We start from the raw sequence: 72,089 nt of genomic DNA on the forward strand, positions 1-72,089 counted from the left end.
AACAAAAGATTATGTGGCCCGAGTCATGTTATTCCTATGTTTCTCAGGATTGGCTGTCCAGGATAGAGTGTCAAAATATTATTAAATATGTTTGTATTTTTTGTCTTCTTTATTTTTTATTTAGACACACAATTTCACTGTTTTCATTACTGCCTGCAGTGCCCCCATCCTCCAGTGCCCCCATCCCGCAGGGTCCTCGTTTTGCAGTGCCTCCATCCTGCAGTGCCCCCATCCTGCAGGGCCCCCATCCTGCAGTGTCCCTGTCTTGCAGTGCAGGCTGCTGGGACACCGCTTGCTTCTTGCAGTTCATGGTGGCTAGAACTCAGTAGCCGGGAGATTTTTCTAACACTGCTGTTGGTTGGTTTGGTGGTAGAGGGCCTCTAGAAGCAAGGCAATTCCCCTGAATCAGCTTCCCATGGTGGCCTAGAGTCCAGGGTTCTGGGAGTTTTTTTGCACTCTGCTAGCAAAGCACCACCGTGCCTTCTCTGCTATTCAGTAAGGCCCATGGCATGGGGAAAATCCTTCACTGTCCACTTCATCTCACTCCTAGGGATGGTGACTGCTCCTTGGACCTGCTATAAAGGTTCTTGTTACCTTTAACTAGATAGTATCTCATTACTGCAATGCTACTAGAACTAATCATTCTCTATATTAACTTTCCCTGCTTATGTTGCCATATGGTTTCTCTGTCTTAACTGGACCCTGACTGATAAATGTTATGTTCATGCAAATGAGTTGCTCCACATCAGTGAACTGAACTCCAGCCCCATATACCTTCAAAGGTGAGTGAAAAAATAAAGTGTTAGAAAATAGATACACAGTGTGATTTTACTTACAGTTTAAAAACCAAACAAACCCCCAAACACATAAAGAATATAGCCATGTGTGGAATAATGATAAATAACAGAAAAGATTCACGTAAGATTCAAGAAAGTGAGTATCTCTGGCAGAAGAGGAAGGCACACTCCTCAGTGGTAGATGGGACATTCAGAGATATGGGTAACATTCCTTTCCTTAATTTGGTTATTTGTGGGAGGCAGTTCTACAAATCTTCATTTCTTTATTATTTTTTACTGTACATACATTACATATACCCTTTGATAGAAACAAGATATTTGATATTTTAAGAAAAGTAATTATCCTTTATAGCACAGAGTGACTATGTTTACCAGCAGTGTGATTAGACCAGTGTAGCTCAACTAGTTGGTTAAGATAGTGATCTCTCGCCCTGGGTGACCGATAGGGCCAATGCCAGTGCAGAATTAGCCTCGATTCCCTCTACTGCCACATAAGAGTTTCAATACAGTAGGTGTTTGCCTTAATTTTAACTCTTAGTTCAAATTCAGAATATCCCTCTATAATTATAAAATAAAAATTGTCCATCTTTCTTTTTGGATTCATAGGGAGAAGAAAGAATGCTAGTGTGTGTGTGTGTGTGTGTGTGTGTGTGTGTGTGCGCGTGTGTTAACTTTATTTTTTAGTTTATTTTTTAGAATATGAATAGAATATGCCTTTTATGATTCTTGTTGAGTGACAAACCATACCTAGTCAGTATGGGTTCTCTGAAGAACCACCTCAGGCCACTTCCCTCAGAGTCCCGGCTGCAGCCTGCACCGTAAAGGCTGCGATGGAGATCTGCCTCTTCACCTCTCCCCAGGCCTTGGACGGATCCACTCGGTTTTCAATATCGAACAGAGCATCATAAATTCCTGGGAATGACTCTCCTGCATACTTGTTGTGGCTGCTGGGAGCATAGATGACGTGCCTGTTGATAAAAACAGTTGGCTGTTTCCGGACAGTTGCTGTCCAAATGATACACACAAGAGAAAAACAGGAGCGCTCTACAAATCCTGGACTGCAGAATTCTAATCTCACGATTTGAACAAGTCACTTGTCGGCTAAACTGCCAAGTTTAATCATCTCCAAAGTCCAGTCTAGGAAGCATATGTTTTGACTTTAAACAGAGGACTTCATATCGTTCAGAGCAACAAAAATAACATTAATAGTCCCAATAGCTTGTCACCTACTATGGGTCGTGCTTGTGATTAAATGATTTGCCTATAACTTTTCTAGTCCTTAAAAATAAATGCTAGAGGGGTTCCTGGGGGGCTGAGTCGGCTAAGCCTCTGACTCTTGATTTCAGCTCAGGTCACGATCTCAGGGTCTTGGGGTCCAGTCCCTCACCAGGCTCCCCACTCAGTGGGGAGTCTGCTTCTCTGCCTCTCTCTCTCTCTCCTTCTGTCCCTCCTCCCACTTGCACACGCACGTGTATCCTCTCTCCTTCTAAAATACATAAATAAATCTTAAAAAAAAAACCTCTACAAAGTTGATACTAGCATTTCAAAAAGGAGGAAACTGAGATCTGAGAGATGAAGTGATTAGTCTCAAGCTACACTGCAAGTAAGTACTGACTTTTCACTGTCGCACGTCACCCCTGGAAATGTAGCCCAGCGGTGATGATCAAAGTCCTATTTGTGACCTGCCTACCTACTACTGTGTTTTTTTTCTCTTTAAAAAAGGAGACACACTACCATGTGAGAATGCCTAGCTTAAAGCACGAATAATCATTAAAAACAGCTTTGAAAGTGTAACACGATCTGGGTAGAAGGTGATATTTTATTGAAAGACATATGTCAGTCATGTCAAAGCACGTGAAGGGAAGGGTAAGTTCCCAAGCAAAGAGGTAAAGAAGGAAAGAAGCACACTTGTGCTGCCATTGGGAGACAGTCACCATGTCTGGATGACCCCCTTACTCCTAATTCTGATCCTTTGATAATCCATAAACAAAAAGACGGGGCCATTTCTCACTAGTCACTGATCTAATTTATTCTCCAATTCTTAGCAAGATCAATCTAATGTTCATCACTGATATTTATCAGAAATGTTTAGAATTGTCAAAAATTAGAAAAAAATCTGAACATTAGGAGAATGAGTATGTAAATACATATTTTATACATTTTACATATATTTATTATGTCTTATGTGTATACATACATAAAGACAAATATATTTAAAATGAGAGGGGGCTAAAATTATATAAACCAAATATAAACATGATTTTATAACTAACTGACAGAATTGAGGTGGTTTTATTTTCTACTTGTGACTTTGTTGATCCTCTAAGTTTCCTACAATGAACATGTGTTCTTTTATAATCAGAAGTAAACAATATATTAAAAAGTATGCAGAATCACATTACATTATATGAATAATATATCATTTCCTACATATATTTTGAAATTTCTATTTGCTTACAAGAAATCAACTATATTTTTTCCACAGTGCAAAAAATAAGAAAAAAAGAATATAATCAAGTGTCATATTTGTATTCTTACCTATAGAAAGGCCTGTCTGGTAATCCTAAAGGATCAATAAATGCTCGTTCCAAAAACATCAGTTGATCATTCAAAATTCTCAATAATATTGGGCTAAACAACAAAACAAATACAGTTGTCACTTCTTGAGAAAATATGCACCACACAGCAAACTGAAAATTCACAACAAAATTAAATATGTCTTAAATCTCTATGATATGCAAATTAAGAACAATAGTGTAATAGTTACCTTTTTAAAATCTTATAGAATACTATTCTGCTGAGGCTTATAAAACCACATAAAGTTATAGTGGTTGAAAAGGACAACAGTAATTTTTATTTATTTTGAAATAATAATTGGCAATCCTGGTTTTTAAATATAAGCAAGATGTTTTTTTATCTTAGGAATCCTAATAATCTACTCAAAGAAGTCATTCGATATTGAATGGGACAGTCTATTAATGGTTAGTAGGGTTCCTGGAAAATTATGCACATTTACCAAATGATAGCCGTTTTATTATTATTTTATTATTATTAAAGCCAAATGTCCTAGTACATAATAATCCATTCCTATGAGGCACTTTGCCAGAGGGAGGAAAGATCATAGTTTTTAAAGACAGAAATCAACTTCATAGAATTTATGGTGTTTGGAATCTCCTTAAGATTTATTGCTTATTGTTGATATTTTTTTAACCCACACAAAAATTTGAAAAGAACTATAAAGTACAAGGAAAAAAAATCCCATGTTCACTCCAGGATGATATAGTTACACTAATTGGTTTACTTTGAATTTTTCTCTATATTTGTTCAATTAAAATATAATCAAAGTATTCACAATTTTAAATATTTTTGGTTTACTTCACATTTTAGAATAAATATCTTATATTTCCTTTATAATCAACTCTTTCAATGCTTATGAAATGTTCAAATTAGTGGACATTTAATTTTTTAGTAATTTCTGTCCTCTTAAGTATTGATTGCTTTAAATTATTTGATATATTTTTAAATAAACTATTCCTATTTATTATTATTATTATTTTTAAAGATTTTATTTATCTTTTTGACACAGAGAAAGCACATAAGCAGGAGGAGAGGCAGAGGGAGAAGGAGAAACAGGCTCCCTACTTACAGGGAGCCCCACATGGGGCTTGAACCCAGGACCCTGAGATAACGACCTGAGCCAAAGGCAGATATTTAACTGACTGAGCCACCCAGGCATCTCTATTTATTTATTTGTTTGTTTGTTTACTTATAGAAAGTTAGAGCATGAGCTGGGAGAGGGGTGGGGGAGGGACAGAGGGAGTAGGAGAGAGAGAATCTTAAGCAGGCTCCATGCCTAACATGGAGCCTGACGTGGGGCTCCATCTCATGACCCTGAGATCATGACCTGAGCTGAAGTCAAGAGTCATATGTTTAACCAAGTGAGCCACCCTGGAGTCCCCTGAATTGTTTGGTGTTATAATTTGTATCTTACTCTGAGAAGCTCTTTTTCCTTTCCAAACTTGAAATTATTTCCTGAAGACAAGGTCTAAGAAATGGAAATACAGGGGTGCCTGGGTGGCTCAGTGGGTTAAAGCCTCTGCCTTCAGTTCAGGTCATGATCTCAGGGTCCTGGGATCGAGCCCCACATCTGGCTCTCTGCTCAGCAGGGATCCTGCTTCCTCCTCTCTCTCTCTCTCTCTCTCTCTCTGCCTGCCTCTCTGCCTACTTGTGATCTCTATCTGTCAAATAAATAAATAAAATCTTAAAAAAAAAAAAGAAATGGAAATACAATGGCAAAGTCTAAGAACTCTGTAAATAGCTCTTGAAACTTTAACAGTATGTATTTATGCTTTTCAAAAAGGTTTTTATTTTTTGTTTTTATTTATTTATTTTTTCAAAAAGGTTTTTAAAACAATTCACAACACTACCAGAAAAGAGCAAGAGCATCTGCTCCAGGACACCATCTGGTGCAGTGGGTTCAACCAGGTTTTAAATCATTACTAAGTTGAAACAAAAATAGCTATTTTAAAAATGGTATAACTTTATTTTTACCTGTATTTTTTAATCAGTAGGGAATCTGAATGTTTTTTATGTCTGTCTGTAAAGGCAGTGTCTTCTTTTTGAGTTGTCTTGTCCATTGCCAACATTTTCAACTTTGTTCTTTTGTAGTTTCTTTTTTTAAAAAATATTTTATTTATTTATTTATTTGACAGACATAGATCACAAGTAGGCAGAGAGGCAGGTGGAGAGAGAGAGGGAAGCAGGCTTCCCGCTGAGCAGTGAGCCCCATGCGGGGCACGATCCCAGGACCCTGAGATCATGACTTGAGCTGAAGGCAGAGGCTTAACCCCCTAAGCCACCCAGGTGCCCTTCTTTTGTATTTTCTTAACCAATTTTCAAAAAATATTTTTTATGAGGTTTATATTACTCCCTTTCCATATTTGCTGGAAAAGAGGTTTTCCAGCCTTCTATCTTTGCTTTTGATGATTAACTTTCATATTCTGAACCATTTCTGTGTTTTCAAACCTGATTGCCTTTGCATTTCCCTGTTGCTTCTAAACTTAGAATTTCACTTCCAGGAAATTTCAACTTTTAATAAAGAATTTTTCTACAATGATTGCTTATGTTTGCATGCAATGGGAGGTGAAATTCAGAACTCACTTTTTTATCAGTTGCTGAGAGCTTAAACAACATTACTGTTGAATATGTTTTTCTTTCTCCATTTATTGTTGGTATGTCCTTCATTACAAAATACCTATTTCTTAACCAAATGCATTCTTATATGTCACTCATCTATTTCTGGACTGCCTGCTCTTATCTTTCAATGTATTTTTGCATCAGTCCCCAAGGATTTCATATTTGTATCATCATAATAGGCTTAATACACAATCAATGTTTACTCTCAAAAACTTCTATTTTAAAAAAATTTCCTTAATATTGTCTCATTATTTTTCTCCCATCTTAAAGTTCTATTCCAATTATGTTTATTTTGGTGATTTCACACAGAATTAATGCTAAATGCTTAATATTGGAAGAGAACTGACTTCTCAATACTTGTTCTGGAGAAAGAATTTTACCGGGTAGAAGTGGAAATGAGGAACTCTGGAGGTAATGACATTAAGAAGAGAAAGAAAAGAAAGTACGTTCTGGAAATATGAGAAGTTGGTTGAAGTATGATGGACAGACACTGAAAGAACATGAGATGAGGCTAGAAAAAGCTGGGGTCACACAGTGGAGGACCTTTAATGCTAAGGTGGGAATTTTGTAACTAAACAGTTGGTTATTAAGGAGTTGCTGGAATTTCTCAGCATATGCCTGCCACTCAAAAAGTTAGAGATGGGGGCACCTGGGTGTCTCAGTGGGTTAAAGCCTCTACCTTCAGCTCAGGTCATGATCTCAGGGTCCTGGGATCGAGCCCTGCATCTGGCTCTCTGCTCAGCCGGTAGTCTGCTTCCCCCTCTCTCTCTGCCTGCCTCTCTGCCTACTTGTGATCTCTGTCAAATAAATAAATAAAATCTTAAAAAAAAAAAAAAAAGAAAGTTAGAGAGGGGTCTTGCTGAGATATGGCAGCCCTGTACAGGATGCCTTAAGGTGGAGAGACAGAAAGGAGCAAAAACACTTCCCAAAGATATTTCAGCAACAAAGATGTCAATTAGTATCTCTTTCTCATTGTATCTGTTCTAGCCATAAGTTAAAAATGTGGAACATACTTGTTTTTGTCCAAGTCTTGAAGTCTCTCATTGAACTTAGAAGCAATTTCTGTAAAGTTCTTCACAGCAGAGAAAAGTGCATCTGAAATAGAAATCGGGGCTTAGGGGCATTGTCCTCTGGCTTATGCAAAGGGGACAGTATAGGAAGCAGTTTGTTCTCTTCTGTACTTTACAAGGTTCTTATATTTATATATTACAAGAGGGGCATTGGTGAAATGGCAAATACATTTATAAATGTAAACAATATCTGATCTCACAGACTGGCAATAAATAACACGTGGACTAAGGTCGGTCACTACATTTTAGAGATTAATTGAAAGATGAGTTTTGAGGGAGGAGGGGTAGCATACCAAATGACACACGGTATGTTTTCATTTCTTGTGGATGTTTCATTGAAATATTGTAGATCTTGTCAGCATACTTTCTCAAAACGATAGCATAATCTCGACAGTCAAATGGGAGCACTATGGAATTGGCTAGTTCAAATACCATCCCTCCTCGAACCTGTGCCACAGCGAGGTGGTACTTAAAAGTTGGATCATAAAATTTTTCCACCAATTCATATGTTTCATAGACACTGTGATACAATGGATAGCTCCTGAATTTGCTTGTTGCCTACAAAAAGAAAAGGAAAAAGAGCCACACAAAAGAACACAAAAACCAAACTATATCTCTTATAAAATAGCTTATAATAAGATGCATAGTACCATATTTACTATTAACATTAGTAAAACTATTTTGGCCAGTAATGAATAAAGAAATGTATTTAAGAACCTTAATAATACACTTACTAAAGGGTTAATATTATAATATGAAAATATATCCCAGATGTGTAATTAAAAAATATGTGTATACAACATAAATGATAGAATAAAAATTATCTGGAAAGACCTAATGGTCTTGTCTTCAAGGATATAGGAGATGTGAAAACATTTCTGAAACAAAGACAAGATAATGTTGCATTTCAGTCTAAATAATTTAAGAAGATAGGGAATTGCTAGAGGCGATGGTATATGAGCATTATACAACATTATATATGGTAAAGCTGCAAAATGCTAATGACTGAAATTCCACAAATGGATGATTTTCTGACAAGCAGCCTGTGGAAGTGTGAAGAGTCCGCACAGTAAGGAGAAATGTAGTGGATTCAGAATCTCATGAAGGAGAGAGAAGGAATGCTCAGATATATACAAGACACCAAGAACATAAACAAAAGGCCAGAGGCAAGGACTTTTCAAACTTTGAATTGCTGATTTATGTCTTTTGTCTGTCTTATTTAGTTGTGGTTTTTTTTTTTAATTGACATAAAAGAACACTTTATTTAGCAGTGTGTTGAAGCGGCTAGGATTCTAAAATTAGATAGCTGGAGTTTGAATCCAGCCCGTAGGACCTATTACCAAATAACTCTGACTGGTTATTAACCCAAAGATTATTAGCTTTTCTTTAGTATTCTCATGAGTAAAACATAGATAATATTAACATCTAGCCTCAACCCACCCCCATCTAACCCTGCCTAACTTCCTACCCCAGTGGTAGGATTAAAGATTTCCTGTCTGGAGAGAATAACTAGTCCAAGAGAAAAGATCGATAGATTCTATAGACCTATAGTTGTTGCCTCCCCACAAAGCATTGAGAACAGGCATTCTCAATCACTCTTCTCTGAAGCCTCCCATTTGACAGCTGCCGCCCTTGCATACATGGCTTCAGTCAGCTTCTCATGGACTAATTCCTAAATAAGACAGGTGGCCAAAGATGACCAGGCACTTGAAAACAGCCTTTGACTTAAAAGATACAGACCAAAAACACAAACTAAAATAAAATCAACTTAAGAGTAAGGAGGTACTGCAAGGAATGGAGGGAAACTTATAGTAATAATAATAATAATAATAATAATAATATAAAGATTTCAATAAAAAAGAATGACAGAGTTGAGAAAGATATATTTTTTTAAGATTTTATTTACTTATTTGATGGGCAGAGATCACAAGTAGGCAGAGAGGCAGGCAGAAAGAGAGGAAGGAAAGCAGGCTCCCTGCTGATCAGAGAGCCCGATGCAGGCCTCAATCCCAGGACCCTGAGATCATAACCTGAGCCAAAGGCAGAGGCTTTAACCCACTAAGCCACCCAGGTGCCCCAAAATATTTCTGATAGTAAAAAACAAAACAAAACAAAAAAACACAGATAAGAAACAAAAGATAAAAAATAAGCACATCAGAAAATAATCCCCAGATGTTAAACAACTAGTAATAGTTCAAAAAAGTCAAAAGAGGGAAGAAGTGATCAAAGGGAAAAACATTCCCTCCAATTGCAGGATGTGGGTTTCCAGACCAAAAGGCCCACTCTGTGCCTAGCCCAGTGTAAGGAAAAATGGTGTAACCAAAGCACACACATACAACGAGGACCACATAAAAGATACCAGAACCTTCCTTTAAAAAAAGTCTCCTTTTCAAGAAGTTCCTGAAGGATGTGTTCCAAACATACTAAAGAGTAAACAAGAAAAAGAAAGATACAAAATCCAGGAAAGAGAGGATGCAGAACAGGAGAGAATTGAAGGTACTCTCAGACTTTTCAGTGAAAGAAAATTTCACAGGCAAGAGCTGTGTCACAGGGAAAGAGAACCACCAGAGAACCCAGACGAGTAGGAGAAGAAGAACCCAAGAGAGAAAAAGAAATCTATCAGATCACTGATATGTTGGAATATACTAAAAGTTTGTGGTGAGTTAGTTATGGACACACGGAGGGGGAAAAAAAGATACTCTAATCCACAAGTATGGTACAATAGTATATTGAGAAAACGCAATGAGGGAAAATATTTGAGAGTTGGGAGAAAAGTTGATATAGAAGCGCAAAAATGCCTATCTTCCCTAATGAGAAGCAAATGGAAGATACGTCAAACTGAAAAAGAAATAAATGGCACCAGGAACACAGTATGTGTAAGCATGCATGTAGATATCAGAAGAAACCAATGAAAAAAACTGAAAAAATGTGAATCTGTTGAACAGAAGCAGAGGTGGGACAAGCCCACAAGAATAAGGGACCAGTGTTTTTCATCATACATACTTACAGAACTGTTATGAGCTTTTGTGAACTATGTTCTTATGTTACCTTGGTAAACATAAAAACTGTAAAATTGTCATTACCACCAGCATGAACGATGGCAGGGAAAAAATCATGAACTGTATATGTGTTCACTGTTCCTTGTGCCATAGAGCATAACTTTCACGTTTACTTATTGGAGATCAAATGGGATAAAAATCCAAATATTTCTAGTGTAAGTAACTGGGTGAAAGCAATGCCACCTAGTGAAACAGAAAATAGATTTAAAGGAATACAAGCAAGTAAGTTCTAAGGCTCAGGACGCCGGATGTGGGCATTCCCCCGTGTGACAGTAGCCCCACCTCAACCACTTCTGCTTCAAATTCCTCTATTTCTTAAAGGCTTACGTTGTCTTTTTTTTAAATTCAGAATTATTTGTTTAGCTAAAATATATGCATAAGCAATCTTCAAAAACATTCTGACAGACTTACCCAGTTTTTAGTGTACCGTGCTCTGCCTGAAGCAATTCCAAGTCTTTGGAAGAACACCTCAAAGTCATTACCAGATCCCAGTTTGCTAATCCTTTTAGAGATAAAATGGGAGATTACCTGAGTAGTTTCTTCAGTGACTACAATTTAAAGCTTAATTAAACTCCATTCTTGCTCTTATAATGTTTCTTTATAAAAATCGTATCAGACGAACAACAACAAAAAATAATTGAGAGGAAAAATTGAGAGAAATAACTGATCACAAAGTATCTACTTCAATAAGACTATCTTGGGTAGTAGTGACCATTGTTCTTTTGGGTTCCTGGACCCAATTCCAACATGTGGAGGGGGATGTGTGGCGTTTCCCGTACCAGCGACAAGCAATGCTCTGGGACACTAGCTATGTGTCCTCCAATTCAACTCAATTCTGACACTGAAGGTAGCACAGATTCCACAGGTGAAGAGCTCAGTCAAACAGGACTGCCTCTCCACCGATTTCAGAACCAACCACAAATCCAGGTTGTCATCTGTGTTTCTGACTGACCGGCTGCAGATTGGAGATTCTCAAGTACTGTTCCTTGGGTTCAAATAATTTGCTAGAGCTGTTCCCAGAACCCAGAGAACAATTTTACTTAGATTAGATTACTTAGATCACCGGTTTATTATAAAAGGATGTAACTCAGGAACAGCCAGATGGAGGAGGTGCAGAGGGCAATGTGTAGGGAAAGTACACACAGTGGTCCACACCCTCCCCAGGTGCCCCACTCTGCTCTAAGTTCCATGTATCCACCAACGTGGAAGCCCTCTGAACCCTGTCTTCTTGGGTTTGTATGCAGGCTTCATTACAAAGACACAATTGATTAAATAATTGGCCACTGCAGACTGATTCAACCTCTGGTTATGGGGTGGGACTGAAATCCCAACCCTCTAATTATATGGTCGGTTCTCTTGGCCATCAGCCCCCATCCTTAGGTGGGGTCCAAGGGTCACCCTGCTAACATAACGAGAGATACCCTTGTCTCTTTCATCACTTAGAACATTTTAAAGGTTTCAGGAGCTCTCTGTGCCACTCAACGGGCCAAAGATTGAATATATACTTCCTATTATAAATTATAATATCACAATTGCATAGGTTAATTTTTTTAAAGATTCATTAAGTTGGAAAATATTTTCCCTCAACTTATTTTATCATCTGTATTTGTTGTTCATGATAAAGTTAGTAGAAGCAGAATTATTTTTAGATAATTCAGATGTAAATCCTACCTTAAATTTTTTTAATTATTCGTACTCTTGATAGGTATAATCTTATCTATAATCAATCCATATCTGAGATACTTACTCCTTTAACCTTGCCTGTGAAGACACTTCCAATACTGAAATGACGCCTGTATTTTTCTTAGAGAAACCAAAATATTCTTTGACTGTATGATATTCAGAAAAAGGAAAACGTATCGAGTAACTTAGGTACAGAAATGCTAGGGGAACTTCTTTACATTATAACTTTGGACTTATGGAGCATGCTATGTTTTGCCTTCTCAAAAAAGAAACATTTTTAGATGGCCTACAGGTTTAACTTCAAAACACATGGCAATATTTTATTTGTGAACCAAAGCATCACCTTCCCTTTGAAAGAAAGCACACTTTCATTTTCAACCCAGTCCTACACTCTATCCAGTAGAAAGTCTTGTTTGTTTACCTTGGCATGCCACTGAACTCTGGTGAAGGACTTTTTCCATTCCAGCTCTCATAAAGAGATCTGCCTTCAAAGCCTTCATCAGGGCTTTGGAGCTACAGATTAAAAGTGAAAAAAAAGAAAATAATTATAAATAAGATATTTTAAAATTTAAATGTCCATTAACCAGGGAATAAATTACTAAAGTATATTCAGCAAAATGCATGATACACAATTTGCACATTAGCTGTCATTAAGAATTGCAATAATGAGTTTCTGATAATAGAGGAAAATGTTCATGCTACTATATATAAATGTGACTATTACAAAAAATACATGAAGTATATGGAAAAGTAGGCCATATTATTACCAAGCCACTTATGCAAATGAAAGGTCATATTGTAAGACTTTTTTGTCTATTTTTTCTGAATTGAGGAAGGCTGTTCTCAAAAACACATGTTTCTTTCCTCTTCTAAAAAGAAAATGAAAAGAAGCAAGGTGTTTAAAAGAAGGTAATTCTTTTAATATTGCTTCTTGACAGTAAGGTTGCTAAAGTCATTAAAACATAATAAAACAAATGCATTAATTTTTATTTAATTAATTATTTATTGTAATTTTGTTAAATACTGGGCCTGAAATACATTTTCTGGTTTTACAGATGAGGAAAAAGAATTTCACTCAAGCTTCTAAGTTGACACCAAATTTTGATATAAGGGACAGCACTACTCCATTTATGCTAAAAAATGCACATTCAGAACCGTGTAGAAATACAGTACTAAATTTTCCATTTATCACTCAAATGTAAAATGCTATTAATCACTCTCCCCAAACAAAATAGAACAAAACCAACCCCCAAACTGTCAACCATCGTGTAATTTCAAAGGTGACCTAGAGGGTGGTGTTTTTGCAAATGTCCCTGTAGGACACCGAACCAGCCAGAAAAAGAATATAACTGATGAGCTTCCTTAGCATTTACCTTAAATTACATGAATGGTGCACATTCTCAGAAACACGCTGTCGCAGATACATGGTCTCACCTAGCCTCTGCCCCAAACCGACCGGACCCTGGAGTCAGCGGTTGGTGTTTCCACACATACTCCTTCTCAGTCCCTTGAAACTTTAACTCTTCCTGAGTCCTGGGCTAATTGATATCAGCACATGAAGGAGTATAAATCAGTTTTTAAATTAAGGAGTGAAATCACAGGACCAAGTCCCACTTCAGCCACTGCACGAGTTGTGTGACTCGGGAGCTAATGCTTTTTGATCTTAGTTTTCTCAATTTCTAATGGGGATGGCAGACACAATGCTACCCCAAGGCTGCTTCAGGGTAGTTGGTAGAGATGGGGTAACATGTGTAAACAGTTTATTAAATGTAATGTTCTCTGGAGTTTAGTAGATGTAATATTTGCTATGCAAGAGAAAGATAGGACATAATAATCGTACCTCAAGAAAACATCACTTGTAGAACTCAAACTTTCTAAAATTATACATAATTATTTTTACCTCCTTTGTTAGGTTGTATACCAAGCTGTACATCAGTGGGGTACAATCAACTCTCAGAGTATAGTTCCCTTAAAGATAAAGAGAGAGTGGTTTTTTTTTTATTTACTTTATTCTTTCATTCAAAGATAAATCCTAATTCTTTATCCAAAAGGATCCTCTTAAAACCTAAGTCCAATAAAAACTCTCCAACTTACTATTTAATAAAGGTATCATGCTCATCACAGCCCTCATTTCCAAGCATGAAACAACCCCTGAGGCCGCTCCAGATTTTCACCTCCCACTCTGCCTACTCCACTGCTTAGGGGCTTTGCACATACAGTTCCCTTGGCCTGGAACAGTGTTCTGCACTGATCTGACTCTAGTCTAATGTCATGTTTTCTGAGAGTTTCCCCCAAAATCCTACCTAAAGGAGCACACTTTCTTCTCTTTATCCTAGCCACTCTTTTTTTTTTTTTTTTTCTGATGGTGCTTTATTTTTCTCATTGTTTATCTCTCAAACATGTTAACTATTTGCCTTTTTCTTTTCCATCCTCCCACCAGACTAGAAGTTCCATGGGAGCAGGGGTTCTCTTTTATTGTGGTCCCATCCCCAGGGCTTAGCACAGAGTCCTAGCCTTTAGCATTTACCCAATAAATATTTGTTGCAAAAACGCATTTTTGGGGGTGCCTCGGTGGCTCAGTCAATAAAGCGTCCGACTCTTGATTTCAGCTCAGGTCATGGTCCCAGGGTCCCGAATCAATACCTGAATCGGGCCGCATGCTCAGCTAGCAGTCTGCTTGAGATTCTCTCTCTCCCTCTCCCCTAGCTTCTCCCCCCAGCTTAGATGTGTGCACACGCACATGCTCTCTTTCTCTCAAATAGAATAAATAAAATCTTTTTAAAAAATGTATTTGTAAGGCAGATACTCTCCAGCTACTTCTTAATAAAGAGCAGAGGTGGTGTTCCCATTGCTCAGGAATTCTGTTTGATGAGTTTGAGAATCATGTGAACAGCCAGGAGAGGTCCCCCCAAGAAGCTGTGGGAGCACAGGGAGGGGATGCTAAAGCAGGTTGGGGTCTTGGGGAAGGGGAGGTTAAGACAACTTCATCAAGGAACAGCCCATACAAATACCCAGAAATAAAATAGTACACAATGTACTCAGAGAATGGCCAGCAGTTCTTATCTCAAAACTTCAGATCCATGTCTGGGGACAGAAAAAGTTGAGGCTTTAACAATAAGTAGACACCCCAGCGGAACTGTTCATAGAACCTGAAAGGCTGGTTCTAAAATCCAACTGGAAGAATACATATATACAGATTTTAGCCACTGCCATTTTAATTTTTTTAAATTTTTTCATTTTTAAAATATTTTATTTGTCAGAAAGAGACAGAGAGAGAACACAAGCACAGGGAAAGGCAAGCAGAGAGGGAAGCAGACTCCCTGCTGAGCAAGGATCCTGATGGGACACGATCCCAGGATCCTGGGATCATGACCCAAGCTGAAGGCACATGCTCAACGGACAGAGCCACCCAGGCATCCCCAGCCACTGCCATTTTTAAAAGCGCTAAGAGCTAGTAGAAGTGCAAACCAGAGAGTCAGAGAGGAAGTGTGGCAGCAAAGTATTACCACGTAATGCACACGTAGCATGATCCAGCCACGAAACTGTAGCTCTCTACTCTCCACTTGTATAGAAAAAGGCAAGGCAGGCAAATAAACAAGATATTTACTGCAGCAAATTGAAGCCATCTGACCATCAGCTAGAGAACTGAGACATAAATTACTCTGTTGAAAACACTGTACAAGTTTTTGTTTTCAAGGGATAGATCTATATATACTGGCATGGGAAGTTTTCCATAATATGCTGTTGAATGGAAAAGGAGAAGACACAGAACCACATAGCATGTAGTACGTAGTACGTAATATGTAATGAAAACCTGTATAAGGTAGTGAGGGGCAGCAGAATACAGTAGTTAGAAGGATAAAGTTGACCAGCTGGATTTAAGTCTCAGCTCAATCCTTTACTAGCTCTGTGACCTTGGGAAAGTTACTTAATCTCTCTGAATTGGTGGTTTTCTCTTCTATACAAGGGAGATAATAAAGTACTACCTAACAGGATTATTAGACTGAATAAATGTTTCCATGTAAAGCACTTAAGACAGCACCTTCAACACCACTGATGGTTTGTAGAGCTCAGTTCTATACGTAAATGTCAGTGTGATGGAAATATCCCAAATTTAGGACAGTACCACCTTTGGAGAGAGGGCTGAGTTTGAAAGTGGTATTAGTAAAGGTTTTTGCTTTAATTATCAATTTTGCATTTTACCATGAGAAAGCCAATGTATCACTTTTTATTTAAAAAATAAATATTTAACAAAAATTTAAATATAAAGCAAAGTAAGATATAAATGGCCTAGTCATCAAGTACCATGGTGTCACATGCTCTTGATCCTGAAAATCATGGGGAGACAATGCAGCATTGCAAGGCAGGGAGTGACATCATCAGCAAATTCCTGATTTAAAACCATTAAAAATCAAATCTTACAAACAGAACTAGCAATAAGGACATTATTCACTTTTGAAAAATACATGTTTAAGTTCTTATTCTCTTGTAGCAAGAGTGTTTCATCTGATTATGTGTTTCTAAGTTAGGTAAAAGTGCCAAATACATTAATTTTTGAACTTTAATTCTGTGAGAGGCACAGGTCTTGGAGTTTAGCAAATATTAACAGCTTTAGCCCTGATAAGAGCTTTGGAGATCTGTGCTCTTGGTAACTCAATTTTTTATTTTTTTTTTAAGTGTTTTTCTTCTTCTTTTTAAAATATTTTATTTATTTATTTGAGAGAGTGAGTGAGCAAGAGAGAGAGAGAGAAAGCACAAGCAGGGGGAGCAGCCAAGGGAGAGGGAGAAGCAGACTCCCCAGTGAGCAGGGAGCCTGACCTGGGGCTCAATCCCAAGACCCTGAGTTCATGACCTGAGCTGAAGACAGACGCTCAACTGACGAGCCACCCAGGCAGCCCAGTAACTCTATCTAGAGGTGAGAAAACTGAGACACAGAAAGTGAGTCACAACCTAAGGTAACATAACTAGGAAGTGGCAGTGCCACAAGGAAGGTGATGCCCTTCCCTGGAATGTAAGAGAAGCCGGGCAGGATGGCTGAAATGCACTGCGTGAGCTCCGTCTGGGACGATGTAACTTGGACAGGTGGACAAATTAGAAATGTACATGACAACATGCCTCTGGCAAAATGCAATGTCTTAATTACGGCTGACATGGAAGGTTTACTCCTACACTAAAGGGAAGATTCTAAAAGTCCACCCTGCGTTCATTGACTCATTCATTTGCTGCACCTGGGCAAACATGTGTTTCTTTAACAAGACTTTAGGAAGCCACGAGTCATCCACATCCTGTCTGTTCCTGGCTGAAGAATACAGCCTAGTAATAGAAGTCCTTAGTAAAGCAAATCGTTGTGTAGCCTCGACAGTGATGAGTGCTGAAGACAGGGCTTCCCTGGAAAAGTTACAGTTCAGGGGAGGCTGTAAGGGTAAGAATTCAGCAGGTAGAGTGTGCTGAGCAGTCATCTGAGTACTGGGATCAGCAGCTGCACTGGCTGGGAAGGTGCACACAGTCAAGAACAGGAAGATGATTGGCTGGGAGGGTAGTGGACAATGGACTGCTTGATCTTGGGAATAGCCCCAACAATGTCCTTTCATTCGAATCTCTGCTTATCCAAAGCAAATCCATTCTTAAAGGCCAGTCTCAAGTGTCATTACTCAAGCCTTTCCTGAACTTGCTACTATTCTCTCTTCTGAACACCCAGACCAGTCTGATTATAGCAGTTTTTTTAAACTAATATTTTTTAAAGATTTTATTCATTTATTTAAAAGAGAGAGAGACACCTGAACCAAAGACACTGAGCCAAAGGCAGTGGTTTAACGGAGTGAGCCACCCAGGTGTCCATATGGCTTTTTCCTTGTACCTGCAGATAATTAGAAAGCTAAACTAATTAATCGTTCATGCTGAGCCACAGACTCCTTCGTGCAAGACTGTTCTACACTAACCTCTGATCCCTTTGAAATACTGGAAAGTGCATTACAGAGAGAAACGCTCAATAACTATTCGCTGAATTGAAAAAAAAAATTAAAAAATACTTGGACATCAGTATTTTTTTCCTAAAATCTATATGCATGATATGATAAAACTAGGATTATATTTATATTATACTTTTTTTGTTACTCCATTCTAAAACCATAGGAATCTGTAGTTCTGTGATTTACTTATTCATTTCACTAGAAATCTTTAGTTCTATGATTTATTTATTCACTTAATAGGTAGTTATGATCCTTACCACAGACAAGGTAATCTGCTAGATGAAGCAAATCAGAGAAGGCTGCTTTCCCCAGTTAGCACTCTTGGGCTCACAGCTGCTGTTAGGCAAGTGTACAGCCAGACCGGCCAGCAGCAGAGTCCCTAACCCCATGTACTGGATTTGCCTTCCTTACGGGAGCATCATTTATGAACTAAGTGACGGCTGCTACCATGATCACATCTTTTCCTACGAGACCAACGTTATTCACCTTCTATGGAAGAATCAGCATTAACATAGGCCACAGCACGTTCCTGAAGGAGTCTGGAATTCTCCTATAATAAAGAAGAAAGAAAACCATAAACATACCATGACCTCCCCCTAAAACAATATACATCTACTTGTGTTGTGTGCAGATTTTGGAAGTAAGCTGACCACAAAATTGATACATAAGATTCTGAAAATTGAGTTTGTTTAGGAGAATTCCGATAAAGACCATTCTAAGAAATAATGAGCAAAACATTTTTAAAACTAAAATTTAAGATGAACTTGCCCATATTCTTAATATGGTAAATAGAAAATGAGCTGATTCCTTAACTATGCCATGGTTTATCCTTTAAGAAATTCTCTTAGCAAACACGAATGACCTAAGAAAGAAACCCCTCAGTGGAAATCTTCCCATGAACATCTCTCTCTCAATCTCTCTCTCTTTCTCATTTTTTAAAGTAGGCTTCAAACCACTGTGGAGCCCAACTGGGCTTGAACTTCTAACCCTGAGATCCAGACCTGATCTGAGCTCACGAGTGGGATGTTTAACCAACTGACCCATTCAGGCTGGCCCCCCCTCCATCCGAACATTTCTTTATTTAAGAAAAGAATCTTGCCTGATTCAATAATTTCAAATTTCAAATTTATGGGTTAAAAATATATGAAATTTCTGTACTATACTCAGAAGCATGAAGTTCTCCTGTGGGATGGCACCACCTACTGGTCAAAGCTGATCATTGCACAACAATAAAATGCTGAGGAAAAGCATTGCCGGCTTTTTTTTTTAGCTATCAGGTGGATTTTGAATCTCCAAAACATGTGATTTCCTAAGCGTCCGGACAGTAAGAGGAGAAGTGAAAAAAACCTGTAGCTCTAGGTGGTGAATCTGGAAGAGACAAACCTCAAAATATTTAGGATCTTTCTGATGCCACCATAAATCTTTCCTGTCTTCAGGAGCATTACTACCTCCCCGCCCACCGCCCACCCCCACAAAGACAGTTGAAGTTTATGCGGATTCTTCAATTCCTAAAGTATATAATAGAATCCAAGTAAGTTTTACACCATGACTGGCAGTTAATGAGGTAAACATTAACTTTGCATATGTGTACAGCTAATGGTCCTAGTCCACAAGGCCAACAATATATGCAAGTTTAAACATATGCCATCTACATTTTAAATCCAGTACAGTTAGCATATACTGTTATTAGTTTCAGGTGTACCATATAGTGATTCAACAGTTCTATACACTACCCAGTGCTCATAATGGTTAAGTGTACTCTTAATCCCCATCACCTATTTCACAGCACCACCACCTCCCTCTGATAACCATCTGTTCGTTCTCTGTAGTTAAGAGACTATTTCTTGGTTTGTCTCTTTCTCTACCCTTCCCCCTTGGTTGTTTCTTGAATTCCATATACGATATTCATCTTTCTCTAACTTATTTTGCTTAGCATTATACTCTCTAGATCCATCCATGTTATTGCAAATGGCAAGATTTCATTCTTTTTTACAGCTGAATAGTATTCCATTCTAGACATATCTATATAGATCTCACATCTTCTTTATCCATTCATCTATTGATGGACACTTGGGCTGCTTCCATAATTTGACTATTGTAAATAATGCTGCCATAAACACATAGGTGCATATATCTTTTTGAGTTAGTGTTTTTCATATTTGAGTAGTGGAATTACTGGATCATATGGTAATTCTATTTTTTAATTTTTTGAGGACCCTCCATACTGGTTTCCACAGTGGTTGCATCAGTTTGCATTCCCACCAACCATTCATAAGGGTTCCTTTTTCTCCACATTCTTGCCAACACTTTTGTCTTTGATTTTATACATTTTGACCAGTGTGAGGCAATACCTCATTGTGGTTCTGATTTCCATTTCCCTGATGATGAGTGACATTGAGCATTTTTTCCTGTGTCCATTGGTTATCTGTATATCTTCTTGGGGAAATGTCTGTTCATGTTTTCTGCTCATTTTTTAATCAGATTGGTTTTTATGTGTTGAGTTGCTCAGTTCTTTTTATGTTTTGGATATCAACCTTTTATCAGGTAAGTTGTTTGCAAAAGACAGTAGCCTGTCTTTCAGTACTGTTTATTGCTTCCTTCGCTGTACAGGTTTTTGATATAATCTCAATAGTTTAATTTTTAGTTTCCCTTGCCTCAGGAAAGGCATTATTGAGCATGATGTCAGCTGTGGGTTTTCATATATGGTCTTTTTATGTTGAGGTGTGTTTCCTCTAAACCTACTTTGTTGAGGGTTTTCATCACAAATGGATGTAATACTTTGTCAAAAGCTTTTTCTGCATCTATTGAAATGAGTATATGGTTATCCTTTCTCTTGCTGATGTGATGTATCAAACTAGCTGATTTGCAAATATTGAACCACCTAGGTTTAAAATCCCACTTAGTTGTGGTGAATGTTTTTTTTTAATGTATCATTGGATTCAGTTAGCTAATATTTTGTTCAGGATTTTTGCATCTACGTTCATCAAAGATATTGGCTTGCAGTTCTTTTTGTGTAGTGTTACTTACCTGGTCCTGGTATCAGGTTAATGTTGGTCCCATAGAATGAATTTGGAAACTTTATTTCTGTTTCTATTTCATGGATTAGTTTGAAAAAATAGGTATTAACTCTTTTTAAAGTTTTTGGTAGAAATCTCCTGTAAAGCCATCTGGTCCTGGACTTTTGTTTGTTGGGAATTTTTTGATTACTGATTTAAATTCATTGCTGGTAATTGATCTATTCAAATTTTCTATTTCTTCCTGATTCAGTTTTGATAAATTATATAAGTTACATGTTTCTAAGAATTTATCCATTTCTTCTGGGCTGTCCAGTTTGTTGGCACATAAAATTTTTCATAATATTCTCTTCTAATCTTCTGTAGATCTGAGGTGTTGGCTGGTATTTCTCCTCTTTCATTTCTGATTTTGTTTATTTAGAGCCCTCTCTTTTATTTTGGTGAGTTTAGCTAAAGGTTTATCAATTTTGTTGATCTTTTCACAGAAAAAGCTCCTGGTTTCATTGATCTGTTGTATTGTTTTTTGTTTATTTTGTTGTTAGTTTCTATTTTGTTTATTTCTGCTCTAATCTTTACAGTTCCCTTCCTTCTATTGATTTGGGGTTTTGTTTCTTCTTTTTCTAGTTTTTTTAGATGTAAGGTTAGGTTGTTTATCTGAGATTTTTCTTGCTTCTTGAGGTAGGCATGTATTGCTATAAATTTCCCTCTTAGAACAGCTTTTCCTGTATCCCAAAGAATTTGGGCCATTGTGTTTTCATTTTCATTTGTTTCCATGTGTTTTTTGATTTCCTCTTTCATTTCTTGGTTGACCCACTCACTGTTTAGTAGCATGTTATTTAACCTCCATGTGTTTGTGCTCTTTCCAGATTTATTTATTTATTTATTTATTTATTTTGTGGTTGACTTGTAGTTTCACATTGTTGTGGTCAGAAAAGATGCATGGGAGGCCTTCAATCTTTTTGAATTTGTTAAGGCTTATCTTGTGGCATAATATATGATCTATACTGGAAAATATTCCTTACAGACTTGAGAGGAATGTGTATTCTGCTGTTTTAGAATGGAATGTTCTGAATATTCTGTTAGATCCATCTGGTCCAAAGTGTCATTCAAAGCCTCTATTTCCTTATTGATTCTGTTTGCATAATCTATCTGTTGATATAAACAGGGTGTCAAAGTCCCCTACTATTACAATTAGTTCCTTTATGTTTGTTGTTAACTGCTTTACATATTTGAGTGCTCCCCTGTTGGGTGCATAAACACAATTGTTACATCTTCTTGTTGGATTATTTCTTTTATGATTATATAGTGTCCTTCTTTGTCTTTTGTTACAGTCTTTGTTTTCAAATCCACCTTGTCCAATGTACGTTTTGCTAGCCCAGATTTCCTTTCACATCTATTTGCATAAATGTTTCTCCATCCCTTCACTTTCAGTCTGCATGTGTATCCAAGTCTAAAATGAATCTCTTGTAGGCAGCATGTATATGGGTCTTGCTTTTTTATCCATTCTGTCTCAATGCCTTTTGATTGGAATGTTTAGTCCATTTACATTCAAAGTAATTATTGATAGTGATGTACTTATTGCCATTTTGTTACTTGTTTTAATAGTTCCTCTCTGTTCCTTTCTTCCTTGGCTCTCTTCTCCCATGGTTTGTTGGCTTTCTCTAGTGACATACTTGAATTCCTGTCTCTTTATTTTTTGCACATCCATTACCGGTTTCTGATCTGTGGTTACCACTGGGTTTGTGTATAACATCTTCCGTGTAAAGGTAAAATTACTTCTAAATGGGCCTATCAAATATTCCGCAGTGAGACTTCCTGCCTTATTTTTACCATGATTTAATTTAGAGTCAGTCATATAAGGAACATAAATGTGAAAAGTATCCCTTACTGTACAGGCTCAAGGGGGGATTTAAATGTGGTTAGCTTTAGGAGCTAATTTGGAAAGTGCAATAGAAATGTGATATTTTATTTTGATGTTTGGTTTCTAGTGAATTTACTGTCACACTCCCAGGTAGTGAAGAGTAATCATTTGACTACTGGCATTAGTGGCTTGAAAAGTTCAAACAAAACAGTTCCTTTATGCAAAGAGATTGTTATTTTGAAACAAGGATGTTTTGTTTCAGATTTTGGAAAAAAGTGACTATGTTCTCATTGAATTTACTTGTTATTTTTACATCCTTGATAATCAAGTCCTAACTCCTTTACTATTATGAAAATTTATGTTGTAGCAAATTATCAACTAACCTCTGCCCACTCGGTAGAACCAAGAAGACCAAATTCTTCTGCATCCCAGCTTGCAAACAAAATTGTTCTTCTAGGTCTCCATCCTAAAATATATGTGTAGACACATAAATGCTGGGAAAATGCATAATATATCCAAGACATTGTAAAACTCCACAGAAAAGCAACACTATAACTTCATTGGCTGTTTAGGAAAGGTGAACTCTGGTGAGAATTTTTACTTATATAATTTCCTTTCATGAGATTTTAAAGACGAATTGTCAATAAAAAAGCACATTTGCGCTGAAAAGGGGGAAAACGTAGACACATCAAAAATTCTGTGAGGTCCTAATATTTTAATCGGTGTATAATGATTGGATATACACAGGCAGCCATCTGGCTCTGCAGCTGCCCGGAGAGAAAGAAGAAAGTGCTAGATGTGGTCTGTGTTCTGAAAGCAGAGGGAATGGAGAAAAAATTCCTTACAACTCTTCCACATTCTGGCATCGTACAAACAATTGTTCACTGTCGGCTGGTTGTGTGATTTCACTCCATTCTCTGCTAGAAACCATCAACAGAAGCTCTGTTAGCAGTTCCGATGTCTGTGGCTGCTGCAATAATTCAGCATCACTCAACAAGGAAGTGATACGGCTGGGAGTTATGAACACTGACCTTGGAGTTAAAGAAATATCTGATTTCAATTCTTGGTTCTTTTGCTTACTAGCAGGAGGACTGAGGGGGAAGTTATGCAAGCTTCCTCAGTTTCCCTTTCTTCATCTGTACCCCAGAAGTAGCAAGGTAAAGATGAAGATACTACTTGATTTGGGGGAAGACTGAATGGAGTCATGTTTACAAATACAGCACTTCATATGTGCTCCAGAATTTGTCATCATTTTGGTAAATAGCTCATTTGTGCTTATTAAGAAGATGGATCCCTACAGCTGAGTCCAATGTTCTATTTTTGTCAAGTTTGTTCATGATATTATTAAAATTTCCTATGAATTGTTATTCCTCATCATTGCATTCTTTGGGCATGCTATTTTTGTCATTGCGATGTTCTGTATTCACCATGGGGAGTCTTATTGCAAAATCATGGCATTTTTTTTTGTACTACTGTTAAGCACTAGCTAATTTATGAGCTATGTAGATTCAAGGTTTCATAATTCTATGTTCTTTAAACACAAGATAGCTGTGTGGGAAAAAAAGAATAGAGCCCTTTATCATTTTGTTTTAAAGAGAAACATGGCTTTGCAGACTGGTAGCCAGAAATTTGACTTGAAACCCTGGTTCTCTGACTCTGCCATACACTAGCTACATCACACACTAGCGATACAACTGGATTCTATAAACCTTAATTAGCTTATTGGTGAAAAAAGAACAGAAATAACTAAACTTCTCCATGGTTGCTAGGAGTTCAAAATTGAGAACACACAAAAACACTGGTTCTCTGAGGAAATGAGAACCATGCAAACTGAACATATTTTTGCCATTGTTTTTATTGTTACTAAAAAACCCTGGATCACATTTCCAGCCCCAAATCCTTGTTTGCAGGGTCAGTATACAGAGTGGATTTTCTGCTCTCAGGGTGTAATTTATTTTCAAAAGCAGCTGTTCGAATTCAATCTTATCTTTGTTTTCAAAGGAAGATTCTAAAATGATTGGAGCAACGGTGCTAGGAGAAGGCTAAATCTTGGGAGAGCAAACAAAGGCTGGGGCTGTGGAAAGGCAAACATCAAACTTCTGAGAAATTCTATTAGGCAGCAAGACCAGTACTTTTCTGAAAAAGCTTCCATCTCCTCACTTGGGACACCTGACCTGACGTGTGAGGCTAGAAGGGCCCAAGGAACTTCTACTCACAGTTCTCTGATCAGGACACTTCAGCCTATGACCTATTTTGGTTTGTCCTCTCGTGTGAAGAAACCCATTTCCGCCTTCTTTGCTGTCAGAAGCAACCCCTAACAGTGGAACTCCTTTATTTCAGATTATAATTTTATGAATACCAATAATGTAAATAACATTCTATAAATAAGCAAAAATAAACAATATAATTAACTAACCCACATGAGATATATAGCCACTCATTACTGAAAGCCGTTCTAAGGACCTGATGCTATGAAGGTGGTACACTTTACATCCATGCTCTCAGGTGACCCTTCACACAATCCTGTAAGAATGCGGTGATTTTACACAATTCACAGAGGACTACACGGAGATTCAGAGAGGTTGATCTTTTTTACTTTGTTTATATTACCTTCTTTCTTCAGTGTTCCAAAACTCCTCACAATTTCATGAACAACAGCTGCTCCGCTCTGAGGGTCAATGCCACCAAACACCCATGAGTCACGGTGACCTCCAAGAATGACATATCTGTCTAGAAAGCATCATTGCAGAATTACTTGTCATTCCAAGTCAACAACAGAGCAAACTGCAAATAACTCAAGAGCATCCAAACACAGAGCTTTCGTGACTCAAAGAAAGATAACACGGTTCCTGAAGACTTGTATAAATACACTATTTTGTTCTGATTTTGATGTGTGAAGAAAATATGAATGTGATAAGCAAAGATATACTTCAACATATGATAATAATCATAGGTACAGAAGTAATGTTATGTCTAGAATTATAGAAATTATTCTATCCATGTCTTTTTATAATTCTATTACTTCTCTCTTACCTACTTATCACTTTGCTTCCAGTATTTTCAGAGTAAGAGAACTCAGGGGCCACATAGTAGGTTCTCCATTTCCTACTCCTTCTGGTCAATTTTCAAGGCACAGCTCAGTGATTTTCCTCCTCTGACTCTTTCCTAGCTTCCAAATGGGAGGGAAATTATCCCACGATCCAGCTTTCAGAGCAATCCTATCATATCCGACAAAGCAGTTACCACACTTCAATGTATGGCTCCTTGCCCATGGACCCTTGTCCTCATTTTATCCCTCCATCCCTCATGCCTAATACAAAGCCAGCACAAAACAGGTACCCAGGAAGATTCAGTGAATTGCCCATTACATGTTATTTAGTACTGACCGAAAGCATACCAATATTCTTTATCCCTGAAAGAAGCACTGGCTGCTTCTAAGAAAAACGTGATTTAACTCTAATGCCTGTTGGTAACAAATATATAACCTTAATTCCTAAGGAAGTGAAACATAATGAAGTAAGGCTATTTTATAAAACTTATTAATCTGTAATTTCATCTGAAATTCTGTAAAAATCATGTGTCTATATATCTTATTAACTTCAGTGCAAAATAAAACTATATAAAGGATTCATTCCTTAATTTTCTTTCTTTTTTGTGTTTCAGAGAGTGAGCACACATGAGTGGGGTTGGGCAGCAGAGAGAGAGAGAGAAGACAGAGAATCTTAAGCTGAGTGTGGAGCCTGATGCAGGGCTTGATCTCATGACCCTGACATCAGGACCCAAGCCAAAAATCAAGAGTTGGAAGCTTAACTGACTGAGCCACCTAGGCACCCCAAGTTTACCTTAATTTTCTAAGGGTGTTATCTTTTATACAGATGCTTGTAGCTATCATGAAGATATTTCCCCAAGCAAAATACATGGTAAACAAATCCAGAAACCCTGAGAAAATACCTCAAAATGACCTCTTCCCTGCCCTTCCTCCCTTGATCCTCTACTTGAAGCATGCACAGTTTAATATTAACTAACCTTGGGCATCTAGCCAACAGGGACCCATACTCCCTTTTCTTTACAACATGTATCACAATACAAAAATTACCTCATATTTATGAATTCTATGCTTATGTAAGTTCCCTGAGGGCGAAGAACTGCTGTGCTCTGTTCATCTCACGTTCCCAGAGCTCCGAGGAGTCCATGGCCTAGAAGAACTGTTCAATCAATATCCGCTGGTCAAATGATTAATTTACCTGGTTCTACAGCTCCTCTGAGAGTCCCAATCACATTGTATATTCTCGTCACTTTGTTGTTAGAATGGATGTGCATCTTGACTTTTCTAATGCAAAAATAAAGGACACACACTGAAAATACTAGTTAATGCTCGGTCACCCACAATTTTTTAACTCTTACATCATTTTAAAGATTTCTAAATGTACACATGCCAGAATTCCATTGTTCAGGTTGTCTGATACTAAGGATGTAAGTGCTCTCCCCTCCACAACTTGTGGGATTTCTTTTTCCTGCTGGTACTAGATATATTTTACTTTTTCAGTCATCCTCTGTAATTTTTTTTTTTTTTTTGAAAAAAGATTTCCTTCCCCGAAAGAGAGTTGCAATAGAAAGAGTCTCTTAACTGTGTAGAAAAGTTTCCAAGAAAGCCAGGTCCAACATTGTAGGGCACTTGGAGACTTCCTTTCCAGCTGCTATCTGGAGGCGGGGCCCCACCCATTTTCCTGTTGAATGCAGAAAGTGTTATTAGCTGAAGGAACACTTTGGAGCTACCAGTTAAAATGTCAGTGAGCTCGCTTTCTTGAGGGCCTGCTCCTAGGCTTCTATGATTCAGGGAAATGCCATTTACCCCTCACTATGGCTCTTAAGACGCAGGATCACTGTCACTCTTCCTTCAAAGATGAGAGGTATGAGGCTTAGAGAGACAGGTAACACGCGTGAAGTCATGCAGCTGGTGTGTGGTACAGCTGAGGGTCAAACCGCTGGTAAGAATCCAGACTCTGCATTCCCAGTTTCTAACAGAAAGCCAGTTTACAAAAGTGCTTTCCAGAGCACACACTGGGGAAAGAGCTCTGATGTCACACTTGGGGATTTTCTAGTTTGTTATTTTTCCCACTGATAAATATCATCTTTCACAAAGTCCTTCCACACACATCTATTAGAGAGTGAAGAAGAGCAAAGGAAAAGCTTTCCCTTCAATCAACAGGCCCTAAAAGCTTCATGCTATTTTTTGTTTTGTTTTGCTTTAATTTAAAAAGGTAGAGAGGCACCTCAGTGGCTCAGGTCATGATCCCAGGGTCCTGGGCTGGAGCCCCTCATCAGGCTCCCTACTCAGAGGGGAGCTTGCTTCTCCCTCTGCCCGCTGCTCCCCCTGCTTGTGCATGCACGCTCTCTCTCTCTGTCAAATAATAATAATAATAATAATAATAATAATAATTTAAAAACTTTTTAAAAAAGTAAAAAAGTAGAAAGACTCAGGCAGACCAGCCAGTACATGCCACTAGCCCTGGTTATTTCTCAGAGGTTAACTGAGAAAGATAATGTGATAAAGTTTATGGAATGAAGGGGTTCTTGTGGTTTTACTTCAACATAACTGCCTTTACTCTTTTAAGACCACTGATTCATTCATTCTTGATTTCGACATGGAAACCAATTATGCCCTTGCTACACTGTTAACAAAGAGAAGAATGTGGTTCAAGGGAAAATTAAGAGCATGAGAAAGATCAATCTATCTTTTATGACCTTATCTGTCCTCATAGACAACCCCACACACCCTCGGCTTCGCAATGGAGCAAGGTCTCCAGCTCCCTCCTTCATTCTGGGCCTACACACACCTGCTCTTCCCTGCCTGCCTCTTTGAGGAAATGGGAACAATTCAACTTGACCTAGAAGCCACTGCACACACAATACTAAAATAACCGATTAGATTATCTTCTCATAGAAAACTAATTATAGGTAATATTCTATTTTAAAATGCTCTATCAGAGAGTAAATGCTTACTTTTTTTCCCCAGGAGTTTGGCTAACAAACATAATTTCAAGTAATACACTACATAATTTGTTTATCTATTTATAATAAAATTTCACATTAAGACCATCAAGTAACATGAAGAGGCATTTTACATTGGTAAAAAGCATAATCAGTCAAAACAGCAGAGTATTAAATATGCAAAAATGTTGCAGAACATATGTGAAGAAATATATACCTATGCTGGATTATACATAAAATATTTCTATAATGATATATTGTAAGTTAACAATACTAATTGCTTTGGTGGGGTAATGGGTAAGATGGAAACCTTTTATAGTATACCCTTTGAATTTTAAACCGTGTAAATGTTATTTCCTTCTCGAAATAAAAACATGATAAACAAAACAATGTAAATTCATCAGGAAGAATAACAGTAAATTTGTGTATTATAATACAAGGAAGGAAATGAATAGTCCATATTCCCACAAAATAATAAAATATAAAGCTACAATTGTAGTGCCCCATAAGACAAGCAAACAGATCACTGGAACAGAATTTAATAGTTGTATATAAGACTCTGATGTATCCATGTGGGAAATATAATACATCTATGGAGAATAGAAGTTTTAGTCAATAAATGTTACTAACATAATTAAAAATATATTCTGCTTTAGGTACTTATTTCACTCTATAAATAAAACATAAATTCCAAGAATATAAAAAAGTTGAATATTAAACTATCAAACCACAAAAATTTCAGGAAATGTAAGTAAATGTTGAAAATGTCTCTGAAAAGATTTGATTGGATAGGTGATGCTCAACAAATATGTATGAACAGCATTGCATTTAATATCGATATCCTGGGGGCACCTAGGTGGCTCAGTGGGTTAAAGCCTCTGCTTCCGGCTCAGGTCATGATCCCAGGGTCCCGGGATCAAGCCCCACATCGGGCTCTCTGCTCAGCAGGGAGCCTGCTTCCCCCTCTCTCTCTGCCTGCCACTCTGACTACTTGTGATCTCTCTCTGTCAAATAAATAAATTAAAAAAAATCTTTAAAAAAATCTGTATCCTGTAGCAAATTAATTTTTATTTGTCCGTTTGGCAAAGATTTATTGTCTACAATGTTCAAGACAGTGTGATCTACTCACTAAGGAACACAGATAATATACATGACACAGTGGTTCTACCAAAGAGTGTAATCAGAAGTTAATCAGATATAAAGTCAACTATAAAACAAAGCAAGATAAATGATAGAGAAAGTTGTAAAGAATATAGACAAAAGAAAGCTTAATTTAGCTTGTGGGATCATGAACAACTTTCTAGAGGTTTTACTTATTTGAATTTTAAAGGATTAACATGGGAAGATGATGTGAAGAATGTTCCAGGTACAAAGTATGGTATAAAGAGGTACAGAAGCAGAAAAAGCATAGGGCAAGTGTAAGGCATGGTGACTGTTTTGGCTGCAGTATAAGATGACTAGGGTAACCATGACAGAAGCCTGAAAAGGAGTAAAACTTTGTTTCTAGGAAAATGGAAATGTGCTTTACCCTATTCTTCCTGATAAGTACAACTAAATTCTCTGGACCGTAAGTGTATAGAAAATAAACATTAGGCTCTGAAGGGTGAAGAGAAGAAAACATACTAGCTTGGGACCTCAGAGTACAAGAAAAGACACAGTGATGAGTTCCTTGAGTTTCTTTTTTGGTTTATCTACCCGAGACTTGGAGCTGAAGAAGCTGGCAAGCCAAAAATGTCCTATGGCACATTAGGAACACGCTATCTGACAAGAGCTGAATACACATTCTTCTTAAGTGCATATGGAACATATTACCAGGACAGACTATAGATTAGGCTGTAAAATGAGTCTAAATAAATTTAAATGACTGAGATCAGGCAAGCCACTTATTAGTTATATAATGTTTATTAATCCAACTACAAAAGAAATAATTTAGTAATCAATTATTATCAAGATGGGAATTTGGGAAAATGCAAATCTATGGAAATCAAATAGCTAACTCCTAAATACCCAATGGCTGAAAGAAAAAAAATCACAAGAGTAATTAGAAAATACTTGGTGTTGAATGGAAATGAAAACACAACATATCAAAACTTACAGGATGCAGCTAAAGCGGTGATTAGAGAGAAATGTATAGCCATAAACATCTATATTCAAGAAGTAGAGGGGTGCCTGGGTGGCTCAGTGGGTTAAGCCTCTGCCTTCAGCTCAGGTCATGATCTCAGGGTCCTGGGATCGAGCCCCACATCGGGCTCCCTGCTCAGCGGAGAGCCTGCTTCCCCCTCTCTCTCTCTGCCTGCCTCTCTACCTACTTGTGATCTCTGTCAAGTAAATAAATAAAATCTTAAAAAAAAAAAGTAGAAAGACATCAATCAATAAACTAGTCTTCCACCTTAGAAAACTGGACAATAAAGAGTAAACTAAGCTAGTATCAATCATAAGAAAGTAAATAATGAAGATTGTAACAAAAATAATTAGAGAATAGAGGAAAAAAATAGAGAAAACCCAGGACACCAAAAGTTGATTCTTTGACCAGATCAACAAAATTGATAAGTAATAGCATGACAGATGTTATTATTATTGCTGTCATTATTGTAGGTGTTGCTTTCACAATCCTAGTTACTCAGGGAGGCAAATGAAAGCCATGTAATCACATTCCCTTTAGTATAGATGGAAATCCCTCCCACCCAAGGAAATGTGGTTTTGTTTTATTTTAACTCACATCTCATCATCTTTTATTGAAATGCTCAGCATTCTTGGGCCATTATATGATTTTGTATTTCTCTTCATCATCTCACAGGTTTATTAAGAAATTCTCATTTTATGATGTATCCAACTTGTAAAACATCTTTTGCAATTAATACATCATATTAAATGGTTAACTGTGGACATCTGAGAATTAGCTGTCAGGGACAACAAGCATACTCCTCACCTAAGTGTGCTGAGGGAGAAAATTTACACAGTGAAATTCATAAACAAATTATATATTTTTTGAAAAAAATGTGTAAGACTAAATTCTAACTTTGTAGAATATTTCATTATATCTTAGAAAGTATGGAAAAAGAAATAGGAGAGGGGCCTCACTGGCTCAGTCGGTGGAGTATGTGACTCTTGATCTTGGGGTTGTGAGTTCGAGCCCCACGTTGGCTGTAGGGATTACTTAAAAATAAAATCTTTAAAAAAATAAAAGAAATAGGAGCTGTCTTCCTGCTTTTAATATATAAAGATCATCTCCTATTTCTAAGTAGACTGTGCTTCCAAAGTTCATTTTTAATTATGGTGTTCTCAAAGCAAAATGCACTTTTCCATGGTAGTGATGTTATTAATGGTGATTGCATTTATAAGATGGCTTAAAGAAGCTGACTTAAGTACATCAGAGACAAACTGCATTTGTGATTTTTTCTTCTGATCAAGTAATTCTAGCCCATATTTAGGACATAGCTGACACTGAACTAATTAATCAGAGCAGTCAAATGGTAGACATAATTAAGTATACCTCAAATCAATTCTATAAGATCTTTTCTTTTTTCCTTCCATGAATTATTTTTCTAATTACAAAGATAATAGAGGTTTTTAAAAACTTTTACATAATTGAGATTATTCTATGTCTCTGCATATCTATATATTTATCTCTAGATATCTAGATAGCTAGATAAATCTGCCATTTCCACTTAGTAGTGTAGCATATGCATGTTTCCATATTATTAGATATTCTTGTAGAAGATGTATTTTAACAGCTCCATGTACTATTATAGGCAGTGATGTATCTACTTATTGATTATTAAAGATATCTGTTATTTATAGTTTTCCACTATTATAAGTAATATTATAATCACTTTCATCTTTTAAATATCAAAGATATTTAGACTTTATAAATATGTTTAGATAAACACACAGCCATGGTACCCTCAGAAGTTGTGCCTGGATCCTGAATTCTAATCCATGTGGCAAAGCTGAGTCCAAAAGCAAAAAAGACCAAGGTGCTATTCCTTAATCTGCCCTTAAATGGGACATGTCCCTCCACTACTCCAAATGTCAGCCTTCTCAACTGTAAAAGAAGGTCATAAAAAGTCTCCTTATGGAGACTGGAATTAAATGATTAAGAATGCCTTAAACTCAAATAAGAAAAGGTACTACCTGGCCAGATGCTTCTCTCACTCCTACTTACAGAGAAGTCATGCTCTCTTCTTCCTAAAGGAGACTGGACAAGAAGGTACGTGCAGATGGAAAAAAGCAGGGCAGGACTGGGGAAAGGGTTCCAACGTCAGGAAAGCAAAGGGGGAAGAAGAATAGAGAGGAAAATAAAATGGAATTGCTCTCCCAGAGTGTTATCACAGGTCACCCAAGTTGTGGACAATACGAGGATGAGATGAGTAAGAGATTTCTTAGGAGAAAAGCTTGTGAGAGAAATAGCGGGGGGAGGCGGGACAAGGCTGAAAAGCCAACAGACTGCAATGCAGGTCTCATGTGGGGTAAAGGAGAAAGAGAAGGAAGGAAAGGGTGGTGGGTGGTGGCGTCAAGTTGGGCAAGCCTGCCTGCCATAGAATCCTGAGACAAAGTCTCCCATGAGAGAGTCTCCCATGTGCCTCCCAGCGATAGGCCTGTTTTTAGTTGTCCCTGCTGCAACCAGTCACTGACTGGGAACACCTGTGGGAAGTGCGGCCTTGACCCAAACAGGGTGATGGATTTCAAAGCGCAGTAGCTAACACCACTGATCAATCATGCCCCTACAGTTGGAGAGCTGGAAGTCTCATTTTTATGACTGTCACACACTGGACACCACTCCATACCATAAATTCCAGGCTAGAACCACGATTCTTTAGCATGGTGACAAAATCATAGGTTCTACCATATCAGAGAATTTCGGCATTTCCGAATATTGAAGAAATAGTCAGATGTTGAATACTGTCGATAGTTGAAGATGGCCAATAAAGAGAAATATCTTAACAGCCACCTGTTTGCTGCTGACAAACTTACTCCAGGAGCTTCTGTGCATCATCGTACCCAACTGGATGGACAGGAATGCTAGGAAGACCAACAGCCTCTGTGATTTCACGTCTATAAGCATATTCTGAAAAAAGTGGAACACATCTTAGTAAAAATTCAGTCCCTTTCTTTTTTCTTTTTTCAAAGTCTTTTTTTTTTTTAATTATGTATTTATTTGACAGAGAGAGAGATTACAAATAGGCAGAGAGGGGTATAGGTCTGTGATTTAACAGTCTTGCATTCAACACAGCAGTATTCACCACAGCACATTCCCTCCCCAATGTCCATCACCCAGCCACCCCATCCCCCCACACCCCTCTCCTTCAGCAACCCACAGTTTGTTTCCTGAGATTGTCTCTTATGGTTTGCTTCCCTCTCTGGTTTCATCTTCTTTCATTTTTCTCTCCCTTCCCCTATGATCCTCTGCTTTGTTTCTTAAATTCCAAATATCAGTGAGATCATATGATAATTATCTTTCTCTGACTAACTTATTTCATTCAGCATAATACCCTCTAGTTCCATCCGAGTCTTTGCAAATGGCAGGATTTCATTTTTGATGGCTATATAATATTCCATTATATATATACACCACATCTTCTTCATCCATTCATCTGTCAATGGACATCTGGACTCTTTCCATAGATTGGCTATTGTGGTCATTGCTGCTATAAACATTGGGGTGCAGGTGCCCCTCTGCATCACTACATTTGTATGTTTGGGGTAAATACCCAGTAGTGCAATTGCTGGGTGTAGGGTAGCTCTATTTCCAACTTTTTGAGGAACTGCCATACTGTTTTTCAGAGTGGCTGCACCATTTTTCAGTCCCACCAACAAGGTAGGAGGGTTCTCCTTTCTTTGCATCCTCACCAACATGTCGTTTCCTGACTGGTTAATTTTAGCCATTCTGACTGGCGTGAGGTGGCATCTCACTGTGGCTTTGACTTATTTTATCCAAGATATACACCTTAGCTATTTTTAAACCACACAAACTCAGGGGTGCCTGGGTGGCTCAGTGGGTTAAGTATCTTTCGGCTCCAGTCATAATCCCAGGATCCTGGGATCAAGCCCCACTTGGGGTTCCCTGCTCAGTGGGGAGCCTGTTTCTCCCTCTGCTCCTGCTCAAGCTCTCTCTGGCGCTCTCTTTCTTTCTCATAAATAAATAAAATCTTAAAACACACACACACACACACACACACACACTCAGTGATCACAGATATTTGTAAACCTTATCAAGTAGCTGAGTACATTCAAAATAAAATGGCTCCCTTTGTTCATGACTGACAATTTTACAGGGAAGCACTTCAGCCCTACACAAGCATGAGTATCTGGAGCCAGGCTGCCGGAAGTGCTCACTTCTCGGTGTGATGATCTGGGCAGCTGCCCTCTTGTCTCCGTTTCCTTCTGTCAAGCACAGGTAGTAATATTACAAAGCTAATAGGTCTGTTAATACGTGTAAGAGCTGTCATTCAGGAAACACTCCTAGAAAGTTATTACTATGGTATTTATATAACAGATGCAATAAGCATTTTCTGGACTCTATACTTTATTTTTTTTTTAAGATTTTATTTATTTTTTGAGAAACAGAGTATGGGCAGGGAGAGGGGCTATGAGAGAAGGAGATAGAGAATCCTCAAGTAGACTCTGGGCTGAGTGTGGAGCCCGATGTGGGACTCAATGTCACAAACACGAAATCATGATCCAGGCTGGAATCAAGAGTCAGAGGCTTAACTGACTGAGCCACCCAGGCGCACCAGGACTCTATATTTTAAATGTGTCACTTTGGAGATTTATAGAACTTCTTTTCTGCTGTCCCTTATCCACAAATAGGAAATTCAAAAACGTAAAAACCATAAATTTGGAGGGATTACTTAGCATCAAACCTTGATCTGACAACAAACAAACAAAAAAACCTGATCTGATGCAAACTCATTTGACAGTGAAATCTAGTCTGAGCTGACATGTGGTTATTCATATTATTTATCCTTTATTACTTACCTCTGCTTATGAATATCCATACATTGTTGCAAAATATTTATATGCCTGCTTCCTGTATTCTATCCCAGCGTCTTGGGTGTCAGGCAGCATAGGGGATATGCCCCATAGTATTTTTAAATATCTGAAAATACCTGAGTACTAAAACCCATCAGGCCCAAAGTTTCTGAATAAGAGAGGGAGGGGCGCCTGGGTGGCTCAGTCGTTAAGTGTCTGCCTTCAGCTCAGGTCATGATCCCAGGGTCCTGGGATAGAGTCCCGCATCGGGCATCAGGCTCTCTTCTCGGCAGGAAGCCTGCTTCTTCCTCTTTCACTCTCCCTGCTGTGTTCCCTCTTTCACTGTCTCTCTCTCTGTCAAGTAAATAAATAAAATCTTAAAAAAAAATTAGAAAACAATAATAGGTAAGGGACCTAAGCCAATAATTTCCAGTTACTTCTTAGATGTAAAGAGAACTTAAAAAGTCATACTTCAGGGGCACCTGGGTGGCTCAGTGGGTTAAGCCGCTGCCTTCGGCTCAGGTCATGATCCCAGGGTCCTGGGATCAAGCCCCGCATCGGGCTCTCTGCTCAGCGGGGAGCCTGCTTCATCCTCTCTCTCTGCCTGCCTCTCTGCCTGCTTGTGATCTCTCTCTCTGTCAAATAAATAAATAAAATCTTCAAAAGAAAAAAAAAGTCATACTTCATCTGGAAACTCTTTAATAAAATCACTTAAAAATTTTTTTTAGTCTCCTGTGATGATTAAGGTCTGATCACTCACCATTTGCTGGGTAACCAGGTGTGAGAGGGTCCCCTGCACCATTAAGATTTAAGATATTTCCACGCTGGACACCACGTCCGGGCAGATTCCAACCATCTGGATAGGACTTCACCCCAGGAGCAAAGTAATCAGCAGGATCTGAATACAGAATGACTCCTTTGGCCCCTGCCAGCTGGGCATTTTTAACCTGGAAAACACAATGTCTCTCTTATTTCAGGTTGGTTGTTCCAAGATTTGATAATATCATTTTTTTTGAAATTACAGTTAAATGAATAGCTAAACTTTTTTTCAATTTTTATCATCAGACCTACAACAAAGGGCATCTCACAGAGGACTGGCTTTTGCGTTTTCCTACTTCAGGTTCTAAAATTGAGTTTCTAAGAAAAAAAATAAAATAATAAAATGGGCTTCTAGGGATGGATCATCCCTTAGAGCTGTAGCTTTAGGAAATGTCCATAATAGTGATAGCAAGTACTTGCTATTTTTTTCACTAGTCTGGAAGCACAAGAAGAAAGCTGACTCTACAAGCCAGATTTCTATAACTTATGACCAGAAGGGAATATTTTTGAAATTTAATGTCTCGCACAAAAGAGGAAAAAAATGAACAGACCAAATGATAGTAATTTTTTTAAACTGCTATGTAGAATTTGGTTTCTCTGATTACCTATAATAAAAATTCACATTAAAATTGAATTTAGTAAGTATTTTCAAAGATAATATTAAAAACAAATATACTGATGGCAACAACAAATACAGTGAATGCTTCTATGTAGACCACAGATAAAATGTGCAGGTTTGGAAAAATCTGCTTTGTTCTCCTTGAACTTCTACACTGGTTCAAACTCCAATGACCCAATTTAAAACCCCTGTCTATAAGCTAGTAAATGTGTCCTCCCCATAATGTGGCTGTATTAAAAAATATGAAAGGATCATGATCCTCAGAAAGTTTTAAGGATACATTTCTATACAGGTAAGATACAATATATTTTTTTATATTAGGGGTAAAGAAAAAAAAATGATTTTTACCTTATTTCCTCTGAAAATTTTTCCATATCTGGCAATCACAATCTTCCCAGAGCAATTGATTTTCAGGTCCCTCTCTAGTTTAAAGAAGTCTTCAGTCTGTGCATAGTTAACATACACGAGATCACCCTGTTGAGATCAGGAATGATTTAGTACAAGTACGATTTAATCTGAAGAGGTTTCTCTACATGAGGACTATTTCACATCTTTGAATGAGGGAAGAGGTAAGAGCAGGCAGGAGAAAAGGAGAAAAGCACAAACCTCATGTAAGAGATTCAAAGGAGAAATGGACTTGAATTAAGACAAGTGGCTGAGTTAGAGATGTATGAATTTAACAGTAAGCTTGGTCTATATGTCTTCTCTAGAGCGGCTATAACACTATAGAAGTGTTCCCTCCAAAATGTACATGAATATACACGTTGCTGCATGCAGTCTGGAGGGGTCCAGGCACACTAGGTCAAGAAACCCTTGAGGAGGGGTGCCTGGGTGGTTCAGTGGGTTAAAGCCTCTGCCTTTGGCTCAAGTCATGATCTCAGGTCCTGGGATCAACCCCCGCATCAGGCTCTCTGTTCAGCAGGGAGCCTGCTTCCTCCTCTGTCTCTGTCTGCCTCTCTGCCTACTTGTGATCTCTTTCTATCAAATAAATAAATAAAGCCTTTAAAAAAAAAAACAAAACCCTTGAGGACAGCTTCATTCTTAAAGTATATTCACAACTAGTAGCCTAATGAGTCTCCACTACCACCCATAAGGAAGAAAACTGCTTTAGGAGTCTGGTTTCATATCATTAGTGTGACCTCATGCAAGTCTTAATAACATCTCTGAATCTCAGTATTCTCATTTGCAAAACGACCTGTTAGATGAGACCAGGATTCTTCATTTTTTTCTCATCTACTCCCTACATTAATTTTGAAAAACAACAATAGCCCCTCATATATTTACTTAACATCTAAAATTGTTTATCACACCTTTAAGTAGCTACAACAAATGCAATTGCCAGTATACTGTAACTCTTAATATTGTGAGAAGCAATTTTACATCACTTTTTATATGTATCCAAAGAAATATACACACTATACTGATTTTCTATTCAACATCATCCATTTGAAAAGGAAGACACTTTTCAGTCAGAATTTTATCACCTCTTTTCTCCTCGAACTTCTGTCTTATTCCCCTTTCCCCAAAGAGTTTTACTTTAAGGTAAAATATATTTGTGCTGGACACTGAGATGTGCTGCCCAGATTCCCCTTCGATGAAGACCTTTTGGCTCCGCCGCAAGGAAGGCTCTCTGCAAACAGCCTTCAGTTCTCAGGTCTCTTCAGGAATTGCCTCAGCTACAGACAACAGCCCTGCTCAAAGTCATGCCCCTTCTTGGGGTGTCACAGTCTATGACTGGTCAGTGGGAAGTATAAAGCGTTGGACATTTTAGTCCAACCCAGGACATTTCTGAAGCACTCTTTTGACTCCAGAAATGCCCTCAGGCCAGCCTACGCTGTCCCTGAGCTGCCTTTGACGTTCACAGCTCCCTCTGCTCAAACCAGCTTCTCTTCCCTCCCCTGACACAATTATTGATCCCAAGAGAATACCTCTTAATTAACGTCTAGGATGCTACATTTCATTTCAGTTTCTGTGACCTAGAATCTAGGAATGCCTGGAAGTCTTTTCTTGATCACTACCAAACTTCCCTTGATTAAGAATATACATGTATGTGTGTCTGTGTGTGTATGCACATTTTAAAAATGTCTTATAATAGGATGTGTGCACTAAGAAAATTCTTTAGGAGTAAGCTAATTATTAGCAGTATCAGATTGAGTCCAACAACATTACAAATTTGTGTAAATTATACCCAACCATAAAATTTTACTTGAAATATATTTCTTAATGCTAGTAGATATTAAAACATCAGGTCACTGGATGAAAAAATTGTTGTTAGAATGAGACAGGACTCCACATTAGTTCTATTCACATTTCTTGTTTTTAGACTTAATTTCTGAGAAACCTTAAGATGGGAGTAAAAGAAGTTCTATTGCAGAATTCTAAGTTATTTAAACTCCTTCCAAGTTACAATGCCCAAATCACACACCGATCTATTATCCAAGTTAATTCTAATGATGTCAGCTAGACGCTCAACTAGGCTCATTTAATTTTATTCAATTGCAAACCATATGACTTGCCAAATCTCTTGTTACCAGCTATGAGAATCTTTCACTATTGTCTCTTTGTTCAGAACCTCAGAAATTTTTATGACTCGGAGATATGCTTCATATTGTTTTAGGATGGGTGACAGATATCTTTCATTTGTAAAAATAAGATAAAAGTGAGTATAAATAAGAAAGTGGGAACAAAGTACCAGCAGGACCTGACCATCGGCTAGTTCTCAATCCAATGTCACTGTACCCTGAGAAATCGGTGGTAGACACCATTCTCTTTAAAATGATCTGTCTGCCTTGGGAAAGTCTTCACACATCCTAGTTTAAAGTCGCTGGGCTGGACAATTTCTCATATCTCATATCCTTATTTTTATCATTTCCCAATTCAGCTACATTTCTCCTAGAATGTGCACAGGAAATGTACAACAGATACTAACAAAAAATTGTTTCCAAGCTAATTCTAGGATTCATTTGACAAACATGTTGAAAATATATCGTTTCGATTCCAGCAATGTTCTATGAACTAAAGATACAGCATGTCCCTGTCCTTGGAGGAACTTACATTCAAGTGAAATGCAGAAAGATAAGATAATAATAAAAATAATAACTAACAGGTAAATTACATAGTATATTAAAAAGTGGTAAGTGCTGTAGAAAATTATTTCAAAGTTTAAATAGAATCTAGTACTTGGGTGCATGCAATTTTAAACCAGAAGAGGAAAATCTACTGAGAAGGTGACATTTGAATCTTTGCTTCAGTAAAGGGGTTACTTTTAGTTCTTATATTTCTTCCTCAGACAATGCAATATTAATGCACTATTAATGGCCGTACTGTATGCCTCATTTATAATTGTTAGCCCTCTCTTGGAGCTCACTCTTAGTCTGTGAATATAGAATAATTAACCAATTTAATTTCAGTGAATTTTGTCTTAGTGTCAGTGTCCTACTTGAAATTTATCCCTATTTAATATTGCCAACTTTGGGGAGACTCCTTCCTTAAATGTCTGTAAGTGGCGGCTGTCTTTTGATAAATCTGCAATCCTCACAAAACAAATGAGGGATCGGAGGAGACATTAGTTTAAAAACGACAGTCCACTGTGAAAATGAAAACGAGTGATAGATATGTCCTCTGGGCAGTTCACAAATGCAAGCTGTCACCGTAGGTAAGAAAAAGGCTTTGTTTTCAGACAATGACCTTCTTGTAAAGTTTACACTGTACCATTGTTCTATGACTGGGAATAAATACAATCTTGCACTGCTAGCCTAGAATTTTCCATTTCTTGCAAGCTTCCATCTTCCTGCTCTTGTTAATTGAAACAGTACCGGGAGGCAAGGCCTTTGGCTCCCAAAACATGGTTCTTAGCCCTCAGAATCCATGTCACCTGGGGCCTCATTGGAAATGAACAATGAAGACCTATCCAAACTCAAGGGCGTGGGAATTAGAAGTGTTTTATAAGCCTTCCAGTCTATCATGGTACGTGTTTGACATTTGAGAACTGCTAGATTAGATTATATTTTTATTTTATTTTAGTTTTAGTTTTTTAGAAATATTTTATTTATTTATTTGTCAGAGACAGAGAAAGATCAAGAATGTGTACAAGCCAGGAGAGCAGCAGGCCGAGGGAGAGGCAGGCTCCTAGCAGAGCAAGAAGCCCGATGCAGGACCCTGGGATCATGACCTGAGCTGAAGGCAGACACTCACCTGACTGAGCCACCCAGGCGCCCTACAGTGAAACATTTTAAGCACAGACATATATAACTTAAAAAAGAATTAGCATTGCACTGGCTAAGTATAGGTGATCCAGTAAAGCCCATCAGCCAGCAAACTCATCTACTATTTGAACACAAACAAGAAACACAGAATCACAGACTCTTCCTATTAATCTAGTAGAGCTTAGGTCTACTTGAAAGAAATGAGTTAATAATCTCTATGACTCTTACGAATAAAATAATTCTGTCGAAGTCCAAAAATTACTTGCGATTTCAACCAATTATACATTAAACCCACAAACAAATATGGGAATAATTTTCTCCCTATAGCATTCTGCCTTCTCATCTAGAAACATAATTTTTTATACATAATATTTTCACTGCTCAATAAATTTTACAGTGCTCTTTAACTACTTCATACTCACTGAAGACTTTTAAAGTGTATTTAACATTTTATGGCTCTTTTAAATTAAGTTTTTTTTTGTTATATTTCCTGTTACTATACACTACTTGTCCATGTACACTTAACTCTAATCTGATAATATTAATGCTATTTTTAAATAATGATGTATTAGTATTTTTTGTATATTCTGATTATACAGATATATCACTGTAAATAATGAATAAAGAAGACCCAAAGTATAAAAACATAAGGAGAACAATTGGGCAATAATAAAATTAAAGATATCTTTTCAACATTGTCATATGTAATTGGATCTAGCCCAGAATCTGCCCCTTAGTAGTCTGTAGCATTGCCATTTAACTTCTTTAAAACTAATTTTATCGTCTGTAAAGTGCACTAATAATACCTGTGTTATCTCAGTGACAGACGAGTTGTATATGTCAATACCTGGAAGGATTAAATTAGTTTTACTCATTCATTCATTTAATCATTCATCCATGCAATAAACATTGACTGAATACAAAAAAAAAAAAAAAAGATATCTTTTCAATAAAGGGCAACTTGGGGTGCCTGATTGGCTCAGTCAGGTAAGCGTCTGCCTTTGGCTCAGGTTATGATCCCAGGGTCCTGGGGTCCAGCCCAGCATCAGGCTTCCTGCTCAGGAGGAAGGCTGCTTTTCCCTCTCTCACTCCCTCTGCTTGTGTTCCCTCTCTCGCTGTCTCTCTCTGTCAATTAAATAAATAAAGTCTTAAAAAACAGAAAAATAAAAATAAATAAATAAATCAAAAATAAAGGACAGTTTAGATAACATGAACAAATGGATGGAAAATTAGAAAAAGGTTTTGTAATATTTAAACTGTAAGGACCTATTTTATATTTTTATATTTTAGCCAGAGGCTTCCATTGAGGTTAAACAATAACTTTGTTGTTTAACCCTTAAACTGTCCCTGCTCCCCTTCCCCCAGGGGACTTACTTAAAAACAAGTCCCGGAAACCAGCCTCAGGTAACAAAGCTCAAATACAAGGGTGGGTCAGGCCAGGTGGAGATCAGTGGGGGCATGTACTATCTCCTAGCTACCAAGGTGATAGGCTAGTTTCTATGGCTACTGTGGGGTGAATTGTAATTCAATTAGCCACCCATGTGTGTCCAGGCCCAACCACGTGGCCTTTGCTCTATAAAAGTTAATCTGGAAAGCAGGGAGGGGTCACCCTCTCTGTAAGAGGTGCCGCCCTGGCCGGCCAGTTTGATTCTTGATGCTTGGCACAAAATAAAGCTTTGCTTGACCTTCGCTCTGTATCAGTCTCGCTCCTTTAATCGCGGACCCATTATTGGGGCATAACAAAACCAATATGGAATAAATAACGAAAATTTTAAAGAAACCCTTAAATTTAATCAGAAAAAGGCTGGAAATTCAACAGGAAGAAGAGAAGGCTTTCTTAGTCATTGCACAGAATAAAACCAGAACAGCTAATAAATAAACACGTTTATAGATGAGCAACCTCACTTGTAATCAGAGAAATATCAAAAATCATAAAGTCGGAGAATTTCAAGTGTTGATGAAAATATATGTGGAAACACGAATACTCATTTAGTGTCAGTGGAAGCAATTAACTGCTACTGTCTGGACACTGTGAAATTAAGTATTCCTACAAAACAGCAATCCCACAGTGGGTTTACTGTAAACGGAGAAACCCTTGCAAGCCCAGACAGGGACACCTATGAGGATATTCCCGGCAACGCTGTGCTGATGAGGGTTTCGGAGTAAAGCAGCGCTGTCCTCAAAGAGAATGGGTAAGTTACATGTGGTGTGCATGTAACATAGAATGATAGGCAACAGTAAAAAGTAATTAACTACCCTGACATAAAGCGACACAGAGTTTTTTAAAGGCCATTGATTGAAAAGAGTAAGAGAACAAGCAAGACCTAAAGTTTCATGCTATTTACATAAACTTAAAATACGTTAAACACAAAATAAGGCCATATGTTTTCATATGAGCCTGGGTGGCTCAGTCAGTTAAGTGTCTGACTCTTGATTTTGGCTCAGATCATGATCTCAGTTTTGTGAGACTGGAGCTTGCCTAAGATTCTCTCTCTCCCTCTCCCTCTCCACACCCCGCACGGCCTGCTCTCTTCCTCTAAAGAAAAACAAAAAAAAGAATATATGCTGCAAAGGACACAAATAACATCGGGCAGGTGGAGAGGAAGGAGACTGAGAGTGAGAATGAGAGATGAAAAGAAAAGAAATTAAATTAAGGTTCATACATGGGCCCATCATGGTAAGGCACCTTAAGCTTGGAATAAGTCTAAGTGACCTCAGTACACCTGAGATCTAAAATATATATTTTCACTTCCAAAAATATCTCTTCACTTCCAAATGTTATATTTCTCATTTCCTATCTCATGTCAACTATGAAATAATTATGATTGCGAGCATTCTATTTATGTGCTAAATATTAGAAAAAATTTTCTAATATTATACCATTAAGAAGCAAATTATTCATGTGAAGTAAATTTCATACAACCAATGGAAAATACTCTTTCATTCTAAGTTTGCAAGAGTTTTTAAATTATAAGTTAATAAATCCAATAAATTTGAAAATAAAAAATAATATTTTCTCTCTTACTTATTAAAAAATATGGCACTGCCTGGTATTAAATCATCTTTATGTTCTTGCAATAAATCCTAATTGACTAATAAAAGCCCTCCATTAAGTGATACTTCAATATACCCAACTGTCAATTAGCAATTTCTTTTGACTATATCCCGGGCAGTTTAACCCAATATATTCAAAATTGAATTTACTTACTGTCAAATATTATAATAGGAGAGACAACTTTTAAAAAGATAGTAATAAATTACATTGAATGCTTTCAATTTAGCTTTCTTATAAAAAACAAATGTACCTCACAGGAATCTGGGGGTTGACTACAGAATTTCAGGATAGTTATGCACACTGCTTTACTGAGTAGACCACACAGAATTTTCTAGAATGGACATTCATGCTCTTCATTTGAAAATGGCAACAATACTATTATTCAAGTTCTTTAAAAACTAATCAGTGTTATGTAACAGTAGTAATTAAGGCAGTGTTTTCATACAATGGAAATTACTTAGCAATAAAAAAGAATGAATTAAAAGCTAAAACACGTGAATCTCATAGACTAATTTAGTGAAAGAAACTGGACACAAATGATTACATGCTGTATGATTCCATCGATATGGATTTTAAAATAGGCAAAACTAATCAATGTGACAAAACAATTAGAATGACTGCCTGGCAGGGAGTCAGGGGTGTGATACTGACTGAGAAAGGGCATAAAGTTACTTTCTGAAGTGATGGTAATACAGTGTATGTTAAGGGGTTTGGATTACACAGGTACATGCATTTGTCAAAAGTCAGTAAATGTACGTTTTGGATTTCTGCATCTCACTGCAGTAGATTTTACCTTTACAAACTGTCAACAAAGCAATAAATGGTGCTTTTTCTTATTAAGAAATTCTAATGTCCTATGAAAAGGGGGTAAATTTGAATTATGTCAAAATCTCCTTATCACTCTTTGTTTCCTGCATGTATGAGGGGGTTCTGTCTGTTATTTGTATATTATTGTATTGCATTGTTACCTCTGGCATCCCCTGGGGAGAGAAGGCATTAAAAGGTGGCACAACATCTGAAACATTTTCATATCCTGGAGGAAGTGGTTCAAACAATGACGAGTTGAAAATCTGGAAAAGTAAAAATAAACTAGTTGAAACTAAGTCAGGTAAAGTTTGATTACTACAAACAAACAAGGAAAAATGTACTTTATCGTTGCTGCCAATAAAGGGTTTTGTATTTTGTATTTTGAAAATACATATCAAATCCCTAGCACTGTGCTAGAAGAATAAACTACAGACCCATAGAGCATCTACAGAGCACCAGGTTTGACTTAGGAGGGAAATTTTAACACCCAAATAAAAAGTAGCATTATACTGTAATCTTAAACCCTTATAACATTGCTAAGATAATTATTTAGCAACAAATTAAATACCAAATTCGCTTCAATAAAAAAACTTACATTTGGGGGTGGAATCCATATCTAATAGTATCTAGATACACTGAACAACATTCACACTGAAAAGAACTAAAGATGCTGAACTATATATAAAATAGTATCTTTTTAAGTGTATCATTAAATTGGAAGGAAAAAAAAGTAAGGAACCTCAGAAGCCAGAAAAATGGGGTGTGAAAGCAGGAATCTCAAGAGATTGCACTAAAGCCTGCCTTTGCCTTCGTTGAACCCATGAGAGCCAAAACAGAAATTCTGAGATGGTCCAGATAATGGAGTATAATAAGATACCACTGCATAAAGCTGGGTTGCCAAAGAACATCCTTTAGGGGTGTTAAGGATAGTACATATGAGGGCTTGTAAACTGAAGAGAGGGGCGCCTGGGTGGTGCAGTTGGTTGGGCATCTGATTCTTGGTTTCAGCTCAGCTGGTGGTCTCAGGGTTGTGAGATTGGGCCGCACGTTGGCTTCTGCACTCAGCATGGAGTCTGCATGGGATTCTCTCTCCCTACGCGCCCCCCCTCTAAAAATCAGTCAATCAATCTTTCTAAAAAAGAGATAGAAGAAAATAGAAAGGATGTAGAGGAGCTAAATTTGAATATATAATGATAAAGAATTTTCCAAACTGACAAAATTATGAACTCTTAAGAGTCAGATGGTCCAGTGAATCCTGGCCAAGCTAATAAAAAACTAATCTACCTCCAGACCGGTCACAGTAAAATTATGATATTCAATATACTACTTAATGTTCAAAGTTACAAAAGAGAGATTATACAAGAAACCCAAACAGAATAATAGACTGCCACTCACTTCTCAACAACATTAATGGATACCATAAAGCTGTCAAATATTCTCTCCATGTGTGAAGGGACAGTAACTGCCAAACTACAAATCTAGGTCCCACAAAAATATCCTTCCTTTGGAAAATGAAATGGGGATGCCTGGGTGGCTCAGTCGATTAAGCATCTGACTCCTGATTTCAGATTGGGTCATGATCTCAGGGTGGTGGCATTGAGCCCCATGCTGGACTGCAAGCTGGGTGTGGACCCTGCTTAAGATTCTCTCTCTTCTTCCCTTTGTCCCTCCCCTCCTCCCCTCCAAAAGACTTAAAAAAAGGAAATGAAAGACACATTTCCTACCAAAAATTAACAGCTTGGAGCCAAACTTTAAAAAAGTCTCTAAAGGATATCATTGAACAAAACAAATAAAGCCTCTGAAAGAAGCTCTAAGATGATTCAAGAAAGACTGATAAGGAAGGTATCCTGATTATGTGGGAAAAATGAATAAATATGTACTGTACATAATAATGAAAACAAGAATTATTCAAGTTGACAAGAAAAGACTGAATCAGAATTATGGGCATAAACTGATAGGGTATGACCAAAGTGAAAGTATTCTAAGATGTCTGTATTGTAGAAACAATGACTGAGCCCCATACATACTTTAAGGTTTTGCTGAGTCATTTTGACCTTGGTAAACGTTCAAGTATAGCTTCTCTGGGAGCCCAGGAGCAGAGCCCACAAACATAAGAAGTTGAAAACTTCCTTTCTTTTATCACAACCAGGAGTTGATCTGGGGGATATTTATTTCTATTTCTTTCTTTCTTTTTTTTTTTTTTTAATTTTATTTATTTATTTGACAGACAGAGATCACAAGTAGGCAGAGAGGCAGGCAGAGAGAGAGAGAGAGGAAGGAAAGCAGGCTCCCTGCTGAGCAGAGTCCCTTGCGGCTTGTCCCAGGACCCTGGGATCACGACCTGAGCCCAAGGCAGAGGCTTTAACCCACTGAGCCATGAAGGTGCCCCTCTATTTCTTTAAATAACATGCTGTGTTTCAGATTTAGGCATTAGCTATGGACATTGTGACAGTTCAGCTGTTTTTGTCCCTCTGTCCCACCTGTGAATGCTTTTGTATTATCACCATCTCCCAATGTAATTTAATTATTGTGACTATTCAGAGCTGAGTTCTGTGGTAAACTGTAAACTTTTACTCTCCTGCCAACACACACAAGTTCCTCTTTCCACTGGCAACAAATACGACTAGTGTTCTATAGATGCTACCAGAAATATTTCAAATATATACACACACATTATCTTATCTTTGTTCATGTAGAGATAACACATGATATAGGTTGAACTGTACACTGCCTTTTTTTGTCATAAAAGGTAAACAGAAATTTGTAAACTAAATTGTTTTAGTTACATTCAGAATACATAATTTGAGGCTAATATTAGTGAATTCTGGAAAGTGAGCAATGCTTTCTGGTATATAGTCTACCTTTGATAAAGTACCTCCAAAAAAGTTGTTTCCTTGACCTTACAAATTTCTCCTACTTGTTAGAATAACTTATAAACTTGCTCTAAAATCTCCTCGTACAGAGAAGCTGTAAAATCGAAGATTACCATATCGGCAAATTGAGTGAGACCAACTTGAGTACTCCCTTGGCTGAAAGACGTGCTGATGCAAGGACTTTGTTTCTAGATGGATTTGTATTGTACTTTATTACAGTTTCTTTTATAATCTTTCTCAATGATTCAGATGAGTTTCATACCCTATGTGGGTCACAGAAGAATTACGGGCTATATGGAGGATGTGCGGATTTTTGGAGCGTAGCGGTTGCTACAGTTTCATGTTAGGATCTGTGTGCCTCAGGAAAGGTAGATATTTGGTGCTCTTGTTGGGATAACATAATGTCAGGTTCACTCCCAGTCTCCCATCACTGTTCGTACCCATGCCTAGGACCAGGGCCGTGTAACCATGTTGAAATGTAGTGATAGATAATCCAAACTCGAAGGGAATTTTTTTAATGTCTCACAATTAATTTTGATAGTTGCTATGACCTTTATCAGGTGATGTAAATTAACTTCCTTTCCAAGTTCACTAAGCGTTTTTATCATGAATTCAAGTTCCATTTGTTCAACGCTTTTTTGGGAGGGGGTTTGAGATAAGTATGTAACTTTTCTTTTTCATAATGATAATTATATTACTTATATGTATATATTACACATTTGTCCTGTATTTTTGCAATTTGCTTGTTGGGTTATCATTTCTAGATTATACTTGCCTTATGAAATGAGTGCAGTTTTTAACATTCTTTGAAGTAGGTTGTATTATATTTAAATGATCTTTTAATCTTTCAAACTTAAAGGAAAACCACTTGGTCTTGATGCCCTGTGTTGTGGGAGTTTTTGAAGAACTGATTTAATTTATTTGAAGTTATTTGGATTTTTAATAATGCATTCTTGTGTCAATTTTCATTTTTTTTCCATTTCATCTCAGCTATGAATTACTGGCACACATCTTCCTAGCATTATCTTTTCTTATCTGTGTGGCATCTCTAGAGATGCCTCTTTTTTCACTCCTTATTTATTTAGGTTTATTTATGCTTTCCTTATATTTTTCCTTATTTATCTTTGTCCTTTAGGGGACAAAAGGGATTATTTGGGTGGATTACCTCATCAGTGCTAACCGGGTAATTCCAGATTGACCAGTTAAAGGTCACATTCCTGGGAGAGGCTGAAACTGCATTAGGTTGGATATTAAGTCTTGGTTTGCTGAGTGGGGCTCAGGACAAGTAACTCCATTTGGGGCCTGTTGTAACTTTTCCTCCAACAGATAAAAAAGAAATTTAGAATTGTTGGTGAAATGAAACACTTAGGTAGTAACCCTCTTTCTCTCTCTTTTTTTTTTTTTTAAGATTTTATTTATTTATTTGACAGACCACAAGTAGGCAGAGAGACAGGCAGAGAGAAAAGGAAGCAGGCTCCCCGCTGAGCAGAGAGCCCGATGCGGGGCTTGATCCCAGGACCCTGAGATCATGACCTAAGCCGAAGGCAGAGGCTTAAACCACTGACCCACCCAGGCTCCCCCCGTCTTTCTCTCTTAATAAGGTTTTTGACTTTGCCCTAAAACTTACTTTATAAGATAAAACCATTTTTAAAGTCAATATCTACTTGGTGTTTCTTTTTCAGTTTTGTTTCTTTCAAACTCGTGATGTTATGTTCAAGTCACTCCTTATAAAATAGTACATAGCTGATTTTACTTAGTCTGACACGCTATGTTTTTAATCAGATTTTTTCCTTTAAATATATTTTCTAATTACTGATACACAGCATTTAAGTCACTTTTACTCTCCTATTATGTGATTTTTACTCTTCCTCCCCCCCCACCCAATGATCCTTTTTCTTACGTGGAAATCGTGTATCCTGGGCTGCTGTCTTAACTTGGGTTCAAATAAAACTCTTTTGCCATTCCTTTACAATTTAAAAGGTTTGTTCATTTTGTGTCAAAAGTTGAATAGTGCTTGCTTCAGGAAAGGGAGAATTAGGGAGGAAACAAGGCACTTTGGAGAAGTATGTGATTCTTTATGTTCAGATGTACTTTGAATTAAAATAAAAAAGGAAAATGAACTAATGATATAGCTTTATAGGAACTAATGATAGGAAGCTTTAGACAGTGCGATATTGTGATTTATAATAAATGTATATTTGATCTTCATCCTTGTCTGGCACTGAGCTCCTAAAACCTCCTAAAAGAAATTTCCTAAAGAAAGCAACAAAGCTGTCTATTGTTATGTTAACGACTTAACTTTTGGATACCTCTTAAGGATGAGAGCAGGTAGCCAGGAGAACCAATTTAGTGATTACAGGGTTGGAACTTTTCAGTCCCACTGCAAAACTCCCAACCAGGAGGAGAGATGGAGCTGGAAGTTGAATCAATCACCAATAGTCAAAATTTAATCATCACACCTATGTAATGAAGCCTCCATAAAAACCCAAAGGACAGGGTTAAGAGATTCTGGGTTGGTGAACACATGGAGATGTCCAGGGACTGGGGCTCCTAGAGAGGACCTGGAAGCTCTCTGCTCTTTCCCACATACTTTGCCCTATGCATCCTTCATCTGGTATTGATTCGTATCATTTACCATCCTTTTAATAAATCAGTAATCTGAATGTAAAATATTTTTGCAAATGTTAATTTACTCTAGCAAATTAATCAAACCTGAGGAGGGGATCATAGGAACCTCTGATTTCTGCCCATCTGTCAGAAGTACTGTTAACAACCTGGGCTTTCAACTGGCATCCTGTGTTGAATGGGGTCACTGGAACCTCCAGTCTATAGCTGGTAAGTCAGAAACACAGGCAGGGCTTGCAACTGGTATCTGAATGGGTTGGGGAGGGGGCAGTCTTATGAGACTGAACTCTTACCTATGGAATCTGACTATCACCACATAAATAGCGTCAGAATTGAGTTGAATTATAGGGCACCCAACTGGTATCTGAGAATTGCTTGTTGTGTGTGTAGGGAAAACACTCCCCATCCCAACAGAAATTGGACAAGGAAGCCAAAAGAGACAGCTAATGCCATTCCAGAAAATCTCCAGAATGACATTTCTACATGATACCTTTATATTATGTGACAAGGTTGAAGAATTTAATAAATGCCAATAATGGCCAAACAATGAAATGGAATAATAAAAGCAAAGTCACAGTCAAAACTGGGAGGTGAAAGAAGGAAAAAAGAAGTGCAAGTTTATTTTCCTCATTGTATATAGGTCATCCCCAAATCTGACAGATCAAGAGAAAAAAAAAATATATATATATATATACACACACATATATGTATATTTATTTAACATTATCTATCTCTTATTTCATCATTAAATAACTTTCCTAAACATACTTTTATACACTGCTTAGTACTTAATTATATAGCTATCTCCCCACTTATTTAACAAATGTTATGGGATCATATGTGGTATACTGATATTCCATATAACTTTTTTTTAAATACTTTTTAAATTTTGAGAGAGTTTAATATTTTAAAAAGATAAAGTATTAACTACAATAATTTAAATAGTAGTTAATATGGAAAGTTTTAAATCATATTAGGAAATTTAGCATGGGATTACATCACTGACAGGAAAATGTAACAGCGTATTTGCCATTGAAAGACTGATTCATTAGTCGATAGAAGGTGATCGACATATTAGGAAAAAATTTTTTAAATTTATATATATTTAAATCACATGACATTTTCAGGTCACTGATCAACCTGGACATATTTGAAGCTATATACAATTGAGAAGGCCCAACTAACAAAAGGACAGAAGGAAACTATCTAGATTGAAAGGGGCTATTTCAGTTAAGATACAATAGCTCTAAAACTAAGGTATGATAAACAGGGTTAAGCAAAAGAGTTGAACTTTACCAGCTTTCATACTGAATACATATCATACTAAGAAATACCTCAATTACCTGTATTATCTTTTCTTCCTCGAGTATATACCCTAACTCACAAACAAGATTATAAATTCTTTAGATAATCATTCTTTTTTTTTTTTTTTTTTAAGATCTTATTTATTTGACAGAGAGAGATCGCAAGTAGGCAGAGAGGCAAGCAGAGAGAGAGAGAGAGAGGAGGAAGCAGGCTCCCTGCCAAGCAGAGAGCCCGATGCGGGACTCAATCCCAGGACCCTGAGATCATGACCTGAGCTGAAGGCAGAGGCTTAACCCACTGAGCCACCCAGACGCCCTTTAGATAATCATTCTATAGACATTCTCTCTAAACTCTCTTCTGCCTTCAAATGCCCACATCCAAGTTCTGGGCACAGAGCTGAACACATGATCCTATAAGTCATGTCACTGAGTACGAATAAAAAGGTGTCTTGAGTTTCCTCACACCCCCACACTTAGACAGTATCTTTTATAGTCTGAACCTATAAAAAATTGTGTCTATTTTATTTGCCCGGAAGTACTAATATATCATATTCTATATCAGCACACAGTACTAAAAAACAATATACAACTGTCATCAAGCATTAATTTTTCCAACATCACTCCAAATTCAAACATCATAGGAAAGGAATTGACAATGGCAATAAGATACTAAAGACAACATTCCCAAGTTTCAATAATATTGATTTCTATCAATACTTAGAGATGGTATGAAGGCATACTCTCATAAAAGCTGTTTAAAAATAAGAGAGATGAGGATAGTTTCTTATTTCTTTGTTTTACCTCATTTCCGTCTTCATCAATTATTGAGATGTAGTTGGGATGAGTCTTATTTGGATAGGACAACAGGACATCATAATGGGCCAACTCAACAGAATCCAGGCCAAACTCTTTCCACTGGGATTGAATTTGCTTTGCAAGCAGAAAGTTTTGTTCTGTTCCTGCTAAATGTGGCAGCCGTGTAAAATTACTGGAGAACAAAAATTCAAAGTGGTTAGAAATTAATGTTTAGTCAGCCTTTATCCCAAATGAACAACCAAGGAGGCAGATTGACATTTAAAAGGTGCTTTGAAATGTGATACGTTAAAAAAGCAAAGTGGTACTATTATCGCATCAAATAGATTATCAAAGCGTATTTTGAAGTTTTCATGCTCTAATTTGTACTTATTCAAGAGAAAAATTGGAGAAACTGATCTTTGTAGAAAATTGTTACGTGCAGTCCTGTGGGTGTCCCTATATAGTAGATGAGGAAAGTGTCCTCTTCTTTTCTTAAGACTCATACATCTTAGAACTTCCATGGAATTATTTGTTTCACTACGTGAAATAGATTTAGAAGGTAAAAAGATATTTTCATACAAAATGCCAAGGTGTGACATGCCAAGAATGATTGATAATTACATTTATTTTTAAATACTTCAAGTTATGGCCAAGTGAGAAACTTTTTGATTAGCAACCTTTATAAAGTATCTTCATTAAGGAATAATCTAAACATATTTTGAGAAGCTCAGACTGAATCTCTTGTACTCCATTGATTGTGCATAGTAATACACTTAAAAATCAATGATGATAATAAGCCTGACCAGGAATATCTCTAACGAATAAGTTATGCGGGCAGAATTTCAGCTACCAAAAATATTTTTATGAGTCTATTACTTTCCCATTTAATATATCTGGGTACTGATGCCTTTGTTGTTTAAATTTCTCTCTCTTCTGGAAATGTGTTGTTTCCCTAAAGATTCAGCTCATTGGTATTTTCATCTTAACCCACTTAAAGAAAAAAAGATCCACATGCCATCATGTATCATAAAAACATTTATTTCTAGATCTTCACACATTTCTGCTTCTGAATATGTAGGTTTTTTTTTTTTTTTCTAAAACCAACACATGTCTATCCTTATAGGGTTTTGTTTTTTTTTAAACTAACAAATAGGCAACATGACTATGATAATTCCATTTTCAAATGTTTACTTTTACTGTAAATTTATCTTAATTTTTGACTTGGAAAATCAACTGCCCAGAAGAATAACTCTCAATTTTTTAAAAAATGGAGTTCTTGGGATTATTTTTTATAATTCTATTAAAATAATTTAAACTGTATTTACAAAGATAGTATTAAAATCCTTATGCAAAAAATGTGTAAGGACTTAACATTATAGGGGTCAAAGGTGGGCTGCCCCAAGATGGGCCACTTTGGCATGAACATTATTCTGAGCTGAAGGTCATCAAAACCCTTACAGTCTCAAAAGAAACTTTTGCCACTCCCTTAACAACAGAAGACCCTAAATTGGTGATCCTTCTCAAAATAAGGGTTATTAGCAGAGATCAGTTTTATATGAGTGACCCATCTGTATGGCAGGGCAAATATCTAATTACCAAACATCTGATTTTCTTAACACCCTACAAAGTGCATTCCTTTGATATACCTCATTTTGTCCGTCTTTGGAATTCCCATGTCTATATGGATTCCCCACACATACACTATTAAATCTGATTTTCTCCCGTGAATCTCTCTTGTGTCAATTTAATTTAGTCCTTCTAGTAGGACCTTGAAGGAACAAGACATTCTTGCTCCCTTATATCAAAAGACACAAAATTTTGAATGTGTATTCACAAAAGGTAGTAACAAAAATAACACAATTCTAAGAGGCAGCTGAGCTGTCTTTGTATTTTCAATGTATACCTGCAGAGATAACAGAAAAAGAGCCAACACGTTGTTATTTTTTTTCTATATTATACAGATCACAAACTGTAACATAACTAAAGTAGATGCAGATTATGCATATTTCTTAAAGTTAGAGTGATCACTGTCCCTAAATGTAAGAAATAGGGCACCTGGCTGGCTCAGTTTGGTAGAGCACGTGCCTCTTGATCTCAGGGTTGTGAGTTTGAGCCCTCAGTTAGGGGTAGAGTTTACTTAAAAAAAAAAAAAAATTAAGAAAAAAGAACAGTTGCCAGTAGGGAGTCTTGAAACTGTTTTCCCTACCACCAAAAAAGAAAGGAAGGAAGGAAGGGAGCGAGAGAGGTAGGGAGAAACTGATTATCAGACCTGACTACTATGAGTGAAAATCCTCGTAACAGTTTTATAATTACCAATGAGGATACGACACTGTGCTACAATCAGGTCTGGAACCCACACATTTGGAGCAAAGCTGATCCTAATGAAGAGTAGGAAAAAAATTCATTTCCAATGATAAATAAACTGATAAAATCCTGTAAATGGTATAGTAGAGGTTTTGCAACTAACCTCTGTAATCCGGGCTAAATCTTCAGTTTCTCATCTATACCCGTGGAAAATATTGCTACCTCACTACTTTCCAAAGCTCTGTAGCTCAATTAGGTAACTTAAACTGCACCTCTTAATTTTTCTTGTTTTAATCAATTATGAAGTGTGTTGCACGTAATTTGTCGATTCTACTAAAATACCAAGTTTTCTTAAAAAATAATAATTTACAGATCATCCCAAATAGCCAACAACTTGTATTTAAAAATGGGCTCACATATCTCTGTCTGGCTAGAAAAGTGCCATGTATCATTACAATATCTCAATTAATAAAGAGACCTGTTAGTACTCCTGTTTTAATACATTGTGTCTGGTTTACAAATGATGGAAAGGGCTTACAGGACCTAGATGTCTGGAAGGCAGCTAGTAAAAGCACTCAAAGGCGTGTAACGGAAATTCTGAGCCCAGAGATCTAAAACAGTTTTCCAAAATAATCTTATTTTTAGGAACCTGGAAGAAGGGAAGGAAAATTTCCCTATAGAGGTGCAAAGTAGTGAACAGAGTTGAGAATTCAACCAGGTGTTTTCAAAACAGAAGGGAAACAGGACAACCCCGTATCTGAGGGAGGCTGGGATCCACCCAGCCACAACGGAGAGGCAGACCGCTTGGACGTAGAGAGGATCTTTACAGAGCAAAGGAGAGTAAGATGGCAGATCTGAGGCTTTACCAACCCCTGGCCTATTGGTAGAATTAGATTGAAAGCTCTCTGATGGCTGAATGGCAAATGGGAAATCTGGAGAGTCCAGAAAGTGTCCGATAATTCTGTGGTCCTTGTGATGTGGGAAACAAAACTAGAAGAAAAATTTACTAAATTTCCTTACTACCTAGAGCCCACTGATAATTCCTTGAAACAGGCAGAGTGACATTCCTCTAGGGACTCAGCTGCCTCAATGTTAATATTTTGCTAAGGGCAAAAGGCACTCCTAGCCTGAACCACCCTCCTGCCCCCAGCCAGGATCCTGTAAGTCTACTTTAATGTATAAAAATTCCTTTGGAAACTTCCTTTATCTCTAACCACCCCCCAAGATACATGTTGGCAATCATCCTCCAAGCATATGACTCACTGATATACATCTGAAGGGTCTCGTGACTAAGGTTTTATTAGATGGTAATAAATGACATTTTCCCAACAACAGCTAGCCCCCCTCAGGGTCCTGGAAATCTTGCTTCCCAATTGGTTTGAGACTTAACTATCCCTAACCCTCCCCCAACTTGAAAGTGTATAATGGGCCACTCCTTATGACCCTGGTGCAGCTCCTTCTACCCACAGGTCTTGTCCCTGTGCTTTAATAAAATCACCTTTTTGCACCAAAGACATCTCAAGAATTCTTTCTTGGCTGTCAGGTTCGAACCCTAACATCGTCTTTCCTACATCACTTGGAGGTATGAACTGGGTTCTCATAATTTCTTTCTTTTGTGCTAGTGGTAAAAATGCTTGAGCTCTCAACAGTTAGAGGGGTTTGGTTGGGGTCATGGAGAATAAGCAAGAAACGAACTGCTTTCATTTTACTCAGGGTCCAGAAAGATAAGTGAAGGCATTCATGTTTCTTCTCTACCGGTCAGTCCATGTCCCAGATTAGGAAAGGAAGCAGGGGGCAGTAGCTCTGTCTAAGAGTGAACATTGTATCTTGCCAGAACTCCACTTTTATTTTATCTATCAAACATAATTATAGCAAAATAACTCCAAGAGGCAGAGGAGGGGTTTCCACAAAATTTAAACTTCTGGGTCTCTCAGTTGAAGACCTTCCAAAGACCTGGAAGGTGCCCTAGCACATTTTTATTCACAGTTTTAATTCTATTGTAATAGGAAGCACCTGGGTAGCTCCGTTAAGTATCTGCCTTCAGCTCAGATCATGATCCTGGGGTCCTGGGATGGGGCCTGCATCCAGATCTCTGCTCACTGGGGAGCCTGCTTCTTCCTCTCCCTCTGCTGCTCCCCCTGCTTGTGTTGTCTCTCTCAAACAGATAAAGAAAATCTTAAAAAAAAAACTAAAAAAATAAAACAGACATCTGTATTTATATGATCATGTATGTGCACATCTATGCATTTTTGTGCATATATATGTGTGTGTATATAAACTGTCTTTTATATAAAATTATAATTTGTATTCACTAAGGAATCCTTCAATCAGTATCAGGAACTCCCAAGTATTTTACTTTGAAAAAGCTAAGTATTCTAATCAGTTACATACAATCATTCCACACAAGGGTTTTATTTTTAGTTGCTTTGCAAATACTCTTTAAAATTTACTCATTTACATCTTTTGCTCTACACTACAGACAGCTATTTCATAAACAGGGAGCTAGTTTTCAAGCCATGTTATGTATACACTCTCTAATTCATCCTTATCACAACGATATCATGGTCATCATTTTATAGATGTGGAAATGAGAGCGCTTAGGAAGGTTAAGTATTCACTTCAAGTGACCTTACTGTCAATGGGCAAAGATGGAATTTAAATTAAAAAATATCTGAGTCCAAAGGCCAAGTTTATTCTTTTGACTAAAATACAATGTCTTCTAAAACAAGAGTCAGCAAATTCTGTTCCGCTGACCGGATCCAGCCCACTTCCTTGTTTTTTTATGGTCTACAAGCTGAAAATGGTTATTACATTTTAAATAGCTTAAAAAAGAGAAGAATATTCTGTGACACATATGCCATTCAAATTTCAGTGCCCATAAATAATTAAATTATTGCAACTGCCACTCTCGTATGTTTACGTATTTTCTCTGGCCTCTTCTGTGCTATAGCAGAGCTGGGTAGTTGTGACAGAGATCCGTTGGCCTACAGGGGCTGGTCCTTTACAGACAGTTTAATGGCTTCTGCCCAAAATTTTCTCTAGTGATACAGTTTAACTAACAGTATAATCCTGTCTAGATGAATACGAAACAAGGTTTTCAACAAATAAAACTTTTTTTTAAAAAGTCAGTTCCTGTATATGAAATATTGAAAAATTTTCTGAACAGAATAACAAATTACCCATATAAGCTATCAAGTATATGCTTACTATAAGAACCTCTTGATGTTCTCAGCTTTCAATTCATCCAAAAATGCCTTCTTCACATTATGCTGTGGGACAATGTTAGTAGGTTCATTAGAGGATCTTATAAACCGACCTGTAAAATATATACAAAGATAGGATGAGACATGAGCTCACAAACAGGACCTATTTTCCCTTATTATTATATCTGTCATGCATGAAACACAAAGTATCAATGACCTCCAGTAGTAACTGAGATTCTCTTACGTTTAATTTCTCTTGCTCTTCCATTGGGGGAAAAAGGAATCACGGAAACATTTTTCAAATACAGATCAGTCACAACATATTTTTAAATTCAATTTCAACAACAGGTATTGCTGTGATTCTAAAAAAACAAAATATTTTCTAAGACAACTAAATTAAATGTTTCAACTAATGGGGATAAACAAGATCTCTTAAAGGTTATGGCAAAAAGGAGATCTACCTATTTTCTCCTGAAAGCTTCTATCCCAAATGACTGCTCCTCTGCTGACTCATAATGAGCATTTAGTAAATGCTGATAATGAATTAATGATGAATCTATTTCAAGTACATACATTATTGTTCTGCTTCAGAAACTAGAGCAAAATGTGTTGAGATTCTGTGTTTCCAGTTGAAGCAGCCTGAGACTTTGAAATTCAGAAAGCTAAAAGAAAACTACAATCTACCCAACGGCTCTGCACCATGCCCAGTGCACACACAGACCAGAGGGAACAGGTTGCCAGATCATGTCCAGCGGTTGGTTAGCTCTGGTAGCTGGCTTTTAATCTGGGGGAAATGAGGGATCTTTATAGGCTTTATTTAGAGAAATGATACAACCTGGGCATAAAAGAGTTAGCAAATACACCCATCCAGCTTTCGTGGAACTTTCCAGTTATTAACCATACACACACACACACACACACACACACACACATATATATATACACTTGCATACTGAAACAAAGGGGTGGAAGCAAATGGAAATACAGTTCCACCCCAACATAAAACAAAAGGACTTGGATTCGACTGGGATCAGGGAAAGGCACACTGAGGATGAAATGCTTTAATCCAGAGCTGAAAAATGAACAAAATGAAGAGGCGGGAGGCCTGTGGGGGAGAGGAAAGCAGAGAATCCTAGGAAAAAATGAACAATTAATAAAGAACTTGTTCTGTGTCATCCACTGGGCAGTGAATTCAGGACAGGGATGAACGACCTTATACTGGTCATGTGCGCCAGCGTCCAATTAGAAACATCCCCTCATCGAGAAGGAATAAAGTGCCAACACCCCAGCACCGTCCTGGGAGCTTTAAGTGCTGTTTCATTTACCATTCCGAATAAATTACAGAGATTTCCTCATCTTAAAAATGTGGAAACTGAGGCCAGGAGAGACAGTAAATTGTTCAGAGCCACAGAGAAGTAGCTGTGGCAAAATTAAAATCTAAGAGTCTGAGCTTTTCTGTGTTGTCCTTGGTTCTTTACGAAGTGGGGTTAAGTGTGCGAATCAGTGCACAGAGCAACGCAAAAGACCTACCGGTAAAGATCTGTTCAGGGCGCTGAAAAAATCATAGCCCGTTTCCAAACGTTCCTCTAATTCTCTGACTGCCAAGGACGAAAGAATGAGGAGAGAAAAGAGCCTCCGTGCAACAATGCCCTATGTATAACCACAGCATACAGGAAGCAGCCCAGGTGTCCGACGACTGAAGACCCCAAACAGGTGAGAGTCCTTTCCGGCAAAGCTCCCTGGGCGGCCTGGTTCAGCTCCCCCGCTCGTCCTAACACGCACCAGTTTCTCAAAGAGCTCGAGGGGGTGGCACCGGCTGAATGAAGTCCAGTTTCAGGGTCTCTGCGTTCCACTCCTTACCCCGGGTGACTGTCCTACCATAGCCTGTCCTGAACCCCACTGTGCCCCGTCTCCAGTGACCCCCAACTAATCCGTGGGGGCCCGGTCCCCACCTTCCCGCAAACCAAACCACGGTCCCCGGGGGAAACACGCTACAGGACCGCACTCGACAGCGGCCCGCGAGTCCCGGGAACCGCGCGCCCGCGGGGTAGGCGCCGGCGTGCGCGAGTCCAGCGCGCCCCTACCGAAGAGGAAGCCGACGATCAGGAGGCCGGCGGCCAGCACCAGCGCCCCAACGCACAGCCAGCGCGGGCGGCGCCAAGCGACAAAGGTCGAGTCGGCTTCGTGCAGGGGATTCCACATCTCGGCGCGCCCGGCGGCCCCCCGCCCCCGGGCTCCGCGCCTCTGCTGCGGCCCCTCTGCAGCGTGGCAGCGGGACCCAGGCGTCCTCCCACCCTGGCCGCGCTTATCCGCTACTGAGGGCTGGAAGGCGCTTCCGGCCCGGGACTCTAGTTTCTCCGCCCTAAAGTAGTTCTAGCTCACTGCGAACCAGTCAGCTTTGGGGGTTCTTAAAAGTGCAAACAATGGTCATTCAGCATCCTGAAGCTGTCCGATGGTGACTTCTGTACTTGTCTGTATGTCTGTGTACAGCAAATTAAAACCTTTCTTAAAAAAAAAAAAAAAAAGGAAAACATGATCTCACTTTGAGTTTCTTGAAGTATTTTCTGTGTGTGCATAGAAAAATGTCTGGGTAGGATTAGTACCGAAATGTTTACAGCATTTACCTGCGGAGGGTGGTATGGTGAAGGCTGGGAGAGGGGTGTAGAGGATTTTCTTGAACTTCTTACTTAATATATATATATATATATATATATATATATATATATTTAAATAAGCAAGTTCAACTAAGAAATAAAAGTAACAAAAAAAATACTGCATTTTGCTTAAATGTGACAAATGTGGTTTTTCTTCAAAAGTAAGAAGCTATTTTCTATTGCGTATTCTGCTTTTTTCTTTTAGTTTTGTAAGAATTTTTAAATATATACATGCCTATAATTTTAAAATTTATTTCTTTGACTCAATAATGAAGATTTTCATATCAATATATAAATGATCTCCTTTATTGTTTTTAGTAGCTTTATATTTTCAAAGATAGATGTGAATGCAATTTTTATTCGAAGCATACCAAAAATTTCTACGTGTAGCTGATTCATATAAGAATTTAATATATTGAATTAAAGCTAAAAGCTAAAAACAAAAAAATAAAATTAAAGCTAAAAGCTGTTTTGAAAAGTAGCACCGCAAATTTTGTCATGAATAAACATTTAAAAAGGAGTGGCCCTTATAGAACTTGAAATATGAGAAGGCGTTCTCCAGACCGACGAAGGGGACATATTCTACACACAGCAGAATAATCAGAGAACCTTAGTGATTTCAGTGTGATATGAAGCAAGGTGAGTGTGATTTGTACAGAGCAAAATGAAAACTTAATGAGATTTGTTTGGAATACAAAAATAAGAATTCAGCCAGAAGCTGATTGGGCATAAATATTGGCAAAGGTCACAGTTGTTGTTGTCATTGTTGTTCATTTTAAGATTTATTTGTTTATTCTAGAGAGAGAGTGTGTGTGAAGAGGGCAGGAGTTGGGGAGACAGAGGGAGAGGAGAGAATTCTCAAGCTGACTCTGGCTGAGCACAGAGCCTGACAAGGGGCCGGATCTCATGACCCATGAGATCATGATCTGAGTCAAAATAAAGAGTCAGACAAAACCAACTGAGCCACCCAGGCACCACTAAAGGTCACAGTTTTGAAGGTCTGTAATGGGAATTCGGAGAAAAATATATTAAAACCAAAACTGAAGGGAATTGAGTTAGCATGTGGCAGAAGAAAGATCTTCTTCAAAGCTCTTGGCAGAATACGGGGGATAAGATGACGTGACTGGGTGGCTCAGTCCGTTAAACATCTGCCTTCGGCTCAGGTCAAGATCTCAGGGGTCCTGGGATCCCACCCTGCATTCCCTCATTGGTCTCCTGGCTCAGCAGGAAGTCTGCTTCTCCCTCTCCCTCGGCCCCTCCCTCCCCCTTGTTGTCTTTCTCTCCCTCAAATAAACAAATAAAATCTTAAAAAAAAAAAAAAAGAATATGGGGAAGAGGAAACTGGAGATTCAATTAAAATGCAATTTTTTTGGGAAATGAGAGGAACATGGAATGGAGGAATACTACATTGTTTATATCCAACTAGAAACTGAAAGCTAGAATCTCTGTTTTTGTTTTATTTTGTTTTGTTTTGTTTTAAACAATTGAAATTTTTGTACACTGTTGGTGGAATGCAGAATGGTATAGCCACTATGAAAAACAGTATGGAGTTTCCTCAAAACTTTAAGAAGAACTACCAGCGATCCCAGTTCTGGGTGTTCATCCAGAAGAATCGAAAGCAGGATCTCAAAGAGATATTAACACTGCCGTGTTTATTGCAGCCCTATTATACACAATAGCCAGGATGTGGAAACAACTTAGATGTCCACCAGTCAATGAATAGGTTAAAAAAAAATGTGGTGTATACATACAGTGGGATATTGTTCATCCTTGAAAAAGAAAGAAATCCTGCAACATGCAACAATATCAATGAACCTTGAGGCCTTTCTGCTAACTAAAATAGCCAGTCACAGAAGGGAAAATACTGCGTGCTTCCACTTATACGTCTAAAAGAGTCAATCAAACTCAAAGGAGCCAAGAATAGAACAGTGGTTGCTAGGGAGTTGCTAATCAAGGGCTATAAAATTTTAGTTGTATAAGATGAAAAAGATCTAGATATATGGTGCACATCATTGTACCTATAGATAACATTGTAATTTATAGATGACAATACTGTTTTGCACACTTAGAAATCTGTTAAAAGAGGGCCAAGATATGAAGGCAACCCAAGTGTCTATCAAGAGATGATTGGATAAAGAAAACGTGGTATAGATATACAATGGAATACTACTCAGCCATAAAAATAATGGAATCTGTCATTTGCCACAGCATGGGTGGATCTACAGGGGATAATGTTAAGTGAAATAAGTCAGAGAGAAACAAATATGTATGATGACAGTCATATGGGGAATTTGAGAAACAAAACAAATGAACAAAGAAAGAAAGAAACACCCCCCCCCAACTCCAGACTCTTAACTATAGAGAACAAACTGGTGGTTACCAGAGGGGAGATGGTAGGGAGCACAAGTGAAGTAGGTGAAGGAGAGTAAGAGATTAAGATTAACATCACTGGGTGACATATAGAATTGTTGCATCAGATATTCCACACCTGAAGCTGATACAACACTGTATGTTAATTATACTGAAATTAAAAAATAAAAAATAAAATAAAAACAAAAAGCAAAATAAATAAATAAATATATAATCTGTTAAAAGGATAGATCTCATATTAAATGTTTTCACCACTATTTAAAAAGCAAACTAGATGGCAATTCTAAAAACTAAAGGATGCTAACAGGCTCATGTTATAACCCAAACAACAAATTTATAAAGATTTGGCTTCCAAAATGTCAAATCTTAGATTCACTGAGGATATTCACCTCATAAAAAAATAAACAACAACAAATATTATTGAAAAGACATAAACATCCCCACATACAAATAAGCCAAATACATATCCTCAAAGTCATGGCTTTAAAATCATCCATCCATACTTGATTTTAAGTCTATCTCAATTACTCACATACACAATTATAGATCAATTGTTCTGTCTTCCCAAAGTTACCGAGGTAGTAGTCAATTCTCTTTCTCTGTCCGTCCAGCCCCAGCCTATCTCCCCCTCCGTCTCTCTCTCCTCCCACCTTGCCCTTTCTCTGTCAGCAGAATGGTTGAAGCTTGGGATGCTGTTATCTAGAGTTATCTAGGCCCAAATAGGAAAAGCATGACAAAAGTGTAGGTTTCCATCAAGAACACAAGTAACAGACTTACAGATTTACTTGTTTGCTTATTTTAAATAACGTAAGAACCAAAGAAAATTAAGTCTAGTGGTATAACCACTGGGTTGCAGAGTCTTATGAGAAGAAGTATTAGGTTAAATCCAGATCCAAGCATGTAATCTACATGGATTTTGAAATCCACATGACCATTTAGTGGGTTGATACAGGGACCACAATAGGGCATCACAGGCACAGATGTGAGTATCCCTGCTCAGTATCTCAGATAGCTATGCAAATCTTAAATATCTAAGGGAGTATCCTTGAAGACTGTGATGACACCAATGTTTCCTTTGAGAAAAGCTTATTTTTACCTTCAGAATATTTTTGTTTAAATACCGAAATGTATGGGTAATTATAAGAAATTTAGGCATATTTAATATTTCAAAAATGTAATGTGTGATATTTGAGAGAATTTGGCCTATTCAATTAGACTTAATTCTAAATTTAAGCTGTATAATCAAGTAATTGAGTTCACCTTCTGGGTTTTAAATTGAAATTACTCAGTGTATTTATATGCAGTTTTACTGGAATATGTAAAGAAATTAAGATTCTCCATAATTATAAATTAAATTTATTAGACTTATAAGAATTAACTTTTAAGTACTTGAAAAATTTTGTTAAATGATTGAAGTGCCTAAAAATTAATAGAATCCATTAAATGACTAAATGCTATTTAAAATGTTTAACAGTATTTAATCAGGTGTGTAAAGTAAGACTAAAATGAAAAAAAATGTCCCATAGTATTGTTAAAATTTATTAGGTTTATAAATAGAATGAGATATGTACACTGAAATTAAAGGCTCTGAGGAAGAACAAGATTTTAAAAAATTTCTAACTTCAATTCAACCAAATACTGATTATAAAAATCAAAGCAAACCTCTGAATATTTTTTTCTGTATAAAACCTGCCCTCAAGAACATTAAAAAAAAAAAAAAGTCACAGTGTCTAGCAAAGTTAATTACTAGTTCCCCAATTAACATTTTCTTTTCTAGGCTAGACAACACTCTCAAACATACTGGCAATCCTTAGTTTCCATTGCCAGGTCATCCTTTGCCTGTCCCTTAAATGTGGGAGTGTCTCTAAGGTCTGCCTTGGGCCCTGTGTTCTTTTCCTTCTATAGCATACATTAGGGGCACCTGGGTGGCTCAGTGGGTTAAAGCCTCTGCCTTCTGCTCAGGTCATGATCTCAGGGTCCTGGGATCGAGCCCCACATCCGGCTCTCTGCTCAGCAAGGAGCCTGCTTCCTCCTCTCTCTCTCTGCCAGAGAACCTGTCTTCTTCTCTCTCTCTCTGCCTGCCTCTCTGCCTACTCATGATCTCTCTGTCAAATAAGTAAATAAAATCTTAAAAAAAAAAAAAGAAATATAGCATCCATTAGGTGATTTCAAACTCCAAGTGCCAAGTACTCTGGCAGAAACTGGCTAGAGGTTTGCCAAAAATTGCCCTGTTTCCTAGGCACACAACTAGACTACAAGTTTCAGTATCCCTTAAAACTGCATAGGCCACTTTCCTGTGTAATGGTTACTGAAATACAGGAGAAAATAATGTCTGGCATGGCCAAGCCTGGCCCTTAAAAACCTCCTATACAATCGCCCACTCTCCCTCCTCACATCAATCATTTGGCTGAATGCACACGATCTTAAGAGAGGAATCAAGGCCTACGGAATGGTATTACCTCAAGATGGAAAGAACATCCATTCCTAAATCATTTCTTGGAGGAGCGACCAGTAATCAAGAATGTCTAATTGGACTTCAAAGAAGTGAAAAATAAACGTCTATATTTTTTAACCCAATGGATTTCTTTGTGACAGTAGCTAGTGTCACTCAATATTACTGATGTTGATGGAATGTTCCATTTTTTCATGTTTATTGCCAGCTTAGACATCACAGCCTTGAGATACAGGAATTAAATATCTAATTGCTGAATTGAGATTTTTGCCTAGAAGTCTATTTGGCCACTCAAACTTCACATGACCAAAGAGAAGTTGGTCTACGACCCAGGTGTATTAGTCAAAGTTCAGCAAAGAAACAGAACCAATAGGATACACATGACTATATATAAGAGAAGATTTATTATAGGAACTGGCTAAGATGGTTATGGAGGCTGAGAAGCCCTTAATCTGCTGTCTGCAAGCTAGAGACCCAGGAAAGCCAGTGGTATAATTCAGTCCAAGTCCAAAATCCTAAGAAGGGGTATTGGGTGGGGAGGGAGAGCTCTGGGTTAAGTCCCTAAATCTGAAGGTCCAAGATTCAGTTGCTCTGAAGTCAGAAAGCAGGAAAAGATATATATCCCCATTCAAGAAGAAAGAAAAGGAATTTGCCTTTTTCAAATCTTTTTATTCAATTAGGATCCTAATCACATTAGTGAGAGAAGATCATTTTTACTCAGTCTATTGAATCAAACACTAATCTCTTCCAGAGACACCCTCACAGACTAAGAAATAATATTTATCAGCTATCTGGGTGTCCCCTTAGCACAGTCAGGTTGACACAAACTTAACCATAACACCTCGTCCCGACACCACTCCCACCTCCTGGTAGACTTCTGTGCCTGCCCTGAGTAAATGCACCACTCTCCATTGCTTTTCAGGATGAAATCTTAAGTCATTCTTTATTCACTTATGAAATATTTATTTAGTGTCTTCTATGTGCCTATGCCAGGTGCAGCAGACACAATCATAGACAAAGTAGACCTGGTTCCTCTTTTCTCTTTTACTCATACACCCAACGATCAACCACCAGTGTCTCCTAAAAAATAAATGTCATCATTTCAATCTTTTGTTTGAAAATCTTTGTTTTTACTTGCTTTCCCCCCCCCCACAAGATCAAGATTAAATTCTTCATCAAGTTCTGCACATTTTTCCAAAACCTTACTCAAATCCATTCTTGTAATGGACATCAACCTTGAAAACCTTGTGCTTGTGGTCACAGTTAATTGAATGAAGAACACACCTGATTTGGCTTAGAGGAAAGTCTTTTTTGCTGAGGTGTTGAGTTGGAGTTTGAAGTGGCTTTGTGTTACATAGGCAGCCAGTCAGCTTCTGCCTACCACACAGAGAGAAGAGAAAGAAAGCAAGATTAACTAGAAAGTAGAAGGAAGGAAGTGTCCAGAGAAAAGCAGAGGTAGTATCAGAAATGCCCTAGTTCCTGACCTTTAAGATCTTGGTTCCAGTGTCTCTAGAGACCCAGTGTAATTCCTGCTCTTGGGTTCTGTGGAATATTCTCATGTCTTTATAATGAACCCTTGTTCCCTTACTCAGTCTTCTTTTTGTATAAACTAACTGGAATTGGTTTCTCTTGCTTAAAATCCTGAGTAATTAAGCTCTCCAGTTTCATCACTCATTCAGCTCTAGTTCCCCATTCCCAGCCCGCATCACCTCCAGAGGCAGCCAGAAAGCAGAACTTAAGAGGCTCAGCAGGTACCTTTATCTGGTTGCTCATTTGCTCCTGGGGGCCATTGTGGAGTGAGGCAGGCCTCCTTTGGTTCCCTCTTATGAAACCAAAACTATTAAAAGATAAACTGAGGCAGATTAAAATTTGAAGAGTTTACTTAAGAAAAATCAATTCAAGAGACAGAGGGGCAAGATAGTGGAGGAGTAGGAGGCCTAAATTTTGTCTGGTCTCAGGAATTTAGCTAGATAGCTATCAAACCATTCTGAACACCTAAAACTCAATAGGAGATCAAAGACAAGAATAACAGCAATTCTAGGAACAAAAGCAACCACTTTCTGGAAGGTAGGATGTGTGGAGAAGTGAATCCAAGGAGATATATGGGAAGATAGACTGTGGGGGAGGGCTAGCTGCTGGCAAGTGGTAGAGGAGTTAAGCACAAAATCGGAACTTTTAGAAGTCTGCTCCACTGAGGGATGTTGCTCCAGAGGCTGAGTGGGAGGTGGATTCCTTGCAGGGACGGTGTGGTCTCAGGACCTGCAGGGACACGAAAAGACCAGGGGTGCCTGAGTGTGCAGAGCCCCTAGGTATCAGACCTGGGAAGCCGGATGCAGAGACAGAGCCAAAGAGGGGGCTCTCAACTTGAGGTTACCTTAAACAGTGATCTAAGGCACAGTCAAACCACTGGTCTTTGAGCAGGGACCCACAGGTGGCAGATCTGGTGATACCTCCTCCTTCCTCTTCCAGGAGGAGTGATACAGGACTGCACTGCAGGAATCTGCTGGGTCTGGAGACATAGACAAGGGCCATGTGCCAGAGATAGAAACTCTCAGTCACAGGCTGGGTGAGCTTGGAGTGCAGCCAGAGACCTGGGAGATGGGAGGGATTGACTGCTTTTTTCTGAGGGTATGCTGAGGAGTGGGGCCTGAGCTTTTGGTTCCTCTGGGTCGGAGACTGAGAGGCCTCCATTTTCATTCTCCTCCTCCAAAGCTGTACAGAAAGCGTTCAGGGAACGAAATCTACTGAGAAAAACCCAAGCAGATTGCTTAGCCTGGCCCCTGGCAAGGGTGGTGCAATTCCCCCTTAGGCAAAAACATTGGAGAATCACTGCAACAGACCCCACCCCCAGAAGACTGGCAAGAACATCCAGCCAAGACCAAGGTCACCAATCAATGAGAACTGCAAAACTCCAGAGCTAGGGGAATGCTGCACATTGAATTCATGGCATTTTTCCTCATGATTCTTTAGGCTTTCAAAGCTAAATTTTTTTAATTCTATTTTTTTCTTATTCCATTTTTTAAAATTTTCCTCTTTACTATTTTAACCTTTTTTAACTATTTTATCTGATCAATACCTTTTAAAAAATATTTTTTAATCTTCATTGTTATAGTCATATTCTATCCTTCATTGTATTTAACATTATTTTTTGTATACATATAAGTTTTTCTTTCTTTAAAATTTAGGGATACAATTTCTTCTAACAAATGAAGATATACCCTAAATCTAGCATATGGCATTGTTCTAATCTCCAGCCTGACCACATTTTCTCTTTTTTCAAGAGAAATCTTATCAATTTCTTTTATAGTATCTTCTTAAAATTTTCATCTTTACAGTCATACTCCATCCCTTTATCATGTTTACCCTTATTTTTGTATATATGTAAGTTTTTCTTTCCTTTAAGTGTTGGGAGGCAGTTTCTTCTAAAAGACCAAAATACACCCAGAATCAAGTGTGTGGCTTTGTTCTATTCACCGGTCTAATCGTATATATCTATATCTATATCTATATCTATATCTATATCTATATCTATATCTATATTATTTTTCCTCCTTTCCTCTGCCCCCAGTCTTAGGTCTCTTCTGATTTAGTTAGTGTATATTTTTCTGGGGTTGTTGCTACACTTTTAGTATTTTGTTCTCTCATTCATCCATTATTCTCTGGATAAAATGACAAGGTGGAGAAACTCACCTCAAAAAAAAAAAAAAAAGAAAAAGAAAAAGAAAAAGGGGTTGTACTGACAGCTAGGGACCTAATAAATACAGACATTAGTACGATGTCAGAACTAGAGTTCAGAATGACGATTATAAAGATACTAGCTGGGCTTGAAAAAAGCATAGGAGATACTAGAGAATCCCTTTCTAGAGAAATAAAAAACATTTCTGGAGAAATAAAAGAACTAAAATCTAACCAAGTTGAAATTTTAAAAAGTTATTAATGAAGTACAATAAAAAAATGGAGGCTCTTAATGCTAGGATAAATGAGACAAAAGAGAGAATTGGTGATATAGAAGAACAAATGATGGAGAATAAAGAAGCTAAGAAAAAGAGAGATAAACAACTACTGGAAACAATATTAGAATAATTGGGATACCAGAAGAAGAAGAAAGAGAGAGGGGGGCAGAAGGTGTATTGGAGCATATTATAACAGAGAATTTCCCTAATTGGGGGAAGGGAATAAGTGTCAAAATCCAGGAGGCACAGAGAATGCTCCTCAAAATCAACAAAAATAGATCAACACCCCATCATCTAATAATAAAATTTATAAGTCTCAGTGACGAAGAGAATATCCAGAAAGCAGCTTGGGACAAGAGGTCTGTAACGTACATTTGTAGAAATATTAGATAGGCAGCAGATCTATCCACAGAGACTCTGCAGGCTAGAAAGGACTGGCATGATATATTCAGAGCACTAAACAAGAAAAGTATGCAGTCAAGAATACTATAACCAGCTAAGCTGTCATTGAAAATAGAAGGAAAGAGAAAAAGCTTCCAAGACAAACAAAAACTAAGAGAATTTGCTAACACCAAATGAGCCCTACAGGAAATATTGAAAGTGGTCTTCTAAGCAAAGAGAGAGCCTAAAAGTAGCAGATCAAAAAGGAACGGAAACTATATACAGTAATAGTCACCTTACAGGCAGTGTAATGGCACTAAATTCATATCTTTCAGTAGTTACCCTGAATGTAAACTGGCTAAATGCTCCAATCAGGAGACACAGGGTATCGGAATGGTTAAAAAAAAACAAAACAAAACAAAACAAAAACAAAAACAAAAAACAAGACCCATTGATATGGTGTCTGCAAGAAACTCATTTTAGACTCAAAGACACATCCATATTTAACGTGGGGGGAGGGAAACAATTTACCATGCTAATGGACATCAAAAGAAAGCTGGGGTGGCAATCCCTATATCAGATAAATTAGATTTTAAGCCAAAGACTATAATAAGAGATGAGGAAGGACACTGTATCATACTTAAAGAGTCTGTCCAACAAGAAGATCTAACAATTTTAAGTATCTATGACCCTAACACAGGAGCAGAGACTTATATAAACCAATTAATAACAAAATCAAAGAAACACATTGACAATAATATAACAATAGTAGGGTACTTTAACACCCCCCCTCACTGAAATGGACAGATCATCTAAGCAAAAGATCAACAAAGAAATAAAGGTTTTAAATTACACACTGGAACAGATGGACATCACAGATACATTCAAAACATTCCATCCCAAAGCAACAGAATACACACTCTTCTCTAGTGCACTTGGAACATTTTCCAGAATAGATCACATCTTGGGTCACAAATCAGGGCCCAACTCGTACCAAAATATTGGGAGCATTCCCTGCACTTTTTCAGACCACAATGCTTTGAAACTAGAACTCAACCGCAAGAGGAAAATTGGAAAGAACTCAAATATATGGAGACTTAAGGGTATCCTACTAAAGAATGAATGGGTCAACCAGGGAATTAAAGAAGAATTTAAAAAATCATGGAAACAAATGAAAATGAAAACACAACTGTTCAAAAATCTTTGGGAAACAGTAAAGGCAGTCCTGAGAGGAAAGTATATAGCAATACAAGCCTTTCTCAAGAAACAAAAAAGGTCTAAAATACACAACCTAACCCTACACCTAAAGGAGCTGGAGAAAGAACAGCAAAGAAAGCCTAAACCCAGTGGGAGAAGAGAAATAATAAAGATCAGAGTGTAAATCAATGAAATAGAAACAGAAAGAACAGTAGAACAGATCCACAAAACTAGGAGCTGGTTCTTTGAAAAATTAATAATATTGATAGACTCCTGGCCAGACTTATCAGAAAAAAAAGACAAAGGACCCAAATTAATAAGATCATGAATGAAGGAAATGAATTAAAGAGAGCACAACAAACACCAAAGAAACACAAATAATTATAAGAACATATTATGAACAATGATACACCAGCAAATTTGACAATCTGGAAGAAATAGATGCTTTCCTAGAGACGTACAAATACCAAAACTGAGCTAGGAAGAAATAGAAAACCTGAACAGACCCATAACCAGTAAGGAGATTGAAACAGTCATTAAAAATCTCCCAACAAACAAGAGCCCTGGGCCAGACAGATTCCCAGGGGAATTCTCCCAAACATTTAAAGAAGAAGTAATACCTATTCTCCTGAAACTCTCCAAAAAATAAAAATGGAAGAAAACTTCCAAATTCATTTTATAAGGCCAGCATTATCTTGATCCCAAAATCAGACAAAGACCCTATTAAAAATGAGAATTATATACCAATATCCCTGGAGAACATGGATGCAAAAATTCTCACCAAAATACTAGCCAATAAGATCCAACAGTACATTAAAAGGATTATTCACCACGACAAAGTGGGATTCATTCCTGGGCTGC

The 72,089-nt window shown here is 37.7% G+C and overlaps 1 protein-coding gene across 3 annotated transcripts; it reads right to left on the minus strand.

The window, feature by feature from the left end:
* Window positions 1–1,507: 1,507 nt before the first annotated feature.
* Window positions 1,508–60,523, minus strand: LOC116864964 (glutamate carboxypeptidase 2). Of its 3 annotated transcripts, XM_032852837.1 has the most exons (19): window positions 60,306–60,523; window positions 58,226–58,334; window positions 52,721–52,907; window positions 45,279–45,380; window positions 37,399–37,524; window positions 36,373–36,559; window positions 33,615–33,708; window positions 27,278–27,376; window positions 26,894–26,979; window positions 25,260–25,379; window positions 23,033–23,115; window positions 18,261–18,324; window positions 13,706–13,773; window positions 12,227–12,318; window positions 10,534–10,624; window positions 7,357–7,621; window positions 7,007–7,088; window positions 3,336–3,428; window positions 1,508–1,765 (listed from the first exon to the last, which is right to left on the minus strand). In XM_032852837.1, exons 1-19 carry the CDS (start codon window positions 60,421–60,423, stop codon window positions 1,576–1,578), a joined length of 2,256 nt encoding a protein of 751 aa, XP_032708728.1. In that variant the 5' UTR covers window positions 60,424–60,523; the 3' UTR covers window positions 1,508–1,575. The 3 variants fall into 3 exon arrangements, with proteins under 3 accessions (XP_032708728.1, XP_032708729.1, XP_032708727.1); XM_032852838.1 differs by lacking the exon at window positions 3,336–3,428 and having other exon boundaries at window positions 1,644–1,765; window positions 7,011–7,088; window positions 60,306–60,459; XM_032852836.1 differs by lacking the exon at window positions 1,508–1,765 and having other exon boundaries at window positions 3,426–3,487; window positions 60,306–60,459.
* Window positions 60,524–72,089: the final 11,566 nt, after the last annotated feature.

The sequence above is a fragment of the Lontra canadensis genome, unplaced genomic scaffold, assembly GCF_010015895.1.
Source record: "Lontra canadensis isolate GAN:19392208 unplaced genomic scaffold, GSC_riverotter_1.0 scaffold7, whole genome shotgun sequence".
In the NCBI taxonomy this organism is placed as follows: domain Eukaryota; kingdom Metazoa; phylum Chordata; class Mammalia; order Carnivora; family Mustelidae; genus Lontra; species Lontra canadensis.

Coding starts and splice junctions, on each gene's coding strand:
- LOC116864964 (XM_032852837.1), bottom strand. CDS start 60,423: ATGTGGAATCCCCTGCACGAAGCCGACTCGACCTTTGTCGCTTGGCGC. Junction 33,709..36,372: donor ACCTGGTTACCCAGCAAATG/GTGAGTGATCAG, acceptor CACTTTTTTCAG/AATATGCTTATAGACGTGAA. Junction 25,380..26,893: donor CAGAGGAGCTGTAGAACCAG/GTAAATTAATCA, acceptor GATGCTTTCTAG/ACAGATATGTCATTCTTGGA.